Source organism: Mus caroli, unplaced genomic scaffold, assembly GCF_978045245.1.
Source record: "Mus caroli unplaced genomic scaffold, Mus_caroli_1 scaffold_17, whole genome shotgun sequence".
Lineage (NCBI taxonomy): Eukaryota > Metazoa > Chordata > Mammalia > Rodentia > Muridae > Mus > Mus caroli.
The window spans coordinates 81,570,716-81,642,804 of record NW_028227272.1 but is presented as its reverse complement, the minus strand read 5'-3'; the positions used below and the strand labels follow the sequence as shown (position 1 = coordinate 81,642,804).

The 72,089-nt window shown below is 41.6% G+C and overlaps 1 protein-coding gene, 1 long non-coding RNA gene and 1 pseudogene across 2 annotated transcripts; 1 reads left to right on the top strand and 2 right to left on the bottom strand.

The window, feature by feature from the left end:
• Positions 1–1,041: 1,041 nt before the first annotated feature.
• On the bottom strand, positions 1,042–1,168 carry LOC115029611 (small nucleolar RNA SNORA70; annotated as a pseudogene).
• Positions 1,169–3,276: 2,108 nt separating this feature from the next.
• Mrpl39 (mitochondrial ribosomal protein L39) lies at positions 3,277–19,418 on the top strand. Its single transcript, XM_021184913.3, has 10 exons — positions 3,277–3,404; positions 3,949–4,155; positions 6,105–6,244; positions 7,664–7,763; positions 8,112–8,179; positions 11,079–11,191; positions 13,470–13,535; positions 14,771–14,924; positions 18,431–18,478; positions 19,315–19,418. The coding sequence occupies exons 1-10, from the start codon at positions 3,341–3,343 to the stop codon at positions 19,363–19,365; spliced, it is 1,011 nt and encodes a 336-aa protein (XP_021040572.1). The 5' UTR covers positions 3,277–3,340; the 3' UTR covers positions 19,366–19,418.
• A 28,629-nt stretch (positions 19,419–48,047) lies between these two features.
• Positions 48,048–53,369, bottom strand: LOC110311151 (uncharacterized). The gene is made up of 3 exons (XR_002379919.1): positions 53,268–53,369; positions 51,455–51,574; positions 48,048–48,120 (listed from the first exon to the last, which is right to left on the bottom strand). It is a non-coding gene; the product is annotated as an uncharacterized LOC110311151 (long non-coding RNA).
• Between the last annotated feature and the right edge of the window lie 18,720 nt (positions 53,370–72,089).

Sequence of the window (72,089 nt, the reverse complement as noted above, 5' to 3'; positions counted from 1 at the left end):
TGAAGTTGACCTCTGCTCTCTATGGACCTGCACGCAGGTTATAGGAATGGCTCCAAGCAAACTTTGCTTAGTTGTTTTTGAGACAGAGTCTCACTATGTAACGGACAGGTCCCAGACTTGTGTAGAGCAGGTTGCAGGTTGGCCTCAAGCTCTCAGAGATCCTCCCGCGACTCTCTCCCGAGTGCTGGGATTAAAGGTTTGTGCTAAAACTCATAGCAGCTTTCCTTACTTTAGCATTCTGTAACACTTACCTTTGCCTGAAGCAGTTATGAAACTGATAGCTGCAGAATGGAGATTCTTTCCCATTCATTGTCTAGCATTTTTTTTTCTTGGTAAAGAAATCTTTCCCTTCATTATTCCCTACTACCATTTTAATTTTGGATGTATATATATATATATATATGTATGTATAATCTTTTCCCACAGACTGGATGTAAGATTTATTATTGGACATGATTTGGTAGGATACAAGAGAGCACAGTGGAGGTCCCCAGGAATGCAGGGCTCCCCACTTGTTCAGGAAACCATATGTATATTACGTACCACGGCCATCAGGAATGAGCCGCTTCCCATCAACTATTTCTTTTTTTTTTTTTAATTAATTTATTTATTATATGTAAGTACACTGTAGCTGTCTTCAGACACTCCAGAATAGGGCATCAGATTTCATAATGGATGGTTGTGAGCCACTATGTGGTTGCTGGGATTTGAACTCTGGACCTTTGGAAGAGCAGTCGGCGCTCTTAACCACTGAGCCATCTCACCAGCCCCCCCCCCCATCAACCATTTCTTAAATTCATCTGCATTCAACGTGGTGCAACCCCACTCCTTTGGGATGTGGATCTTGTGATGGACAGGGAACTTGAGCTTCAGTCATGAGGCTTGATGTCCCATATTCTGCAGCTTGGTACAGAATGACATAACAACCAACCTGGCCAATGTGAATTATGGCCACTAGGGTTACCCAAAGGCATCACACATACCTGTCCAGAGCCTAGAATGGAACAGCATTGAGATCAGAGACTTGATTAACTGCCAGAAAATCATCTCCAAGGTTCTTCAGGGCAACCCATATAGGCAACAGGCTCCATATACTACCAAGGAGGCTGCTGTTTGCAACCATCGCACACCATGTCTCCACAGGGAAAGGACTAATATATGTCCACATTCCTTATTATAATTCTTGTTGTTACTAAAAGCTTCTTATAGTGTACTCTGCCTTTGAGTCTGTTCTTCAGTGTGTTCCCACTAACACAGGCCAATTCAAATCACAGTGTTAGCAAAGAGTGGATTATCTGGGGAAAGGACTCAGCGAGTCTAGCAAGGAAGAGAAGGGAACAATTGGAAATGTTTAGTGACACGAAAGTACTGCAATGAATCCTAATACTTTGAATGCTAAATTAAAAAAAAAAAAAGGTGGGGGCGAAACTGTCATGAATTTGGGCAACAAGAGCCTCCTTAATGGGTGTGGTGGTACCTGCCTTTAGACTTCGCACTCAGCAGGCAGAGGTAGGCAGATCCTGAGTTCAAGGCTAGCTTGGACTTTACTCCTGTCTCTAAGAGGAGGAGAAGGAGGAGGGGGAGGAAGAGGAGGAGGAGGGGGAGGAGAAGGGAGAGAAGGAGGAGGAGGAGAAGGAGGAGGAGGGGGGGAGGAGGAGGAGGAGGAGGAGTGGTTCAGTTGTTCTTGCAGCTCAAAACCTTCTGTAACTCCATTTCCAAGGGATCTGATGCCCTCTTCCGACCTTCTCTAGCACCAGGCAAGCAACTTGTGCATAGACAGGCATGCAGGAAAAAAATTATACATATTTTGAAGGAATTCTTGGTCAAAAGTCTATCTTGGGTAGGTCTCTCCAACTCTCCAAACATTGCTTGGCAAATGACATTCAAGGCAGTTGTGTGGGTTAATAAACAGTTTTATAATTAGCATATATTCCGTACTTGTTGGCCACTATCACCTGTGGCATCCTTCCAGCAACATTACTTTCTGCGATAGTAGACGTTCCAATCAGCTGTGTGCAGATGTGCTTCTGATTAATTTTTCTCAAGCTAACGTTCAGAGGCTTGTTTTAAATATGGCCATGAACTATATAGTCTTTCTGGGTGGTGTGAAATGGACATAATCTCTAAAAGCTGTGAAACTGAAAGCTTTTAGGGGAACCATAAAACATTTAAGGAAGTAATACACATGCACGCTCACACGCGCGCACACTTTTCCAGAGTTGATTTAGAACTTCTATTGTTAGGAAAAGATGTGCTAAGTAGCCAAGGCTTCTCCAGGTCCTACCTAAACTTTCTTGAGGAGGGACTGCAGGCATCAGTCACTATTCTCGGCTTTTACATGAGGATTTTACAGTACAGTAGTGAATGGTTGAATCCAAATTTATACTTACATGTCTTACCTTAAAGAGGAGGAAAGGTCTTAACACTTTCCCTATGCAATTGTAAACATGTATTATTTGGGCCAAGGAGACAGCACATTTGTGTGGCATAAAACATAGCATTTGTGTCCCAGCTTACCCTTCCATCTGGTGGCGGTGTGTGCTCCACCACAAGTTAAAAGTAGGGATCATGTGAAAATTCCTGACTAAATTTATAAAACTATATTGGGTTCATTGGTTCAGCTTTGCAGAAGTAAAGAATGCTGCTCCAACGGGAACGTGCTGGCACCACAAAGGCGTTAGATGTTGCAGTGTGTTTTTACGAACCGTCATAACAAATATTTGCTGAGCTCCCAAGCACGGTTTGCGTTTCTGGGATACATCCAGGGACGAGACACAGATTCCCGGTTACTCCGTGCAGTCGTGCCTAGATCATTCGGAAAGGAGTTTTAGGACGTTCTTTCCAAAATCAACACGACGTGTTTCCAAGAGCCCAGGAACGTGACCGACTAAACGGTGAACCGGGTTCAGCCCCACTGCAGCCGACCTGAAACTCACTTTTGCAAACCTCTTTTATTTCCACCCTCTAGAGTTGTACCCGGCGTGGCTGGCCAGACTGTCAAAGACGCAACGCAAAGAGTCCTCCTCTAATTTTTTCTGCCGGGAATCTGGAACCCTCGTGAGACAAAGGCGCCTGTATGAACCCCTCTGTCCAGTAGACACTTCTGCGACTCCTCAGGGCAGCCGGTCGTCCCTGAGCCAAGGACAAGACTCGCAGCGCGGCCAAGGGTGAGCCATCCTCGGAGAGGCGCGCATGCGCCCCCGCGTGGCGCGGCGCGCTCCTAGCATCCGGTCCCGAGCCGATCAGTCCTACGGAACCTCCGCCGCGGGTTCCGCGTTTCCGGGGGAAGAGGGACGAGAAGGACCGGGACCCCGAGCTACCTTGGCTACTTTGGGAAGCCATGGCTACCGCGGTGGGGAGGCTGGTGCTTCGGCGGCCCGGCGCGGGCGGCGGGGCTCGCTGGAGTGAGTTTTTGTGTTCCCGGTGTGGGAAGACAATCTGGGGTGCAGGAATCAGGGGAAGAGAAGGGATGCGGGCATGGGCGGCTCTTGTGGGAGGTTTTAGGAAGGAGCCCCAGTCTCCTGCAAATATGTCCCCATCTCCTAGGGAGTGAATACTCGCGCTTGCCTAGCCAAGCCCCTTGCTTTGGGGTTTGGAAGAAAAGTTAAGCATTTCTCATGCTAGATATTGATCGTTTGGGCATGGGGTTTCCGCCTTCCTGGAGCGTTCTCCTCCCCTCCAGACCGTTTCCAACTACAACTTTGCTCTCTTTCCCAATCGAGTCTGGTTTTGGGACTCCACTGAGGAAATCGTTGGTGATGTGAGAGTAAATCAGAGCCCAGCGTTTTTGTTTTTTTGTTTTTTCGTTGATGGATCCTAAATTATTAACATTATATAATGGTTCCAGTTTGCCTCCAGTCGAATTTTGACTTATGTTCTGCAAAATTCTACGGTTTTCAATACTTGTTACAGGCCCAGAGTAAACTACTTACTTTCGTTTCTTAATAGGATTTATAGCGACGTCGCCAGCTGCCGAGCTGTCCCCCACGGAGCTGACAGAAATGCGGAATGATCTGTTTAATAAAGAGAAAAGCAGGCAGTTATCGTTAACCCCCCGAACGGAGAAGATCGAAGTTAAACATGTTGGGAAAACTGATCCCGGCACTGTCTTCGTGATGAATAAAAACATCTCAACCCCTTACAGTTGTGCCATGCGTAAGCAGAACAGTTTTGACCATTTTACACGAGCTGTGCAGAGCACTGCAGAGGGGAATATGCTGTCATTACTTGGCGAAGCTATAGAATTTATTTGCAGCCACATTGCCACCCACTGTCCCCTTTGTTTTGTGGGTAGTGTGGGTATCGCAGCATTTCTCTGCTGTACAGATTGTCTCCCTAGTTTGTCTGAATATGACTATGTAATTTGCATGTTCTGGGAGCATTTATCTGGCAGGTCTCATTAAAGTATTTTGAGGGTTGTTTTTTTTTTTTTTTGTTTTTTTTCTTGAGTTTTCATTTATTCTACCTTTATCTTTTTAGTTTTCTTTTCCCCCCTGAGTATATGTCTCATCTCCTTCCTACTTGTCCCATGTTGTGGTTTTATCTAGTATAGGTACTAAATGTGTGAATGGAAACATACGTATAGTGAATGCAAACGATAATTGTTTTGTTTCTATTGTTAGGTCGTTGGATGTAAAGGTACTGACAGGATATGGATAGGGCTTCCATAGATAGGATATTTAAATTGAAATATCTCCCGAATAGTAGATAGGCATGGTTGGCTGTTGTTTAGCTTTTTTAAAAGACTCGGTAATAATACCATTCAGGTAATTGACAATATTGGTTCTAGATAAGGCTGTGATGTGTACTCAGTCTCGATCTACTCTGGCAGTTAGACAAGCACTGGTGATAATGACTCATTTGATTTTCAAGTATTTCATAGCACATGCTGCGTGGTAGATGGTAGGGGATTATAGAGGAGAGTAAGACAAGCCTGAGGCCCTAATAGGACTCTGTACACAAACCATATGCAGAGATGAAGTTTCTGAGCCACCCCCATCATGACCTCTAAGACCTTTGATATGGAACTTATGTACTAATTGATATGTCAGGCTCTAGTTTGATAATTTTTGTGAGTATGTGGAAAATATGTATTCAGGGTTAGAATTTTCTTAGATAATGGAACTGACTAGAGGTCATTGGTTTACAGTAAATTCACATTTATAATTTTACAGTGGTAACTATACTATTTAATTTGAAATGTCCGTGTCATGAGATAGTGGAGGAAAGGTGGTTTGGGGGCAAGACTCTAGGATAATCTAAGCAGATTTATGTGTGTGTGTACAGATACTGTACTTGGTGGATTTTGTGTGTCATCTCGACACAAGCTAGCATCATCAGAGAGAAAGGAGCCTCAACTGTCTCTATGAGATCCAGCTGTAAGGCATTTTTCTCAATTAATGATCAGTCGGGGAGGGAGGGCTCAGTCCATGGTGGGTGGTGCCATCCTGGGCTGCTGGTCCTGGGTTCTGTTAGAAAGCAGGCTGAGCAAGGCATGAGAAGCAAGCCAGTATGCAGCACCTCTCCGTGGTTTCTGCACCAGCTCCTGCCCCTCAGGACCCAGCCCTGCCTGCCTTTCTCCAGTGATGGATTATGATTCTGGAAGTATAAGCCGAATAAACCTTTCCCTCCTCAACTGACTTTTTGGTTATGGAATTTTATGGCAGAAATAGAAGCCTAGACTCAGACAGATAGATTTTCCTTTTTTTTTTTTAAATTGTGGGTGTATCAATCCATGGATTCATGTTGCTTCTCTTTAAATATTTGCTTATAGCTCTTTGAAGATTGTTTTGTTAATTGTAGATTAAATTCAGACTAGACTTAGCTTTAATAAATGTTGTTAAAGGTTTTGGTAATTTTGTTAAAAATGACTTTGCATGTGGATTTTTAAAAAAAATTCACATCTATATGTATACACACACACACATATATATATATATATATATATATATATATATATCATACATACATACATAATATTTCTGCAAAAGTAATCCCCAGAATTTTGCTTCAGCTGTTCTGTTTCATAATGCAGCGCTTAAGCATGTAACCTTTCATTGTGGATTTTTCTACATTTCTATCATAAATCAATTTTCCATCCCTAGATCTGAGTGAGTGGTACTGCAGTAAGTCCATCCTGGCTCTTGTGGACGGACAACCGTGGGACATGTATAAGCCTCTGACCAAGTCTTGTGAGATCAAATTTCTTACTTTCAAAGACCCTGACCCAAGAGAAGTGAATAAGGTATTTTCCTGTCTCCTCCATTTTTTTTTCTTCTAAATCAACCTATGTGCAATGGAGTATTTAGTCTAAAAATACAGACAAACTCATATGTGGTATTCTGCTAGATAGTGTTTTACTAGGTATTTTGGTAGTTCAAAATATTAGTGGTACCAACTTGTCTCTGTTTGGATTGACTGCATGCCATTTGTGCTCATAACTCTGGATAACCCTCTAAATCATTGGGAGTCCACTCCTACTGACATCACTTGAATTTGTTCTGAAATCACTGTCTTCGGTGGATGACTTTGGTAACTTTTTGAGTCTGTCCCACCCTCAACCTCCTGACTTTACTGCTTAAAATACCACCTTTTATAGTTTTATTAGTGACGTTACGGGGTGTATATATCTTTTATCTCTGAAGAGCCTGCCTTCGTGTTAAAGCTGCCATAGCTTTCTGGTGTCCACACAATGGGCCTCCAGCCTGCTGCTTTAGTATTGCCACCGACAGGACCTTTTCCCCTCTTCCTTGCAGGATCCTGGCGATTTACACTTTCTTAGCCTCCCTGCTTTGCTGACGCTCTTCCTTCAGTGCAGATCACTAGTTCCCCTTTGAAATTGTGTTTTTTTCTTATGGTTCTATCTATGGTCCAGTTAAAGCCATCTGCTCTGTGGAACCTACTAGGTTTCTGCTAGACAAAATTCTTCAGGCTTTAGCATCCCGTGGCTAGTGTCTCTAGACACAGTATTTTATATTGTTGTTAGATACAGTAGATTCCTGCTTATGTAAATGTAGAGGTAATTCCTTCCTGGATCTGATTCTTGACTTCAGATGGTAATAAACATCTGTTGAAATGACATACTTAGTGTCTGGAGAGACCGCTCACTGGTGGGAGCACTTGCTACTCTTGCAGAGGACCTAGGTTCATTTCTCAGCACCCATGTGGTAGTTAACCCCCACCTGTGGTAACTCCATTCTGCGGGGCTTCTGGCCTCCTTAGATACCCACATGCAGGAACACTTAGATACACATACAAAATAAAAGAAGAAATGACAATGAAGAAGATGACAGAAACATTAGCAGGGGTAACACTGAGTATTTATTACGCATGAGCTACGGGTCTAAGGGATTTATAGGTGGTCATTTCATCTCAAACTCTAAAGAGCAGGTGCTTTTCTTCCCATTTTCCCGTGAATAAATGTTGAAGAGAGCTTCCACAGCTTGACTAAGGTTACTGCTTATGAAGTGGTAATGTCTGGACGTGAACCCAGGTACTTTGGCAAAAGCATAGTAGGTTTTGATTGTATTGTGGCCTGGGTGCAGTGGGAGAACGGGCAGGAGCTGGAAGAACGTGTGCTAAGCAAAGTGCTGGTTTAATCGTTAATGCTGTAGAGACTTTGGTGGATCATCGTGTGCTGCACTGTGTGTGTTTCTTCCTCCAGGCGTATTGGCGTTCTTGTGCCATGATGCTGGGCTGTGTAATCGAAAGGGCATTCAAAGATGACTACATGGTCAGCCTGGTCAGAGCACCCGAAGTTCCTGGTAATGCACAAGTCACTACTTATCCTTTTAAGATCTGTGAATGTTTTGGTATTTGTGTTTGATTATCTACAGGGTTTATTTCTGAATTTAGTTAGTATAAGACTATACATGTAATATAGACAATAAAATCCCTCTGTTAGGATGAAGTGTGAATGATCTGAGAAGTCAGTAATTAGGAATAAGGTTAGTTACTCTTAAATACAGACAGGTGTCATGAAATTGCACTGTGACAGTGTTTTGTTGTTGTTGTTGTTGTTTTTCATTTTTAAGTCTCTTTCTAAATTGAATTTGTGGGAGGGTGAGGCAATGGGAAGATGGGCAGTTGCTGACCTGCTGTTGGATTTACAGTGATTGCTGGGGCCTTCTGCTATGATGTCACTTTGGATAAGAGACTGGATGAGTGGAGGCCAACAAAAGTAAGTGTGCTCTCCGGAACATCGTTCTCTGCCAGGATGGTACTGTTAATGGTGATGGTGCTGCCCATCGGTGGTACTTAGTCTCTCTGGAAGAGGGTTTACCTAGCTATTATCTGCGTGTCTGTCTGTCTGTCAGTCATCAATCTACCACCTACCCGTTCATCCTTCTCTCTCAGTCTGACTATTGGTGAGCTTTCAGCGTATTTATTAGTGATACATATGATTGTATTAGGACATTCACAATAGTGAAGACAGATGTTGTAGTTTGTTCTTGCTTGACGTTTTCTTTTTTTTTTTTTTAAAGATTTATTTATTATATATAAGTACACTGTAGCTGTCTTCAGACACTCCAGAAGAGGGCGCCAGATCTCGTTGTGGATGGTTGTGAGCCACCATGTGGTTGCTGGGATTTGAACTCTGGACCTTCGGAAGAGCAGTCGGGTGCTCTTACCCACTGAGCCATCTCACCAGCCCGACGTTTTCTTTTTTGTTTGTTTATTTTTTGAGTGTTTGGTCTGTCTGTTTTGTTTTTTGCTTGAGACAGGGTTTTATGTATGGTCCTGGCTGTCGTGGAATTAACTATGTACAACAGGTTGACATCAAGGTCCTAGAGCTCCTGCCTCTGCCTCTGCCTCTGCCTCCTGAGTGCTAGGATTAAAGGTGTGTGCCACCATCTTGGTTTTTGGAGTGCCATTCTTAAAGCAGTAGTGTTTAGGACGTCCAGAATATAAAACATATAAGATGACTCAATAAGAATGCTTGCTGTGTGTGCTATCTGTTTTTTTGTCAACTTGACGGAAGCAAGAATCATAGGGGAAAAACGAACTTCAATTGAGAAAGTGCCCCCACCAGATTGGCCTGTGGATAAGTCTGTATAGAACTTTCGTAATTAGTGATGGATGTGGGAAGGCCCAGTTCATGTCAGTGGTACCATCCCTGATGCTCTTGGGTGCTAGAAGAAGGCAGGCTGAGCAAGCCGTGGGAGCAGCCACTAAGCCATACTACTCCATTGCCTCTGCATCAGTTCCTGCTTTGAGTTCCTGCCCAGACCTCCTTTGCTGATGTGTTGTGATGTGAAAGTGTGAGAGAATTACATCTTTTCCTCCTCCAGTTGCTTGTGGTCATGGTGTTTTATCACAGTGATAAAAATCCTAATTACGATGCCGTGCAGGCAAGAGGTTCTGAGTTCAAATCTCTAGTGTCCATGTAAAAAGCTACATGTGACTGTACTTAATTGTAGCCCCTTGCACTTTTGGGAGCAGAGATGGGGGCGGGATTGCTGAGGGTTTGCTGATCACCCCACAGAGCTTCAGGTCCTGTGGTCAACACTGTTTCATGGGAATATGGTAGAGAGTGAGAGAGCAGGACACCTGATACCTGATGTTCTCTTCTGGCTCCATCATGTACCTGTCACCTTAACAGGTATACATACTCTACACTTACTACACAACACTATACACACACACACACACACACATGAGTTTGAAAACTACCACCTTAAACTATTTTAGTATTTTGCATACAGTGAGAGTTCTTTATTTGCAAGAGTCATATCAAGAGGAAGATGTGGCCGGAGAAATGGCTCAGTAATTAAAAGAGCATGTGCTGATCTGACCTGGGTTCTGTTCCTAGAATCTACATCAGGCACTTATAACTGCCTGCCTGTAACTCCAGTTACAATAGATCTGACACCCTCTTCTGGCTTCTCTAGGCAGTTGCACACACAGACATACAAATACAATCAATAACCTTTTTTTTTTTTTTAAGGTAGGAGATTAGATATGAAAAACTGACCCAAATAGCAATGACATACATATCAAAACCTCAACTAATTATGTATTTTCTGTTCCTTAAATAGTGGTGATCCTGAATGGTCTGGGATTTGTTGACTACATAACTGTTGTTTTAAAAACAAAATTTCAGATGTTTGATTTGCCAAATGAAGACCTAGGAGCCAGATGATGGGGTGAAAGCCTGTTAGCTCAGAGAAGCAGCTAGCAGACCTTCCCACTCCACCCACACCTCTGAAGAGGAAAGAGCGCCTTCTTCATGCTGTCTTCGATATCCTTCACCTCGAAGGCCCTCCTTTCTCTGTCCTGGCTTCTATGTTTATTCCCTGTCCACTGTTTGCTCCCTCCACCGCTTGACCGCTTGTTGGCTTTATTTAGCTCTTGTTTACAGAAGGCTCTTGGGTTAAAGGTGTGTGCTGGGATTGAGCCACACCACAACAAGAAGCAGGTTTTTCTAGTTCACAAGCTCAGGGTTCCCCATGGGATCACATAGCCTGTATTGCATGACCAGGGAAACGGAGGAATGGAGCAGCGCTGTTGTTCTCTTGCTGTTATTGAACTAGGTTTAGTCATGTGTGCGCAGTGCACGTTTGTAATCTCCTTGCTTTTTAGTGTTTCTACTTGTTGCATTATAATTTTAGTCAGAATTTATTTTTATGTTTTGGGTAAAATGTTAAAAATTTATGTGCAGATCTATCTTTAGCAGTTTTTACTAACCAGTATAATACCTTATACATTTTTTAGTTTCTGGAATTGAACGAGTGTGTGTGGTGTACATATTGGAACACTATGAATGAAAAATGTCCTAAAATATTAGTTTTTCCTTTTTTCTTTCTCTTAAACTTAGATTTTTTTTTTTTTTTTTGGTTTTTCGAGACAGGGTTTCTCGCTATTGCCCTGGCTGTCCTGGAACTTACCTTGTAGACCAGGCTGGCCTCGAACTCAGAAATCTGCCTGCCTCTGCCTCCCAAGTGCTGGGATTAAAGGCGTGCGCCACCATGCCCGGCTTAAACTTAGCTCTATGCACTAAATGTGCGGTTTGTCTTCTGACCTACGGTGAAATGCATTTGGGTGAATGGTTACTAACAGTTAATTCTTTCTTTTCTTAGGAGAACCTGCGGTCTTTCACAAAAGATGCCCATACTTTAATATATAGGGATCTTCCCTTTGAAACTCTGGAAGTTGATGCAAAAGTGGCTTTGGAAATATTTCAACATAACAAGTAAGCGCTGACTGCCTTTCAAACAAGCCTGATCTCCAAGAATAGCATGTAATGAGGGAAACTCATTAGATGCTAAGACATTTTGTTATTTTTCTTACATATATATATATATATATATATATATATATTTTTTTTTTTTTTTTTTCTGGTAGTGGGGGTTGAACCTAGGGACTTGTGCATGCTGGGTAAGTACTCTACCATTGGGCTATATTTCCAGCCCTTTTTTTTCACTTTTGATTTTGAGAGAGTGTTCTGCAGGTTGACTTTGAACTTCTTATTTTCCTGTCTTAGTATTTGAAATTCCTGAGGCTGTGGCCCTCTTGTATGTCCATGCTCACCAGGAATTTTTATATTTGATTTATATAAGACATCATTTTAATTTTTTTTTGCCCTAAGATTTGTTTTTCTGCAATACGTTGTTCTTTCTGTATTGCCATTTATTAATTTCATTGCTGACTTCTGAGAAAAGTGGTCCCTGTGCCCTCAATAACTTTCTCATTATGTTTTAGTTGTCTGTTTTTTTAGGCTGGCCCTTCCCTTTTTATCCAGATAGTATGTTTCCCTCCACTCTGAAGTGATAACCTGTGTATTTATGGACTGGGCAGCCTTTCCCCTCGTTCTTTCACTCCAAGGCCAAGGCTGAGATTGAAAATGCCAGCGGTTTGGGCAGTGCCGATGCCTTCAGCTTCTGCTCTTCTCCATGAAATAGTTTGAGGATTTGTCAGCTCTTCACGTCCTGCTCGGCCTCTCACACCTCTTACCCTTAAAATGAGCTAGTTTAAGAAGCTCCTCCATTTATTACCTAGCTTGGCATCTTGCAAAGCAGTATACCTTGTAGTATCTTCCAGAGACATTAATTAATGGAGATGTGAAAGATACGGTTAGCCCAGTTGCAAAACAAAGGCCTCCCAAAGGTTAGAAGACAATGTTTCCCAAAGGATCTACTGCGAAGCCCTTTCCTGGGAAGCATTTTTTTAAGCATATTCTTGTTCTGTGTGTGGTGGGAGGAAGGGGGAAAGGTTTGGAAAGTGTAGGAGGACAGAGTGTTGGACTGTGGAAGGCCATTTAGTGACTGAGCCTCCTGCTTTTGTGAGGACTGAGGGTGCCATCAATGGCTTGCAGACTAGAGCATTTCACAAAGGAGCGTTAGGAAAGACACATAGTCACAGAATTGGCATCTCTATGTGCATGGGTGTCTGACAGAAGAAGGATGACAGGTGTAAACCAGTGCTTCCCACTGCTCCTCCCCTTCCCCTTTCCCATTCTTCTGCGCCTCCACGACCCCTTCCCCTACCCCTTCCCCTACACCTTGAGAGACTTAAGGCAGTAGAATTGGTAGGACTTGGTGATGCAGTTGATACAGGGATGTGGTATTAAAAGAATCAAGGACATCTCTGGTTTTTCACTTAGACACATGAACGGTTATGTTATAATATTAAGATAGGAAATGCATGAAAAACATGTTTAAATTTGAAGAGGGAGACTTTTTTGTTGTACAGTTTGATGACTGGGGGTTTAAGGTATTAGTAGAATACTGTCTAAGGGTTTTCTATTGCTGCTACAAAAACATCATGACCAAAACAAGCTGGGGAGGGATGGGTTTATTCAGCTTACACTTCCAGATCATAGTTCATCACTGGAAGAAGTCAGGCAGGAGCTGATGCAGAGGCCGTGGAGGGACTGGCTTGCTACCCTTAGCTTGCTCAGTCTACCTTCTTATAGAACTCGGGATACTAACCCAGGGATGGCACCATCCACAATAGCCTGAGCCCTCCTCCATCAATCACTAACTGAGGAAGTATATTTCCTCATCTGAGGCTGTCTGGTCTGATGACTCTAACTTGTTCAAGTTGACACACAAAATCAGCCACATCAAAAACCCTGGTGGATGTCAGGAAGTCTTGGGTCTCTAGCACAGAAGAGAAACCTGGATTAGAGGCTGGATTAGAGGTGTGAGGAATCCAACTGCATCAGTGGAGGTCAAGAAAGCTACTTCAGGGCAGAAGGCTAAGTAAAAATTGCGGTGTAGGATAGACTGCCCTAAAGGGAAGGGAAATGGGGGTGGCCTAAGAGCTGGATTGTCAGGCTGTGGGCCTGTCCCTGAGGCCAGTGGACAGTGCTGTGAGAGGAAGATGAGCAAAGGGGAGAATCAGAGGTCATTGGACTGTGGGGTTGGAGCCTGGGGCGAGGGAAATGAGGAGGAAGCTTGAATGGAGGGCGGCATCTTTAGAGGTTGTTGTCTGTGTAGAGTCTGACTTGTGTGTGTGCTGCTTTTCAGGTACAAAGTGGACTTCATAGAGGAGAAGGCATCTCAGAATCCCGAGAGAATAGTCAAGTTACACAGGTGAGAGTCCGTGTAACTCGGGCGGCGCTGCTACAGTAAGCCTAAGCTCATCCTAGCCACGTGTGCTGACACAGGAGGTGCACGTGGGCTGTCTGGGTTGGAAGTGGTGGCGCCTAGGCGTTTCACATGATCTTGAGGATCAGCTGTACTTTCTGACTGGCTTTTTATGTATTTTCTACCTTTCTGTTTGTTTGCTTGAGACAACGTCTCTGTAAACTGGGCTGGAATATGTGAACCCTTTGCTTCAGCCTCCTGAGTGCTGGGATTACAGGCATAGGCTACCACATGTGATTTTATGATTTATTTTTATTCAGCTGAAGAGTTGAAAATGTTAAAATAGTAATTTTTGAGAGTTGATTTTCAGATTGGGCAAACCATTAAGATAGGAATTGGACATGAGAGTTTTGTGTGTAGAACTATGAATGCTAATTTGTAATTTGTGTTTCATATAAGTTAAATTGCAATGGACTCTGCTGCAAGGATGAAGAAAATCCACTGCTTATGTTGACGTTTTCCCATGGAGAGCAGTGTTCAGGAGAAAGGAGTGGGAGGAGGGAAGGGAAGGAGAGAACAGGAGCTCGTGGGTGCACACTCCCCAGTGTGTGTTCAGAGGCCAGGGGACATGGAGTGGCTTCTCTTGGCCTCTGTCTTATCCCTTGAGACATGGCTCTCACCAAACAGGAAGCTTGTGGCTTCAGCTACACTGGCAAGCCAGTGAGTTCCAGGATTCATCCCTGTCAGTCCTCTGACTGTGCTCACAGGCATGTGTAGCTATGCTTGGCTATGTGGGTCCTGAGGGGGGTCTATGCATGCTTGGCAAGTGCTCCTTTAGCTCTGAGGGCATCCCCAGCTCCAGAGTCACAGTGTATCTTCCTGAAACAGTCCTTCATTTCTGTGCTCATTGTGTTCTGCATGCTGAGTTACAGACTCAGTTACTGTGGGTGACTGTAAGGTTATAGGTTATTAGTCTAAGACAAGTTGCATGTGCTGAGAGCATGATGTGTTTCATGACTCTGAAAACCCTTGGTATTTGTGTGAATCCTAGTTAAGGAAAAGACTTGTCTTATAATTGTCAATTTACCCTCTTGACATTGTACATCAGGGCTTGTGACAGGTGGATTGAGTCAGATTATCTCTGAATTGAGATACAGCTGTAAGGAGAAGTACATTTATTTTTCAAACTACTGTGATTTGTTACTAAGGGTTTCTTTGCTTGTTTTTCTATATCAAACCAGAATCGGTGACTTCATTGATGTAAGTGAAGGCCCCCTTATTCCAAGAACAAGTGTTTGCTTTCAGTATGAAGTGTCAGCGGTCCACAATCTTAATCCCAGCCAGCCGAACCTCATTCGAAGATTTCAAGGCCTGTCTTTACCCATTCACTTGCGAGTAAGTAACCCGAAGCTTCGAGCCTTCTAGGTTGGGGACGTGTTGAGTCTAGAATTGATTTTATAAAACCTTGAAGAATATGCATTTTCATTTTCCTTGTCTTCTACTAATAAATTTGCAAGCCTCTTCATGATTTGCAACACACTTGCTTAGGAGCAAAGGTTCATTCAAGGAAGAAAAAATTATTGGAAGAATTCAGTCGAATCGAGATGTTATTGTTAATTTTCCAAAGTAGCCTGGGAGAAAAAAAGCGATGGTGCACTCACCTGTTAGTGAGTGAGGCCCCTGGTGCGCTGTCAGGCAGAGAGGACCCAGGATGCCCCGGGCCTCCTGTGTCACTCTCTTCCCACATTGCCCCCACTACTTGCTCAAGCTTTTTCTTTCACTCTTTTGTAAACATTGGACTTTGTGGTAATTGCAGGTATGGGAATAATAGGTGGCTGCGTTCTCAGTGCTGATGTCTTAGGAAACAAATGTTGCAGTCAGGGTGGGGACACGAAAGTGGGCTGGGTGGGGCTGCTTCTTCACTTTCAGTTCTGTTCCACTGGTCACACGAATCCACCTCTCATACCACAGTGTTCATCGCTGCAATACAAAAGGGCATGGAATGTGGTAGAATAATCTCTCCCATTTTATTGGTCTTTGTCAAAATCGCATTTTTTAAAAAATTTTTCTCAATATATTTGTTTGTTTGAGACAGGGTCTCTCTATACTCCTGGCCGTCCTGTTCCACCTGCCTCTGCCCACAAAGGGCTGGGACTAAGGCATGTGCCATGATTGATGCCTGACCAGTGTGTTTTTATTAATTTCATTAATTAAAAGTTTCATGCATACAGTGTACGTTGGTCATCTTTGTTTCCCCTCTTCCATTAGTTCCTCTCACATCCATTGTCTTCTAACCCCTTCCAGCTTTGTGCCTTCTGTTTTTATTTCCCACTGAGTCCAGTTTGTGCTGCCTATATACTCATGAGTCTTACAGGTTAGAGTGTGGCAGAACTACCATGGTCCTGACCCTTAAAGAAAGTTGATCTCCGGCCCCTGCTGTCAATCACTCGGCTAGGAGTGGGGACAGTGGTGGGGAGGGGGTTGTAGAACACATGATAGGAAGGAGAAAGGGGGGATGATGGCGAGGATGGTCTAAGTGGGGGAGGGGTGTAGGTGTGGGGTGGAGGAGAGGTATCTTATTCTAACGACACTTACGAAAGCCATCTGGAGCTCAGTTTCGGAAGCTTCCCAAATATATATATGTATTTTCATAGAAGAGTTTAACTACTCTAATTCCTTTGTATTTCATTTCACTTTAATCATTTTGGGATCATAACAGGAATGTCTAAACCTCTCTAGCAGTACGGAAAGAATTGTTACCTTTTGTCTTAGTTAGGATTTACATTGCTGTGAAGAGACACCATGACCAAGGCAACTCTTAGAAAGGACAACATTTAATTGGGGCTGGCTTACAGGGTCAGAGGTTCAGTCCAGTATCATCAAGGAAGCGTGATGCTGGGAGAGCTGAGAGTTCTACATCTTGTTCCAAAGGCAAGGCAAACAGAAGACTGGCTCCCATGTGGCTTTTAGGAGGGTCTCAAAGCCCACCCCCACAGTGACACTTCCTCCAGCAAGGCCACACCTACTCCAACAAGACCACTCCCTGGGCCAAGCAGTTTCAAACCACTGTACCTTTAATATGTCTGTTTCCTAATATATTAGTATGGGATATTTTATTTCTTTCATTTAAAATTTTTCTAATACACAGAGCCTAAAGTTGGACTGGAGGGAAGAGTAACTATGTTAAAACAGTTTCAGTAGATTGTAATATGGGAGGTACCATCTTACCTTCACAACCTGGTTATAGCTGCAGCAATCAAGACTGTGCTATTGAAAAGGATGGTCGACAGGATAGAGTCACCCTGCCTCTTAGGAAGTTTGATGACACTGTGTGGACTTCTGCGCATGCGCTTCTTCCCCTTCTACTTCCTTGAGATAATCCTTGATTCTTCCTTCCTTCCCAGTCCTTGACTCCTACTCAGAACACACTGATTCTAAGCTCTCCACTGCACAGCAGCATCTGACCAGATGGATTGCTGAGTCTCTTACCACTTTCTGCCTGCAATGTCACGCTCCATAGTGTAGCCTGTGACTTGTAATCAAGTCCGTATGTTTAACTTCTTTATGTATATGAGGGTTTTGTGTATCTGCTTCGCGTTGTCTATGGAGGTCAGAAGATGGCATCTGATCCCAAGGAACTAGAGTTCCAGATGGTTATGAGCCGACATGAAAGTACTAGGAATTAAGCCTGGGTTCCTTGGATTAGACAGAGCTTTTAACCTCGGAGCTACTGACCCAGCCCATTAGGTGTTTCCTTTTTTTTTTTTTTGTCCAGGCTGGCTGACCTTGAACTCACTGTGTAGATGAGGGTAACCTTGATCTTCTGACTCTCCTGCTTTTGCCTGCTAAAGTTGGAATTATAGGTGCACCATATACAGATGCAGTGGTCTCTCTCCAGTAAACCGACCGTGGTTTTTTTTTACACAGCTCTGCAGTGGCTACTCTGCTTGACTTGCTGACCTCACTGCAAGTCCCTCCTTCTGTCTGCTCTATCCCAGTTACACTATAAAGCCTCTGCACCAGTTCCTTTGGTCTCAGGAAGGCGTGGTTTTCTTTGGCATACCATCCTGCCTTCAGAAGGGTTTGCATGTAGCTAGTTAATAATGCTACCTTTTATTACAGACTTCATGTGAAAGGTCCCTGAGTACTCCTGTGCCTCTGTGTCACCTTGTTAGCTTTCTGCTTGACCTTGGGTGGTTTAGTTTGCTGAGTCCTGGGTCTGTCAGTGTCACAGCAGTGCAGTTGGTCCTAATGGCTTCCTCTGTGAGTGGGTGATAGGATTTAAAGGGTGACCTCTGCAGGCTGAGATTAGCTTGTTAGGGAAAGAACTGTAGTGTTTGGGGAAGTGGGGCACCCTCCGTGCTTCCTCCTAGAAAGAATGCTTTCAGGATGGATGGAAATGATGTAGCAGGATGAAGTGGGAGGGAGACCATGTCCCAGCCAAGCAGAGCGGGAGAGATTACTCAGCACTACAAACCCACCCAGGGAGGCTCCAACCATTGTAACTCCAGTGCTAGGCATCTGAGGCCTCTAGCATTCTTGCAAAACTACCCTCCCCAACATGCCCATGCCCATATACAGACATGCAGTCTTTAAAATGCTGTATGTAAAGATTTGAACATACTTCCTTTGGAGGGCTAGTGAGATGGCTCAGTGGTTAAGAATACTTGTTTTTGCAGAGGACTTGGGTTCAATTCCCAGTAACTATATAATGGCTCACAACAGTTCACCACGCCGGTTCCAGGGATTTGATGCCCCTTTCTGACCTCCCTAGGTACCAGGCACAGATGTGGTACGCATACATATATGTAGATGAAACACACATGTAAGGATAAAATAAATCTAAATACCTCAGCTTCCCTTCATATGTCATTTATAGCAAATATTTTCTTTTCTTTCAGGCACAGTTTACAATATGGGACAAGCTATTGGAAAGATCTCGGAAAATGGTAAGTTTCCACTTTAGAGATTCCTTCTATGAAGAAACTTCTTAGAAATTAAGCAACAACCAAAACCTAACGAAAACAAACCAAAAATAAAACAAAGAAAGAACAGAGAGTAGTCATTTGTTTCACTAACAGTGATTTTCATTCTGATGATCTTTTGGCAAGAATACAGCTAGAATTTGCCTTTAAGTTTGTTACCAGCATGCAAGTCATACTGTAGAACTGGAAGAGAAATGATATAATTGTTCTTAGTAGCTATGCTAGTTCTAATTGAGTCCCCACTCTTTTTTTTTTTTAATTTTATAAACTTAATGAGCATTTGAAAAATTAAGGCTTCTGAGCTTTAAAGTTGCCATGACTGCTAAATGTGTGAAAAAGGCTTACAGACAAACAGATTATGCACATGACTTTTATTTTCAAGTTGCTTACTTTTTCAGGACACTTGTGTCCATGGGTTAGGAACATGGAATTTACTGGTATCCCTTTGCACTGGGTCTGTCACAGTCTCTTCCAAATAGAAATGGGCCCGCAGTAAGACACAGTGATGAAGAATACCCTGTGTTTCACTCCTGCTAATTTTTCTCATAGTAATGCTTTTGTCTTATAGATAAGAATAAGGTGAGAAACTTAGGAAGCCTACGTGTAATATGCCTTCTGTTACAGAGTTTTTAATGGACACACTTGGTGGTTTATATTGGAACTTGTTTTGTTGTTGTTAAACTCTGTGATAATTCCTGAAGGAAGTGGGACAGGTCTTCACAGGAGGGGGAGTAGGGGTTGAACTGTGCACAGGGTGGGCTGAAAGAGCTGTAAGAGTAAAACTGTTGCTGTCTTCACAGGTAACTGAAGATGAAGTCAGACAGACAGAGAACACCGAATCCACCCAGTAGTGTTCTAAAATTTAAATATGTATAGTAAATTAAAATAAAAGCTTTTAATACAATGTGTGTCTGTTCCTGCTCTGCAGATACAGTACTTTAAGGAGGCCCGTGCGCCTCCTCCTCATGGATAGACACATGTGAAATTACACTGTGTGTGTGTGCCAGTTTGGGCCTGTTTAAAGAGTGCTATAGTAAACATCCTTGTTCGAAATAATGTGTTTGCAGATGGGCGATGCTGTTAACTGTGTAGCTACTATGTGCCAATGTGCTAAGCACCCCCAGGCCCCTCCCTCCCCAGAGCGTCTCAGTTGTTTTATTTGAGACAGCGTCTCAGTATGTAGTTAAATCTGGCCTGGAACTGGCTATACAGCCCTCCTGCCTCTGCCTTCCAAGTCCTAGAATTAGCGTGTGAGCATTTTATTTAGTTCCCACTTGTTAAGACAGTGTTTCTGTTTCATCACCAGGAGAGTGCAGGTGATCTTTCTTAGCAAGGCTGCTCTACTCTCATAGGTGCTGCCTCCCGCAGGGATACCTGGGTAAGATTGCATTCTGGTAGTGGAGTACTGTTAGATGCTACCAGATGCTAGCCTCCAAAAGTGGTTTTCTCTTTTTAGATTATATATATATATACATATATATATATATATATATATATATACATACACACACACACACATATATATGTAATAAACATTATTGTGAAAATGTTGTAAATAGAATATATCATGTACTGAAATTCACTAGGCCCGGCTCTCATTCTCTGGAGCTGTTCTCCACTGTCTGTCCTAGGGGAAAATCTGTAAGGCAAGGTGAACCGGGTGCCTACACTGGCTTTTAGCTGTGCTGGCTTTGAGCAGCTGTTTGACTAGATATGGAATTCTATTTTGAAAACAGTTTCCTATCAGGACTCAGAAAGAGCCCGGTTGGCTTCTGGCAAGTGACAATGCTGACAAGACTGACAGTCCGGTTCTTGTCTGCTTTTAACCTGAAGCTCTGTGCCCCCAGACTCCAGTCTGTGCTGGACACTTGTGGGACCTTGCTTTTGTTGTTACGGAATTCTGACATTCTGTAGCTGTGCCAGTCTCTCAAGCTGTTATCCTTCTTGGTACTTAGTGGGTCTGCTCACTTAGGAATTTTGAGCTGTATTTATTTAATTTCCTTCATATGCATGTTTTTCCCACTTGTATTTTACTTCAAGTTTCCCCATTCTTTCAGGCCCTGACCATGTATTCTCAGGAAATGTCTGTTATGCCACAGTTTCTGTGCGTGCCTCAGTTTCTCCCAGCTTTCTCCCTGCCCCACCTCTGCTCCTAGGTTTATTTAGCTGATGAGAGTGAGCAAGAAAAGCTGGGTTTCCTTTTCTAGATAATTATTTCCTAATTAATTAAAAAAAATCTTTTTTTTCCTAATTAATTATACATCCCGACTGGAACTTCCCCTCTTTCCTCTCCTCCCAGTCCTTTCTCCCACCTCATCCACTCTGTTTCTCTTCAGAAAAGGGGAGGCCTCTCATGGATATCAACCAGCCCTAGCATAAAAAGTTTTAGTTAAGGCTAGGCACAACTTCTCTCATTGAGGCTAGACTAGGCAGCCTGAAAGGGTCCCACAGGCAGCTAACAGTCAGAGGCAGCCCCTGCTCTCACTGTTAGAAGTCTCACATGAAGACCAGGAAAAACTAGTTTTCTAACTCAGCAAGTGGCTTCAGGGACTGGTCTGTGCCCAGGTCATCCTATGTCATTCAGTGCTTCATTCCCTTTAGTCTTCTGTGCATGAAATTGGGCTGCCCTTCCTTTATTCAGCCCCCAGGAAAGTGCCCTTCATTTAAATCAGTCTCAGCCACATCAGCGCACGCCCGCACACATACATACACACACACACACAACTTCCTCATTACTTACTCTCCACTCCAGTCACACCCAGCCTTAACTCATACTCCAAGAATTTTTGGAATGACTGGAAATGTTGGTCAGGAATAATCCATCTGCGACCAAGAGGTCAGCTAGTAGAGTTGGGCATCCGGGAAGACCCAGCCTGCGGGCCACGTCTGGGTTGTGTGGGTGGTTAGGGTGGGATGATAGCTGAAGAGATGGCGTGTTCCAGGGATGCCTGCTGTGTCGATTTAGATTATGGAAATGTAAATGTTTCAAGGTTTGTATGTATTCATCACTTAAATGCTGGTAGAAAGTGTGTTCCCTCCTGTGGTATTTCATCTAAGCCTAACATCCTTACAAAATTACATCACAGAGATACACACACTGATGGAGAAAGTGAGACTTGGAGCAAGTGATTTGCCTAAGCATGGAGTAGGTGCTACATTGCTTTGTGATGTTCAGAGCTTTTGATTGGAACTGCTGGAGGGTAATATAGAGAATGCAGTAGTCCTAGCTTTATGTGACTTTGTGGTTGTAGGCAGCAAAAAGAATTTTGAAGAATTGAGACTCGGTACAAGGACTCCTGAAGCTCCATCTAAGGGTTGAGAGGAGGAATTTATGTTGGCAGCATACTCGGCAGAAAGCAGTGGGGCAGTGGGGATGGGGTGCCCTGTCTGTGTCATGGCAGGCAGGGGCATTCCTCTCACTGTCCTTGTGACTTATTCCATTGTTGTCTTTTTGTGTATCTTCTGAAATTATAGTCTGTACTTTGCAAAAGAAAGGGTCATCACAAACAAAAAGTATTCTAAGCCAACTAAAGACTCAAATGACATTTATTTGGCTATAGGGAAGACAATGACAAGATGTTCAGGAGAACTATCAGAACAGGTATAAATGAAATATAACAAGTCCAGCTGTCTAGGTGTTCGTTAGTGATATCATTGTCGAGAAAAATTGCATAGGAATTCAAACATTAACTTCTGTATATCAAATTATTACCTATGTCAGGCAACGGGGTGAGTTTTGGATTGGCTTTAAGACATCACTGTGGGATTTTATTATCTTACAAAGAGTTGTTCATCTCCAGTGAGCTGCACACCAACTTTGTAAAGTTTCATCCACATTCATGAAGAAATGCGTAGGAAACGTGGGTCTCCTTACTACACAGCTTTACTGAGCAGCTAAAGTAGTAAGCTTGAACCTAGATTTGGGGTTTCATTTCAAATGTGAATATTTCTAAGTTAAATATTTATACTGTGTGAGGAATATATAGGTAGCCCTCAGGAATGATTTGTCATGTGACTTTTTAATACTTCATCTTATTTTCTTAATTTTTTGATAAGGCATTTTTCTGTATAGCTAAGGCTGTCCTGGAGCTCACTCTGTAGACCAGGCTGGCCTTCGACTCAGCCATCTGCCTGCCTCTGCCTCCCGAGTGCTGGGATTAAAGGTGTAAACTACCAACAGCTGGCTAATAAATCATTCAGCGTTGACTCAAGTTTTTCCTTACCTAACCCTAAACCCTAACTCTAACCCTAAATTTTTCCTTACATTAAAACACAAGAGTTACAAATTTTAAATCAAAGTTGACTAATACATTGTAATGTGGAAAAAATGCCAATTTCAAGTCTTACAAGAGGTATTCCAGACAATCCTAGATGTCAGTCGAGAATGGCCGTCCTGAACTACAGAAATATAGAAATGTCCTTTTTAGTGTATTCATTTTGTATTCTGGTTGAATCATTGAAGATGGTTATGAACATAATTTTGGAATAAAAATGATACAAGTTTTACTTTCCATTCAAGATAAAAAATAAAACATGTGGGCTTGAAGTTGAGATGTTGTTCAGGATACTGCTGATCTTTTAAATGACATTTATCGCAACACTTACAGTGGAATAACCTAGTAACCAGGTTATGACTAGCACATTGAATGATAGAGTCTGACATCTACGTTCATCCAGCAGAGTGACTCCTGGACTTGTCATCCTCCCACGGTGGCCATTTGTTCCATGTGAGTGCTAGTAACAGGCATTGTGTCCTGTTAATGCTAACAGGTAGGAGTCAGTCAGAGGCCAAAACCCCTATCACAATTAGCATTAACAGCATACAGCCTTCAGCAAGCCTCCAGCAGCCAGAGGATAAGGGGTATGCAACTTAAACCACACACTTCCCCTTCCTGGTTTGCAGCACCTGCAAAGAGAAAAAGAAATAGTTGTGTGTACGCACACAGTTAGTTATAAAGTAGAGTGTATGATTATGTATCTGAAGGCAAGGTAGGCTTCAGCTTTGAAAGAAAAGAGCTCTGAAATGCTTCTAAGTAAAGTTTGGAAAATGTTTGTAAGGTTTGCAATTAAAAAACTAATTATAAAATCAAACTTTAAATTCTTTGGAAATAATTGAATACATGTATCATTTTTAACACAGCCACGGTTCACAGTTCTACAGTGCTGAAGTTCAAAGGACATAGCTTCAGTTCTGTGTAATATTCTGACTTACATCCCACGGGTCACTCGGCAATTCAGGAAAACTCAGATATTTAGAATGGTACTTTATGATTTTTGAAAGTTAAAACTCAAGGAATGAACCCATTTTTCATTCTATAATGAGTAGTTGCGGTTTTCACCTTATTCGTTTTTCTTTTTCTTCAAGATAGGGGCAGGTCTGCCCCGAAAGGTATCTGAAAATGCTCCCTTTGTCCTTCAGTGATTCCTTTGGGGACTCACAAACCGGTGGCTTCAGTTTGACCCATGTAAAGGAAGTGCGCCTTAAAGAGCTCTGACTCAAGGGACTTGTCTCCAGCAGAGTGGTTTAGAAAAAGAAAAAAGATGAATTTGCTGTTTCCTGTTAGAGTTGGATTTTACTCTCTCAGATAAAGTGACATTTCTCCCACAAGTTTCTGGTTTCAGTGTTACTGTACGCGAACCTAGAAGTTCAAGCATCACTCAAGTCTGTGGTTCCCTTTAGGACCAGAGGGGAACCACCTTTTCTTTTCTTTAATAATGAAACCAGCTAGATGTAGAAATGTGATTAAGTTCAAAAGAAATGCATCAAGTTAAAAATTCCCCAGTGAATATATTTTGACAGGGCAGAATATCGTGGCTTGGAAATTTCCAAACCAAGGAAATATATCATACTTCCTGATAGTATTTGTTTTTTAAACGCTGCTGTTTTCTCAGATGAGCTGGTTTCATGAGGAAAGTCTGTGAATTACACAGTTTCAATCTAGGATTTTATTTCAGCCAAAACAAGACTGTAATAATACTTTTTCTCTTCATAGTGCATTGAACTCAGTAAGTCCTTAGTAAATCTATTAAGATTCTAGTGTTCTACTTCATGCCATATTATTGACCCATTAGGGAGAATATATGCAACTGTGCATATGTGCATGAGTGCATACATAACCCCATTCCTACTTAAGTAAATAACTTATCTATAAGTTCTGTTTCTATTCTTTAAAGATACCATCTGAATAAAGGCATTACCAAGAATATATTTAGTATAGGTAGCCAAGGTTGCCCTATATAACCTAAGCTGGCCTTGAACTCATGACCTTACACTTTAGTCTCCCAAATTCTGGAATTATAGCCATATACCACCACATCTGGACACACACACACACACACACACACATACACACACACACACACACATATATATACATGTATATATGTATACATGCATGTGTGTACACATACACACATTATTATCTATCTATCTATCTATCTATCATCTATCTAACTATCTATCTATCTATCTATCTACCTGTCTATCTATCTATCTATCTATCTATCTATCTATCTATCTATCATCTATATATCTATCTATCATCTATCTATCTATCTATCTATCTATCTATCTATCTATCTATCCATCTACATGGAAGCCTAGGTTTGATTCCCAAGTACCACATACATGGACACTGGTGCAGCCTTTGATCTCAGGACTTGAGAGATGGACTGAGGAGGATCATGAGCTCAGGGCTGTTCCCAACTACTTATCACCTCTGGGGTCAGCTTGGGCTATATTGGACCCCATCTCAATAAATAATAAAATATAATGTTTGGAATTGCTATTGCAATCAACTCTTTTGACCTTAGGTAAAATCTTGACCAACCTTAAGCACTATATTTAGTTCAGACAAATATTAAGTCCAGGTCCCATTCACTATATGGCATATCACCATTTCTCTGTGGTAGAGCCTAAACCTAAGGACATTCCAGGAGAATATAATTTTTGACTTTTCTTCAGGATAATATTTTGAGGTATAAGGGAGGCATAGAATGTCACAATCTGTCTAGACTTGCTGATTTGCCAGGGACAAATGTTATCAGCTAATGTACTCAGAGAAGAATATGTCCTATACTGGATCTTTTTATTTTTAGTATTTTTTTGTGGTAACACACACACACATGTATCTCACACATATAACACACACACACACACACACACACACACACACACACACATATACAGGCTAGGGTAGATGAAGAACTTTTGGAGCTGTAAGAAATGGCATCATGTTCATACTCATAACTTTCATCACATACATATACACACATATAACCACGCACATACATACATACATACACACACACACATATACATACATACATACAAACAATCTTTGCCACTGTAACCAGTTTTAAGTTTCTGATTGAGTTATCAAAGACATCTGCATTCATTCCCACCTTTTCTCTCAAATGACTCCATTCGTCTTATGAGGGTCTCACTTTATGTTAAAATCATGAGTTCTAGGCCAGGTGTGGTGGCACACACCCTTAATCTTAGCACTCAAAAAGCAGAGGCAGTAAGGTTTCTGGGAGTTCCAGGCCACTCTGGTTTATATAGGGAGAGTCTTTATTTCAAACAAACATACATACAAGCAAGCAAGCAAGCAAACAAACAAACAAGAAAATCATGAATTATATCCTCCTACAATTATATATATGTATATACATGTGTATATATCTATGTGCTTATTTTTTTTGTCTTGCTTATTCTTAGCACCAATCATTCGAGAGTTATCAAAGAAACTGCATGATGAAATATTTTCTTTATCGGAAGCCAGTGGTTTTATTTTTCACCAATACCATGTGGGACAGCCCTAGCTATTCACTTTGACATATACAAATTTTTGGAAACTGTTCCTTTGAGGTTCTGAAGTGAATGAATATCCACTTCTTTGGAAAAGCATTGTGTATTGATAGAGTAACACAAACTCTAGTTTTAAAGCCACTAGGTGAAAAGAAGGTCATATTTTGGACAATTAAAATGGTTTAATTCAGATGAGTTTATCTAATTTATCATCTAACAATCTATGTATCTATGTATCTGTGTGTCTGTCTATCTATCTATCTATCTATCTATCTATCTATCTATCTATCTATCTATCTATCTATCTATCTATCTATGTGTCTATCTATGTGTCTACCTATGTGTCTATCTATGTATCTATCTATCTATGTATCTATGTATCTATGTATCTATCTATCTATCTATCTATCTATCTATCTATCTATCTATCTATCTATTTCTATCATCTATTAACTTGAAAAACATACTAATAGAGATAAAATTCATAGTTGAATCCTATGTGGATTACTAAAATCAATTGCATATCATTGCATTTGCAAATCATCTGGATTTCCCACCAGAATTTACCCTGAACCTGCATTTCTGAAGCTATACTTCGGACTAGACCAGGGAAGTAGGGAGCGAAGGTTAAAGCAGCCGAGTAAAACATGAAGACAGGGGGAAGCTCTGCACGAGTCATAGTTAACAAGTCTTTGGTTGCCTTTTGACCTAAGATGAAAGTTGAAGATGACTGTGAACACCATGTCCTTTCTTACAGCTCCTAAAGTTCTCCATCTGCTCTAGCCTGGCTTCTGTTCTCAGTCCGGAGTCTCTGACCATCAGAACCAATTCCTCCAGGGTGAGACAGGCTTCAGGGAGGAAGTTCCTACAGTGCAATGAGGAAGGAGGGTTGGCATGGGGTTTAAGTCCTCACTTAATTTGCACTTAATCGGTTAGTTAGCTAGTCATTGTGCAGAACAGAGGCGGAGGAGAAAGGACCCAGGTCTTGGTAGACAGCTTTTAATTGGATGAAGAAAGACTTGGACAAAAGTGACTGAGCATCTCCAGTCACTTCACGTCCAACACAAAACAGTCACAGATGGAGCGGTTTGAGTGGTATTAACCAAGCTTTGGTTGTTTTCTGTCACTCTAACCTCTGTTTTATACAGCATCATTAAGACATATCTCAATAGTGCTTCTTGTAAAGAGTTATCCTTTGCCTCGAGGGCGATTTCAGTTTCTGCTTTTCTAAAGCATGGTCACATGAAGGTTACTGCACGTTTTCTGTGGAACTTTTCTATTCTGTCTCACCTCTCAGTATCTGACTATAAGGATAAGGGAGAAGGGATGAATAGTATGCTAATTTGTCTTGAACGCATTAGCTCCACGTGTTAGAGACCTGCTTCTGACATCTTCTAAAGGACCAATAAGTCTTCTTGTCTCTGACTCTGTTTTCTGCCTTTGACTCTATTTCTCCTAGGCGGGAAGCCTTGTCTGGTCTCAGCAGGAAAGGATGCACTTAGTCCTGATGTGATTGGATGTGCCAGGGTGGGATGGTACTCATGGCGGGGGGAGGGGGGGAAGGGGGCTTTCCCTTCTCTGAGGAGAAGAGGGGGGAGTAATGGGGGGAGGGGAGGGAGGGAGGGAGGCTGTGATTGGGATATAAAGTGAATAAATAAATTAATGAAGAAATTAATAAATTAATGAATACAAATTTTAATTCCTAAAACAAACAAAACAGTTGCTTTATGAGAATAATCTATATCCTGAATCAGGTGACATTACATTTCATATTTCTTTTACATTTAAGAAAAATCCTTATATAAGCCATTTCTGGGGGAATTATCAATTCTTTACACCATAGTTTTTTCTTTCATAAAGCCCTTAATTCCTTCTCTGCTCTTATTTCTAGCTGAGACCTCTTTATTGAAAATGCCTAAAATTTTTATTAAAAGTCCCTTATTAAAAGGAGCCACAAGGACACAGAACAGCTTATATACAACATACTCTTATGTATTATGAAAAATTTCCAATAAGATTAATACATGCAAGCAAAAAATACGGCATGCTTTTGAACCTTCTCAGAAGAATGGCACTATACTCTCTTGGGATCACTACAGAAATATCATATTGAGAGACCATTTAATTATGAATGCAAAAAGAGAATGAATATTAGAAGATGATTCTGTTTTTTCCCCATTTTCTAGCTAGAATATTTTTTATAAAATGACCCGTGGAACTGAAGTAGCCTTCCCAATAGCTCCATCATGGGTTATGATTAATATCAGATAAGGATGTTAGGATCTTTCCCTCCAGAGTCTGGGTGTGGAGTGTGCAAGCAGATCACGTGGAGTGGAGCTAGCCTGAGTTCAGCTTTCTCCCCACATCCCTGCATCACAGGGGAGGAACTTCCTTACTTCAGTGACCTCATGGGCTTAGTGCAGGCCCAGAGCTCTGCTAAGACATTATGAAACAGACATGGGAAAAACATGACAGGAAACACAGGGGGCAGGAGGGGAGAGCGCATTGATGAGATGAGGCCCACTGCTTTAGTCCTTCTTATTTCCTATTTATGCAAAGGCTTGCCATGTCTGGGCAAACTCTGTAATGCCACAACAGTAAGAGTTTAATTACTTTCTTCTTTTAATTTTTATTTTTTTGATAACCTCTATTTTTTTTTCCCTCCAGCTTTGGGGAAAAGGAAATGTATGGCAGTTACTAATTCTGTAGTATCAATCACTCTCTAAGGTCACCTTTGCATGAGCTTCCTCTGTCTACTTAGGATCACACGTATTATCTGTCAACAATTAATTTTAATAAAACTCCCCCATTGAAATGTATGTGCTATTAGTTATTGCCTTATGTTTCAAACACTCTGATAAGCAGCACTTTATATTTTTTTCCTCTTCCCATATAATACGACAATGGCTCCGGGTATGCAAGAATTCATGTAGTAAGAATTATGTTAGGATCTAGGAGAGGAGAATTTGCTTTTGTCTGTAGAACTTAAGTTGTGTGGGACACACATAGGCGATTGCTCTGAATTACAAGGCAAAGTCCATACCATTTGCTTCATATCCACTAGAGCATTCTACCCATGCTATAACAAACCAAATGAGGATGATGGCTGTTGGTGCCCAGGATGTCTGTGTGAGTCCTCACTCACTCAGGCAGTAAGCTTCTCTACTCCACAGGCTCATGTGTGGCCCCTTCCACCTTGCTGTTTTCTACAGTCTCAAGGACACGCCCATATGTATCTTGATATGACCATCCTGCCTTTCCCCAGGTGGCTCATTCTCTCTTGACCCTCTCTCTATCAGAGCCCTGGTCACATTGCATGGTAATTAGTGTTTGGTTTTTCTTCTATTAACCCAGTGTGTACATGACGGAAGAAACTGGATCTCAGCGATCGTTACAGGGCACTCAGTCAATGCTCCACAATAAACACGATGAGGTACTCTTTAAAGGCATTTCACCATGCACAGCGGCACTGGAACATTTCAAGGGGATTTAAGTGATAGACCTGTTGTTGAATTAGTGAGGTAGAACCGCGTAGTGTGGAACCCTAGTAATAGACCTGCTGTCATTCCAGACGAGAAGTCAACCCATCTAGAGGATTCTGTACTTAGGTCTCCATCCAGAGAGTGAAGCCATTACAGAGTAAAGCTGGAGAGAACCAGCAGAAACCATCGTCAGGGTTCAAAGGACATCAGCTGCCCTGCTAATATCACACCAGCTGTCTGAGCATCAATCACCTGTTAACATTGCCGATTTGTCTTGTGTGGAGCTGGGGATCGAACCCGTGGTTCATGCTTGCTAGCTAAGTATCCTACCACTGAGCTATAATTGGAGAATTTTAAGTCTTCCACTTTAAATGTACTCTGCAGATATACTGACTACTGGATAGTGGAATCCTTACACTAGCTATAGGTGACACAAAAGCTTGTAGAAGACAAAGTATATTTTGGCTTTTCTTGATTTCTGTAGTTATAAAGTAGTTGCCAAAATGTCAAAATGTTGCCCAAGAAAAAGTTTCCTTAACTGTTTTATTATTTTTTCATTTGGTTAAGGAGATGAATGAATTTCCCACTTGTTAAAAACCTTAACAGTTAGTAAACTCTTTACCATGTAAAGAATTTTGAGAGATCTCTCCGTGCCTATATTCTTTGCACCCTCAGGCTGCATTTGCATCTTGCTTTCCAAATGGGTTTGTTGAAATACATGAGCTCATGCATGTGTACATAATGACAGCAAGCAGGCATGCATGCCTGTGCGGCAAGCACTGATCCCAACGTTCTACTCCTCACAAGGGATGGGCACTAGCCATGGATACACAGGAACATGAGCACAGGCAGCTGATCTAATTTGCTTAACGTCAAACGGTGGGTGAGGAGGGACGGTGCTGTGATGTGCACCTGGACAATCACCCACAGCAGATCACACGCTCCTAGCCTCTCTCAGCCTACCTAACGATGCACAGGCAAAGACAGGACCACATCTCTGGGTTAAGACACCCAGGAAGCAAAACTTTTACAGTAAGTCCTTATTTAGGGAGAAACGGCAAAGGTCCCAGCCAAATGTCAGTTTCCCAGTTTCATTAAGTCAACGAATGGTTCGATATTCTTCACACGGCTTCTCTGCCAGTGTCTTAACCCTGTATCTTTGCATGGCTCACTGTTTCTCTGGGCTAGCACACAGAGTTCCCATCTGTGTTAAGCTATAGCCACTGACTGGATGCTAAGACTCATTTTCTGGTGAGTGTGTCACTGTGTTCAAGGGTGGTTAATTTTAGGAGTCAGGTGTTCTTCCCCATGGCCAAGAGCCTTAGCAATGTAAGGACTCTGATGGCTCTGACATATGATGTGCTAATTGGAGGGCAAATGTTCTTTGGAGGTGGTTTTGCTTGAGATCTTGGATACTGTAAATTCAAAGACACTGACCGACAGGCCTTAAGGGTTTCATTACAGGTGAGAATTATAGAGCAGAAGCCAAATGAAAAGCATTGCTTTCCTTAAAAGTCTTAGCAAGAAAGGATGCCCATGTGCTTGTATGTTGTACTTTTTATCTATAATATATTTTTCCTGTATATGTATTTTCATATATATGTACTCATGCTCCATGTGGAGGTTGTAGCCAGTGTATTGAGAATAAAAAGGGGATTAAAAACAGGCTTTTGGATTTATATCATTTTCTTTGAAAGTGTTTCATGTTTTCTTATTCTATACACTTTCAGAAAATATGTGCTGGTTTGGAGCCCAGAAGATCTAGGAAAAGGCAAAGATGCACTCAATCGTGGCTTCCAGGAGTGCCCGCTAGGACTTTCTTTGGACATATAGAATACGAATGCACTAAGGCATTACAGACATCTGTGAGATGGTCTCTGTGGTTTGATGGTCACTTACAATAGCACTATATTACTGTCCCTTCACAAGCAATGAGGTACTGTACACAAACCTACTTTAAAAGACAAATCCTATGATCGTTATAAGATTGGCTGTATTAGGTACTTCTGAAGAGGCAAGCTGAGGCAGAAGTCTAGAATGTTATCACTTTAAGAGACTTAAGAACCAACTCTCTCCCAGCCACTTCTCTGAGACACAGTGGAAGTGAGACCCAGGACTGTTGCCGGCAGGCGGGTCCAAGAACATTTGTAGTCTCAGGCTCTTGAGAGTCAATGACCAAACAATCAAGCCAGGAAACTAAATAGCCTCAGCTAAGCAATAGCTCAGGACTCAAAAAAACAGAGTCAGGACAAGGGTCTTGACTTAGCCTAGTCACAGTGAAGATTCCACAAGCCCCTTTACCCGACCCAAGCTCTTTAGTCCTCCTGAGGAGCATGGCTGAGCACCACTGGAGTCTCTGACCTGCTGATGTGAAGTGCAGAATTGTGTGTGGAACTCTCTATTCCCTTTTTATAGCCCCTGGAAAAAGCCTGTACAGCTTACCTTAGAATCCCCTCAATGTACAGTAAGTGACCTTAAGAACTATGACTCTATGTACTTCTTTAAGTTGACCATGAGACCTTAATTATAACACAAAAAACTCATAAGAAAACTCCAGAGGCTAAAACCTGGGTCTTTTAAAAAAATAGACTTCTTATTTAGAGGACGAGTTGGCTGAGATGAGAAGACAAAAGTCACAGATTTATCTCACCGATACAGGCAAAGTAAAGAAATGTCAGAAATCTCAGCGTGCTCTTAATTAGTTTAGGTGTAAAGGCACCAGAATTGGAATCATATCAAATTGCTTATCAGTGTCCCGTTAGCCTCTCTTCCGTCTTCCCATGAGGGTGGGGGCTGTGCCAGTCTGTATCATCTGCATCTCGGGTGTCAAGCCCTCTGCCGTGTCTCACGCTTCAGCATGTGAGGAGAGCCACCCCAGAAAGAGAACGTGGCACTTAGGGACTTTGTAAAGAGTAAAGATCAGTCTATAGATATAAAGATCAAATTACAGTTGCCACACATTCAAGCTAAACCTCTAGTAGGTATCTGGGCAAGCGCCAGTGTTCTGTCCGGTATCTCCTAGGAGTGTCACTCAGGCCTGACAGTTCTCTCTTCTAACCTGTGTGGTCAGGAAGCTGGGTCCTGTGGCCATGGCCAGCTGACCCCACTCTGCAAGGAAACTCATTTATTATAATCCCCTTGAGGAACAGCCCTTGCTGCTGAAGTACTTAAAATGTGCTCTGGTCCTTTGGCAACAAGCTACCATGAAACTGAGCCTAACTAAGAATCAATAGCTGGCTGCCTGCCTCCCAACCCCCACATGACCCATCTCACACCCTACTCTGCTCTAAGGAATCTGTGACCTAACTGGAGAAAATTCAAATTCTGAGCCCCCACTGTCAAAATCGAGATAATACCACCTACCCCGCCATTTCCTGTCGTTGTCCCTTCCCCAGTTAGCTGGTAGAGTGGGCAGTGCTCTGAGAAGTAAGTAGCCTATAATACCGTTCGTTCACTTACAATAGCACTATATTACTGTCCCTTCACAAGCAATGAGGTACTGTACACAAATCTACTTTAAAAGACAAATCCTATGATCATTATAAGATTGGCTGCATTGATACTTAGATTATATATACACTATGCCAAAGTCAAAGACAAGATTAGGTACTTCTGAAGAGGCAAGCTGAGGCAGTGAGCAGTAATTTTGTTTAGGAATACATACATGATGTGCACGCTTCACATTCTCCATTTGACACAAAATGTAAAAGTAAATTACGATTATCCTCAGGTGCCACTGGGTTCTTCAGATCCTAGCTTGTCCTAGTTCTGCTGTCTGGTCTTGGAGTGGTAATTTCACCTATCTGGGACCCCTGCTTCCCATTTTTAAATATAATTTGGACTTTTCTGTCAGCTTTGGCATTTACAAATTATTAATCACCCTAATCTCTCTGATTTAGATGGTACAAATCCTAAAAGATCGGGTCCATTCCTGAAAGCTGAAACAAACAAACAAACAAACAAAAAACAAAACAAAAAAGTGACCTACGCTCCTTGGAGATTTCTGAGAAAAATTAAAAAACAAAAATCAAAACAAAACAAAAAAAACCCCTAACAGACAACTCAAGTGCCTCAGGAAAATCTCACCTTGGCATGGAGGGAGCAAACTGGCACAGAAGCTCAAGGGTTAGCCAGGCTTCGTTCTTCCGTTAAAAACCACGGGAACTTAACTTGGTTAGGCTAGTTTGGATTATTTATGAACTGAAGCCGGTCCCTTCTGACCCCCCATTTCACACCCATGCGGGGCCATGTCATAGGTGCCTAACTTTGTCCCCCAAGGGCACCGCACAGCCTCCCTCCATCAGGACTCCCTCTCCCCATCCGATCACCCCGAGCCCTGACCCCAGGTCCCCGGCCACGTGCGCCTCTGGCGCCCGCTGAAACCCCGCCCGCACCTCGCGTCCTCGGAGCGCGCGCCTACCTGCGTCTCTGTCCCGGGCCGCGGCTGCCCTCGCTCCGTGTCCCCAGGCGTCCGCGGCGGCGGCCGCGTACAGGAAGCCGGCGCCGCGAACCGCCGACCCTTTTATAGCCCGCTCGTGACTCATAACCGACCAGCGCCGGCTGCAAAAGCCCCCGCCGCGCCCCCCTCCCGCCGGTTCTTGGAACCTCCGGCTCGAAAAACTTTTCTTTCTTTCTTTCTTTCTTTCTTTTTTTTTTCTTTTTAAAGGAAAAGTCGAAAACAAAACAAACAACAAAAAAAAGTCCAGCGCTGCGAGGAACCGGGTGCTCCCCTTTCCCTTCCTCCGGGGTCACGGCGCGGGTTTTCTCCCACCCGCGCCGTGGACTTTCCTGACCCGCCGCGCGGTGCTTTATTCTTAAAGGAAACGCAGTCGAATGCCGCCCGCCCGGCCGCCCGCCTGCCCGCAGGGGAAGTTGCAAACTTTTGGCAGCAGGGTGGCCGGGAGTCTACACACCCCAGGGCCGCCGAGGGACCAGGCTGGAAGGCTTCCCCAGCCTCTCACCAGGACAGACAGGGGGGCTTCAGGGCATCCTGCTCGCCGCCCTCTTCCCCTTGACCTTTGCAGACCCCTCCAATGATTCGGAATGAGCAACAGGTCTGAGAAAGTACTTGCCCTTGTGGGGACCTGCGTTTACACGTGGGCATCCTAAAGACAAACAACTGTGGTGTGCTTTAATTTTGACCTCCCCAGCTTTACATTCTGCTCTTTGCTTCCCTCCTGGCTTTCTTCTTTACTCTCTCCTCCACCTTCACTCTACCTAACGGAGGCATTTTCTATAGGAGCACCAGAGTATGGAGAAAAGAACCATCCTAGGGAGGTTACACTGCAAACCGGCAGGAGAAATGCCTTCAGGAGACTCCATTCAGTTTAGAGCAGTGGTTCTCAACCTTCCTAATGCTGCGACCCTTTAATACAGTTCCTCCTGTTGTGATGACCCCCAACCATAAAATTATTTCGCTGCTATTTCATAACTGTTATGAATCGTAAATGTAAGTACCTGATATGCAGGATTTGTTATGCGAAGTTCACCATCATGGGTCCCAGTAGGTTTTTTTTATTTGTTTTTTGTTTTGTTTTAAGATAAGGCAGGTCACTCTGCATTCCAGACCGAGTGTCCAACTCTTGGACCTTCCACTTCAAGGTCAGAAGATGTGTTAGAACAGTTCATGTAGAATGGATGTGAGAATCTTAGTCTCTAATCTCCTGAGTGAGTGAGGAGCTGGAAATTACAGTAATATTACAGACTGCCCGGGTTGGTTAAGGACCTTGCAAGCCTTTTAAAGAACCTCTCATTTCAAGGCATAAAATTTCCCTCTTGTATAATTCAAAGAGTGACCATGTTGGTTATAACTCATATTTATAAAGCATTCGACATAACTCAGGCCTTCCCCTAAAACTCCACATAGGTGTTTGTGGACATTCCGGGAGGCAGAAAATGAGATGCAGAGAGATTAAGAAAACAATTTCCATTAGCTTGTAGAGGTTGAGCAAGCTGAGAGCAAAATCCAGCTCTAGCCTAGGTGGGCTAGCTGTCTACTCATCTCTTTAGACCCCTGTAGTATCTGGGAGCTCAGGGAGAACCAGGCAGCACAAACAACTGGCCTGGGTATTCGCAAAGAAAGAACAGACCCTACCCAGGCAGTCTATAGCTTTTGCTGGGTAGAGGACCAGGGAGGCCTGTCAAAATCCCCTCTTCTCCTGCACGTTAGACTAGGAGGACCTGCTTTCCATCTGTCAGGTTGCAAGCTCATATCACTTGGTGTAATAGAAGCAAAGTTTCTAGCTCTCAGCTCCCCGCCCCCGCCCCCCGCCCCCCCCCCCCCATCTCTCAGGACCACAATCCCACCCTTCATATCCTTCCCTAAGGGGAACTCTCAGATTCGTGGACACAGAAATGGACTTCTGGTGTCCACTCTGCTAAGATTTCACCCTGATTCTGGTTATGGAAATTGGGAGTTCATCTCTCCACATTTCAGTATCCTCCTCTGTCGTGAGGATGATAATGGGGTGATTATGAGCAGAACTGTCTAATCCTAAAATGGGAACCCCGAAGGTTTTCTTCCTACCACACAGTTACTCTTGTTAAATGTGGGGCTCTCAAGTAGCTGACAAAGGTTAAATAAGGCCCTAAAAGTAGACAAATGGAGCTGATGACCTCATAGGAGGAAGGGACATCAGATTAATTTCTCTCTCGTTCCTGTTCCTTCTTCTCCCTCTCTACAAAGAACATGACACCTGAATGACACGGTGGTTGCTTATAACCCAGGGAGCAAGTCTTCTCCAGAAACCATACTTGCTGGACTCTGATCTTGGGCTTTGTATTCTTCAAAAAAAAATCAAGATTTTTTTTTATTTCAGTGGCTCAGTACATAGATATTGTTATGCCAATATTAGGATAAAATGATTAATGAACTCATCTTGATTAATACAGAGTATCTGTTCCAAACAATAGCCAAGGCTGTGGGCAAAACCCCATCCGTGTTGAAGCCCTAGTGTGTGCATACTTGAGAATGTGATCCTATTTGGAAATAAGGTCTTAATGGTATAATCTATTAAAATTAGATCATTGAGTAAAATTAGAGTAGGGTGTGCTCTGCATCCAGTATACCTGATGTCCTTATAAAAAGAACATGGCGGGTGCAGAAGGAGACACAGGAGGAAGGTGAAGGTGACCTGAGGAGATGCGGTGTATATACCAGGTATGGAGGACTTGCACAGACTTCCCCTTGCCAGCCTCCATCTTGGTCTTCCAGTTTTGAGAACTGGGGTGTGTTTGTGCTGTGACTCATATCCAGTTTGTGGTCCTTTGTCCTGATGGCCCTGGCAAAGTGACAAATGTGTGCCTGGGGCTCATTTGGCATTGGTTCCTGCCTTTCCTCATTTACTCCGTACCACCACCAGTAGCCTCTCAGATAAACGTGTGGATTGTTGATATTGCTTATTATAGATCAGAAGAACCTCCTATAAATTGTGGCAATGGGCCAACTGTCTAACAGTGAAAAACTCCTACTAGAAATCCTGAAAGTCCACGAAGATTGGTACAATTCATGGTAATCATAGGGAACAATCAGAAGCCAGCTTCTTGTCTCTCTTCCCAAAAAATAAGTTGTGGAAAAAAAAAAAGAATCTGTGAAGCTTAAGCAAGTGCTGAAACCCAGGCGGGGCGACTACTAAACCCAGCTCGGAACTTGGCTCTTTGGAAGGATATGAGAGGGACATTTCTCAGAGTGTATAATATATTTTAGATGGCGGGTGAAGAAACAGACCAGAGTGTCAGACTTGGCCAGTTCATTTAAGGAAACTCAGTGTTAACTCTGCTGGACAATAACATGGATATTATTAATTATTCTGTGAACTTGTAGATGCTCTCTGTCCCCCACGATGAAGCAGGCTGAATGGCTTCCTCTGGACTCCATCAGTGAAGCAACCATAATTGATGCCTAAGGCTGCATGTGTGGCCTTCATAAGATGTCCAGACTTAACGGTGTCCATTTGATTTGTCACAGACAAAGCATCGTGTTTATTCTCCTATCATAATTTAATTTTTTTCTGCTTTCACTGCTTGTAACATTTTCGATGCCCAAAGTCTGAAGTCTACAGTTTTATTATTTTTTTCACCCTCATTTCTTTTGTAAATGGGTTACTGGTTTAGAGTAGTCTGTGACCCCCCTTATATTCTGGGGTGCCTTCAGAGGATAAAGGATTGGTCTTCTATCTCCCACTGGCCTGTTTCTGTCCATCTGATAGTTGAATTCCACAAATCAGAGATCATTCATCTTTCAATCTGCTCTTTTCCACTCCCTCCTCTTCAAACATCGGTGAGGTAAGACTTCTGCCCAGAAGACAGTGTTCACCACCATGGGATACTTGTTGAATCAAGGTCTCTTAAGATTCTTGTGCTTTCTGGAGATAATTTCCTTTGTTTGCTTTATGTTTCAGCTTTTGGGACGCAGAGTTTCTACTTTGGGCCCCCTTCTTCTCTTCCTCCTCCCCCTCTTCCTCCTCCCCCCCTCTTCCTCCTCCTCCTCCTCCTCCTCCTCCTCCTCCTCCTCCTCCTCCTCCTCCTCCTCTTCTTCTTCTTCTTCTTCTTCTTCTTCTTCTTCTTCTTCTTCTTCTTCTTCTTCTTCTTCTTCTTCTTCTTTTTTGGTTTTTCGAGACAGGGTTTCTCTGTGCAGTCCTGGTTGTCCTGGAACTCAACTCTGTAGACCAGGCTGGTCTTGAACTCAGAAATCTGCCTGCCTCTGCCTCCCAAGTGCTGGGATCAAAGGTGTGCGCCACCACGCCCGGTGTGTCTTCTTCTTCTTCTTTTTTTTTTTTTTAAATATATTTTATTACGTATTTTCCTCAATTACATTTCCAATGCTATCCCAAAAGTCCCCCATACCCTCCCCTTCTCCCCCATTTCCCTACCCACCCATTCCCTTTTTTTTTTTTTTTTTTTTTTTTTTTTTTTTTTGGCCCTGGCGTTCCCCTGTACTGGGGCATATAAAGTTTGTGTGTCCAATGAAAGTCATGAGAAGTCAGGTTGTCACAGTGTCTTGGACCTTTTCCTACAGTGAAGCAAGCAAGGTGGATCTGGGGGCTAGCCTGGAATTCTCAGAACGTTTGGAAGGGAAGTGCTCTTGTCTTTGGCTCTGTGGTTACCCCTTACAGAGCAAGTTCCTCTGCCTACCCCCTGTAGTGCTCATCTTGATTCAGTATCTGACCCCAGCCACACTCTTATCTCAACTGGTCTGGCCCTGTGTTCTCAGCTTTACTTGGGAAATGATGAGTCACTTGTAGTAAATCACTCTCCATGGTCTTTTTTTTTTTCCCTTCCTCCATGAAATAGTGGGGAGACTTCTCTAAGGACCAGCATTGTCTATTCTGTGTTCTGTTTTCTGCCTGAAGACCATGTACTAGAACCCCCTCAGAACTCAGATGCTGCTGTGCACTCTCTCTCCCTTCCTGTTCTTATAGTGCCACTAAATTCTATTGGATAAGGACCCCCATCTTTATGACCTCTTTAACTATATCCTAAAAGTCTTATCTATAAATATATTTACGCTGTGTTTAGGGCTCCAATATAAGAATTTAGGAGGAAATTAGTTCAAACCACAGCATTTTGTATTCTCCCCAAATTGCATGTCATTTTCACATCTCTTCCCCCCCCCCCCCCCCGTCTCCCTCCCTCCCTCTCCCTACCCCCTCTCTCCCCTTCCCTTTCTCTCTACCAGGTCAACAGTCTCCAGTGTCTTAGTTCATTTTATCATCAACTTTAAAATATATACTCTGTCTGCATTCCTTCCAAATCAGATATGGAAGAGACTACAAAAGTGACTCACGCTGAAGAAATTTTTTTTTCTCGGCCTGTGAACCCCTGACATCAGACAAGTTATTTGATTCTAAAATATAATGGAGGGACAGACATAGGACAAACATACTTATTCAAAACAGAAAAGAAAACAGGGAAGAAAGAGGAGGAGGCATGTTACCAGGAGTTCAAAAGCTGGCAAGCTGTAAAGGTTGAGTTTGAGCTTTGGTTCAGTGCTCCACTTCCCAGATCGTCTGGGTTCTAGATCGTTTCTGTGTCATGTCTTCTGGATGGGATCCTGCAGGTCAGCTACCGTGTGAAATCAAGGCAGTGGTCTTGATAACCTTTGAGTCACCTTTCAAGCTGGGTTTATTTTTTTTTTCCTTCTTAAAGAATGGGATATGTTTATAAACAAAACACTCTGTTGCCTATCGGGGCCAAGGAGTTGGATATCTTCCCTTTATTCCATTGTTACTAGGTCCATTTCAATTCATACTGAAATGTTTTGCTTATCTAATTGCAGAGGTCCCTTACTGAATTATGCTCCAGCGACACCCTTGGTGTCCTCCTCTTATTATTTTTGCAATAGGCTGACAGTTTTCCAGGTCTTTTTGTTCCTTTTGGCTAACAATTCCTTCTTGTTCACTTTTATTTCCCACTTTACTGTAACCCAGCCTCTCCTTCAACCCTCTGCTTAGATAAATCTTCCACCAAATAGCAGTTTCATCACTCTCAAGTTCTATGGGTTTGTTTTGTTTTGTTTTGTTTTGTTCTTTGTCATTTTGTAACAGGGTCAGGTTTTTCTCCTATTTTGTTTTAACAGCATAATTCATATTTCAGACCTCACTGGAATAGTCTTTAGCAAACACGTTCCTACCAACAGCTTCATGACTACCGTGTTTTCACTAACAAGATGCTATCTTCCTCTTTGCATCTCTTCTTCGTTTTAGCTCCCATATTTCCAGCATGCATGTTGAAAATATTCCAGCCTCTATATGGTCACTATGGCCCTTTTTGAGTTCAGCTTCTCTAGCCACTAAGAAAGAACTTTCTAGAGAAATATGTAAAGGTGTGTGACAGAGTTTTGCTCTCTTTGATCATCTAGAAGGATGAAATTTCCTGGTCCCGGGCTGTTGACATTTCAGCTTGCCAGTGCAGTTCTTGTCCTCAGGACATGGAATCTGATGACCTGAAAGAATGGGACAGGCTGCAATCTGAGGCTGTAGACAACCTTACTTCAGTTTCGGTGCACTTTTATACACAACTGTAATATAAAAGAAATGAAAGGTTGTTTGAGTTCAGAAAAACATGTAAATAAATACCAGTAAGCACACCCTAAATATTAACAGAGTAACCCTTTTCCCCAAACTTTCTCAGGACAGACCAATTTATGTGCAAATTGCCTGGCATGAACTATAGTTTATATCTGGGAAAGCATGAAAACCAGGCATAAGGCCATATCCAGGTTCAGAGTACATGGGCCAGATTGGGTTCTATCACTATGTTCTGACATTCAACAAGGATAAACATCTCTTATAAATTGAATGTAAGTGTTTGTCACAGAAGCCATGAAATCAAGTCTAAAAATAATCCAGGAAACAAAACACACCTGAGGTAAAAGGCTCTTTTTTTTCCTGGAGCCTCTCTCACAGTTCTCCAAGGCATTGTTCACCAGGTATTATTCTTTTGACTGTGTGCCTACTCACATCAAAAGGAACCACTTTGAGGAGTTGGCTGAACGGGGCAAGAGATCCACATAGCCTCTCTCAAGATGAAGCGGGCAGTTTAGGTTACCTTTATAATGAATTTGTCTTCTTTGTGAGAACATGGTGACCTAAAGCAGTGTGAGCCTAAATAATGAGAGCAGTGTGAGGAATGCAGCTCGATAGAGATTGGAACGTTGCCCTGACACACATTCCTTTCTCGAAGCAGAACGGGTAAACACCCGTGGAGAAGATGCCCAGAAGTAAGGTGGACTTTTCCAGTGCTAGCCTACGGCTCATATATCACACCCTAAGGACTATATAGAAAGCCCTATAGGATCTGTAGATTGAGGCAGAAATTACTTTTCTGGGTACAAAACAGGTGTTTCCAAAGTGAAGCTTCTCTGGAAGTTGACATCTAAAAAAGTTCAGTCTCCTGGATACCTTTTCCCAGATAGTAGCAAATGAATCTATGGAATACCACTCTTTCCTGGATGTCGAATAAGAAGCTCAGGTTAAAACACAGTATTCCCGATGAGCCTTACCAGGTTCCCATAGCGGTGATGGGATGGGAGTCAGCTGGGTGCACTTGTGTTTACATGGAAGCTGACTTTCCTTGCTGGTTGGAATGGTCTATGGTGATCTCCACAGTGTACAACATCATACTAACAGGATGCTTCCAGATGGTAATGGCACAAAAAACGGTCCAAAAGAAGGTCAGGTTACCTTATTACATATATATATTACCTTACATATATATAAGGTCAGGTTATCTCATTAAAAGGTACTTTGGTGCTCCATTCCTTAAAATAAAAACCACTATTTTGCTTGATTAATGGACAGATGTGTTTTCAGTAGGATCTGTATATACATTGTTGGTTCTGTTGCCCTGGCAAATAAACCACTTACATCCATAAACCTTACAGGCAGGATAAACTAAGTTGGTTTACATGTCCCATTTAATGGTTTCTTATATGTAGCAAATGAGTAGCAATAACAGGCAAAACTACCAAAGGATAAAACTTCTGAAAGACAAAAGGTGCTGAGAGCATTTGCATATTGAAAGAGAACAGCCAAGAGGAGTCAGGGTGTTGATCACTAGCACCACATAAAAATAAAAGGAGGAGGAGGAGGAGGAGGAGGAGGAAGCTAAGATGGAGCAGAACCATGCATCCAGAAGAAACTGGAAGTAGCAAAGGGTCGTATGGCTGGAGAGTAAGTTTGTATAGTGGTAGATCTGCCCATTCAAGGCACATAGCTTATAATTACAATAGCTAGATTGTGTTATTGGGGTTGTGAATTTCTGCAATAATCCACCACCATGGTATTCCATACAGTATTGCTTCAGACAAAGAATCTACTTCACAGCCAGAGAAATGTGACAGTGGGCCCGTGATCATAGAATCCACTGGTCTTATGTTCCCCACCATCCTGACGCAGCTGGCTTGACAGAAAGATGGAATGGCCTTTTGAATACATGGTTATAGTGTCAGTTAGGTGGCAGCAGCCTGGAGGGCTGGGGCAGGATTCTCCAGAAAGTGCTATGCTTGGAATCAGTATCTAACATACGGTGTGGTTTCTCCCATAGTCAGATACAGGGGTCCAGGAGTCAACGGAATCACTGTCACCCCCAGGGACCTGCTAGGAAATCTTTTCCTTCCTGTTCCTTTTGACCTTACATTCTGCTGGCGTAGAAGTTTATAAAGGCTAAGATTTTTGGAACTAAAATAGGTATGTAAACATGTTTTCTAATATGAGAAAGTGCCATTTTTTCTGTTGAAAAGGACAGTATAGAATATGAAAATATGTAGCAACGTTGTAAATATAGAAGAGCTGAGCTCATATGAAGACTGAGAAGTAATGGTAGCAGTAGTGTAGCTAGCACAGTGCAACATGTTTTGGGATAACAATCAAGATTATCCATTATTAGATGGTTTCCACTAACTCAACTCAGCTTCTGGTTTCTGCTTAGTTGTTGCTTCCTCCATGAAACTTTCTCTGTCTATCCTATGGACATGTAGCCTAACCATCTAATAGTGGCTAGTCTTATTGTTAAATTGATGGGATTTGTAATCCCATGGAAAGAAGTGTAATCATGGAAATACATATTTGGGCATGTCTTTTGGGTTTAACTAGATTACTTCAATCAAGATGGGAATACCCACTCTGACTCTGGAGGGTTCTTCCTGTAGCCCAGGGTCCTAGACGATATAGACAATAGAAAGTGAACTCAGTACAGGCACTTACTGCTTTTGGCTTCCTGACTGGACACAATATGTCCAGCTGGCTGCCACTTCTGTGTGTACCTTCTGCTGTGATAGACTGTATTAACAAACAAGCTATTCCTTCCTTAAGTAGCTTTTGCCAGATACACTGTTGCTTTGATGGAAGAAGTGACTACTACAGCTTTCCTTTTCAGCAGGCTTGGATGTTAACTGCTTCCTAAAGATCTCCGAGGTAAGTCTTGACCCCAGGCTTTGTGCTAGTTGGGAGTCCGAGGAGGTGTTGAAAGTCGGAGAGGCCTATCTTACTGTTAAGGCTACGGGCAAGGAAAGGGTGGGGGAAGGGGATGCTGTGTGAAGCAGTTTCGGGACTCAGCTCTTCTTCCTCTTCTCTCCCACTTTCTGGCTGCTGTGGCCTGCCATACGATTATCGTAATGTGCTACCTTGCTCCCAGCCCAAAGTAGCAATTGATCATGGACTGGAACTTCCAAAAGTGGGATACAAAATAGACCTTTTATCTTTATATGTTTATAATCTCTTTATTTGTCATGGTGACAAAAAAAACTAACATACTTTTCCAGTACCTTCCTCTTTAATAATGTGTTATAAATGCTTGTTTGATTGCTATGTTTTAACTAGATTTTGAGTCCTGTAGGGTCTGAAAATTGACTCTTTTTTTTTTTTTTTAAACCTAGTATGTCTATTTTATTACAGCAGGAAGAATAGTGTTAAGAGACAAATGTGATTGACTACATGACTTTTATTCTTTCCCCAAATCTATTACAAAATATCAAATCAACTATGAATAGAACTTTAAAAAAAGATATATTTCTGATGTAATAGACTAGCAAAGATAGCTAACATGTCACAAAAACAAGCAAGAAGAATTTGAAAACAGCACTAATGATTCCAATTCATATGGAATTACATAAGTTATTTTGGATCTAAATTTTCTGCTAAGAAGAACGTTTTCATGTAGTGTTTAAAAAATAAATAAGCTAATGATAAAAGGAGGTATTTGTCAAAATCACCTGTTGAATTTGAAATATACTGGGGGGGGTTGGGAGAGGGAGAGAGAGAGAGAGAGAGAGAGAGAGAGAGAGAATATTTATGCCTAGTACGGTAACTATGGTAAAAGCAGAAAACAAAATCCAAAAATTACATACCATGGAGACCATTGGGCCTAGGAGGGAACTTAATTTTGCTGTTTATAAAATTTACAGTATCTGCCTTTATATCTATATATATATTTCTATTATTTATATTTCTACCCATAGACTCACACCATTCTCAGCCTTAATCAGAAAAAGACCCTTTACCTTGTGAATGTTAGTAGATGCAGACTCACGGTTGCACAAGATGACAGTTGCACAAGATGCTGAGAGTAAGTGTTAATTAGTATTCACCTCTAACAGGACCATTTATACTCTAGACTCAGGAAACACTGAGGGAAAGGGTCCAGGAAGAATTTAAGGGCCAGAAGATAGAGCCAGAAGAATGTTTTTTTCTTGGTCAAGACAGTCATTGTAGTCAAAATAGCAGCTGTGGATATCTGCCCTGGGCCCATCAACACCGAGACATGGAAGAAGGACTTAGGGGTCCCTACCTCACACTGCTGGATTGCTTGCTACTGATAGATTCAGGGAGAGGCAACCATTGCCTTCAGCTGTGCACTCACTGATGACCTCACCAGTATTCAATAAATAATTTGGCAAGGAATTGTTGCTTTCATGATAACGAATCATGAAGATTATCATGACCACAAATGTATGAAGACTTGTTATTGTGGCAGTAATAATTTCTTGCCAAGATACTTATCCTATAATTGAAATACTAAACATTGGGGACAGGAAATTGACAAAATAATTCTATAAAACTAATACTTTATAAGATTTAAATAATTAAAATAGCATTGTGTTATGCATGCTGGTATAGAAAAATATGTTTTGAAGAGTTGGAAAATGATGAATACCAGGCTAGGGGTAGGCTACCTCTGGGAGTGTTTGCTGCAGGAAAAGACAGGGATGTCAGGATGGAGGAAGACTTGAAGCTAGTATTTGCATACTCATTCTTGTTTTCTGCTGTGAAATAGTTAAGAAATGCCAAGGAGCATACACCATGCTTGTATTGTGTATATTTCAGTAATTATGACTTACCAAGAATTACAGAGAATCCAATTTAATGTACCCAGGCCCCTTATCAAAATGTAGTAAATGAGACTTTGCACTGTAGATGGATAGTGAAAAACTGAAATAGAAGAATCATGTATTTGTTGGGGTTGGTTAAGGAGGTGTTTAGGAATTGAGTTTGTATCTTGGGCTGGTGAGATGTCTCAGCTGGTAAAGGTGCTGGCTACCAGGATTTATGATTTGAGTTCAATTCCTGTGACCCACGTGTTGGAAGGAGAAAACTCCTGCATGTAATCCTTTGACCCATACACAGTTGTTGTGGCATGTACTGCATGTTCATATGCACTAAATACATACATACATACATTTTTTAAAAAGGTTGTTTCTTCATAGTAAGGTATAGAGTAAAAATAAAAACACTCACAGAAACAATAGGAAGCCCACAAATAGATATATATTAAATATAAGTAACACAGGAAAAAATTTAGAGTAGTGAATCACCCTCATTTGGTACTCAAGAAATTTTATTATTTTCATTTCTATTAAATTGATATTATTTCACTAAACAATTATTTTGAGACAAAGTTAGCTTTGCTCCAGCCTACCACAACTCAAATAAATAATTCTAGGTTAATTTTACTTAATTTGAAAAAAATGCATATATTAAAAATTACATAATGTTTATGTAATAAGAAAAGAATGTACAGGATTTTCTTAGTCTCAAAAAATACAGATGTGGGACTGGCAAGATGGCTCAGCAGGTAAGAGCACTGGCTGCTCTTCTGAAGGTCCTGAGTTCAAATCCCAGCAACCACATTGTGGCTCACAACCATCCGTATGAGATCTGACACCCTCTTCTGGTGTGTCTGAAGTCAGCTACAGTGTGCTTATTTATAATAATAAATAAATATTTCAGCCAGAGCAAGCAGGGACTGAGTGAGCAGAGTTCATCGGAGAGAGCAGAGTTGACCAGAGCCAACAAGAGATCCTAAAATTCAATTCCCTACAACCACATGAAGGCTCACAACCATCCACAGCTACAGTGTACTCAGAGACATAAAATAAATCTTTTTTAAAAAAAGAAACCCTTTAAAAAATACAAATGTGTCTTTGTTTGTTTGTTTTTTGTGGCCACCATGGTCTTGTTCCAGGCCAGTAAATTACTCCATATCATACTTGCCATATGCTCCTTGCTTTAGAATATACCCATCTATTAGCCCTTTCCTAATACTGTTTAGGTCTTCAAATTGTTTCACTAAACTTGGAATCTCTTGGGGTCATTCATTCATTTTTTTCTTTCTTTTTTATAAGAATCCATAGTTGATTTAAAAAAAAAAATAATGTTCTATACAACTGGATGTCCAGATGGGCAGGTGGTGAGCTTTTATTCATTGAGGCACCATCTTTTTCTTTCCGCATGCTGTTCCTTCCTCTCTTTCCCTTTCTTCTCCTCTCTTAGGATGTTCCTTTCTTTGTGGCTCCCATGCTTCTTGTTCTGCTCAGAAATTTGTTCTTCTTTGACAGAATATGGTCATATTCTCGCTTCAGGGTCCACCCTTGACACACTAAACTTCTCCTTTGCCCTCTGATTTTGGTACAAGGTATCTTATGTCCCATTTACCTTGTTGGTGCTGCTTTTTATAGAACCAAAAAATAAATGATGGGAACCAGGAGGCAGCTCAACTTAATGGGACATTAGAGCTCTGCAGTCTCTTCTAAAACTGGTATCCAATCTATCCAGTTGGAGCTTTGCTTGCTTCTAATCTAGAATTCTGTTCTGTTCCATTCCATTCCGTTCTGCTCTGTTCCGTTCCGTTCTATTCTCTTCATAGGGAAAATAAATTTGCACTGTTGGTGGAGGACTGTTGGCATGCATGGCCCCAGGTCTTGTCTGATGACAGAGTCCATCAGCTCCTCTCTAGAAAGCATTCATGGCATTCCTGAGCCAGAACAGGAAAAGGACTGCGTGGCTATCACTCTCATTCAGTACATTTAGATGTGAACTGTGGTAGGCACAAAGCTCTCCCTGTAATTCTCTCGTTGTTGACCTCATCCAATCCTTCAAGGAGCTGCATAGAGCAAAAAGAGGAGGAAAGAAGAAGTCTTCCCTTCCCTGACTCTCTCCTCGAGCTGGGATACTGGTCCTATGCTACTTTGAGATGGAGATTTACACCATTAGTTTCTCTTTCTTCCAACACTGGCTGGACCGTCTACAATCAGATCTGATGCTTAAGCCTCAGACTCAGACAAAACTACACCATAAGCATCCCTAGAGCTTAGACTCCAATTGTGTGAACCAATTTCTGTTACCTCTGCTTCTTTCTCCATCTGTCTCCATCTCTTTTCCTATTCTTCCCTTATAACAAGTGAGTAACTTATATTTACATATACCTACTTACACTGTGATTTGTTTTACATTTATTGTCACTTATACTGAAAACAGCTAGAGATGCTGTGCAGTAGTAGGTTGCTCGCTTGCACAAAGTTTGGAGTTCTGTCTCTAGTACTGCAAAAGAAAAAAAATAATGAAAATATAGGTTAGAAACTGTCTTAAATATACTGGAGGAAGAAACTGTCATTAGCAGCACTGTCTTAACTTTTGAGGAGACTACAAAGGAGTAGCTTCAGGCTTCCCTTTTGGTTACACAGAGATAAAAACACACGTGGTCTACTTTATGTGTCAAGAGATTGTGTTGGTCTTTCAAGTTTTCATGTCACAGAAGTTTCCTTGGACTTTCCATGTACTTTATGTCAGACACATTGCTAGATGCAGTGGCATTAATAATGAACAAGGAACATACTGTCTCTGCACTTTTGATGGGGTTGTGACAATCTAGTTGAATAAGTTTGGTTGCATTAGAGTAGTGTATTGTATTGCTGGGATACATATGTATTTAAGGCTAGGCCAGGTGGCTTTTGGACTGCTGGGCTAAGCTAGCCTTCCCATCGACACCTGCTGCTAAACAGGTGTTGTAAAGTGGAGAGCAAGTGGGATATTAAGTCAGAAACTGAATTCAGTCAGTAGCCAGGAAAGCTTCTGTGAGGAATTCTGGGAGACAGTGAGTAGGAGTTATTCAGGGGAGAAGGGGACCCGGAAGTGACCCATGAGATAAAGACCATGGGCTGGTGGGTGACTGGCAAATGCTTGGCATAGAGGTAGAGTAATGCTTTGAATGAGAATAACCTCATAGGCTCATACCCTTGACTGTGTGGTGCCTCATTCGTGGAACTGTTTGGGAAGGATTAGGAATTGTTGGAGATGGTAAATTACAGTAGGTGAGCTTTGAGGTCTCGAAAGCCATGCCATTCCCAGGGAACATTCAGCTAAACGGAAATTCCTCACTGTAATAACCTTAATTTCTGTTGCCATACAATATAACATGGTCCAAAACGTTGACATTTCCAAGGAAGAGGAATATGAACATCATCAGGGACCAACTGTGCACCGCATGATCCCTAGGCATCTGCTTTTTGTTTTTCAGTATATCTATATCTTTATCTAATCTCTAATATGTAAAAATGTAAGACTGTTTTCTGGTTTTGTCTGTCTTGTCTGTGACATCCTTCTCATCTTTGCCTCCATTTCTGCTTCACCTCATGGATACCTCTCACCATTTTGTGGCTGAGTCCCAGCTGACCTTTTCTGACAAGGGTTCTCAGAGTCTGTTATTAACTGTAACTTTCAATTCTAGAAGCAGTTCACTTTGTCTCTAACAGGTTAGCTTTTTCTTGATGTTGAAGGTTACGTGGTTAAAATGTAGCCTTCTGGTCAGTGAGGGATTATAACAAACCCCTTTATGTTCTAGGAGGAAGGGCAGACATCTGTAGCTTTAGCCACTGTTCTTGAAACAGCAAGACCTGCTCACACATCTTTTTATTGTCAATTAGCTTGAGCACAGGCAGTTACAGATCCAGAGGATGCTCATTATCACATCGTGTTTCAAGTGTGCAGAGGGTTTAAGATCAAACACACTACTACTATTTTGATTCAGAGGAAAGTCATCAGAGAAGAATAATTTTAAAGAAAAAAAGAAATGCCACGCAAGCCACCAACCACGTGGAAACAGCAAACAACTTTTCAGCTTCTACTTGCATTAATGACAAATACACCAAACATATGATTAAAAAAACCCCACCAAGTTTATGGATGACACACAAGGCATGAGAGATATTTTGTTAACGTAAGTAAAATGTCTTATTTAACTCTATAGAAGTCCTGTGGTTGCAATAAATGAGAAACGTGGCAGAACAGCACAGAGATGAGGCCACCTTTCTAACATGGCAACACGAACAATTAAGGTCTATTCTCTTTAATGAGAGCCGTTACTTAGTTCCTTAACATTTTCCTCCATAACAAAATACTGATGTTCCTTCCCGAGTTAAGTTAAAAATTCAAATTATTGCAGACTAAAATTCAATAGCCAGAAGTGTTAAAAAATGTTTATCTTCTTCTACTAAATAGTTTACTTTCAAAGTTCTTTAGAATGTGAAATACTTCAGTGAACAGTAGGAAGTGATAAAATTAATAAAATGATATATACTTGCAGTTTGGAAAAAATCTCTTTATATATGTGCATATATATATATATATATATATATATATATATATATATATACATACATACACTTATTCACTTTACATTCCTCTCATTCCCACAATTCTTCCCCCACGCCTCCTCTTCTCCTCTGAGCAGGTGTGGTCCCCTGTGATATACCCCCACTCTGGTACATCAAGTCTCTTCGAGGCTAGTCCCATCCTCTCACTGAGATCAGACAAAGAAAATGTCTATTTTAAAACAAACATCTTATTGTTGTGTGATTGTGAATGTATCATGTGTGGATGTACAGATGTCATGATAATGTGGAAGTCAGAGAGCTTTCAGAAATATGTTTTCTCTCTCTCAATGTGCGACCTAGGGATCAGATTCAGGCCACCAAGCTTGCGTAGCAAGCATTTCCTCAATGGCCATCCCTCCATTTCTATCTTTTTTGACTTGACACGCTGCCTATAGAAACAATATGCATATCTTAGTAAGTATTGATTAAAACATAGCGGACTTGGTTTTAGTGCTTTGAAATTTGATGTGAAATATAAGAAATGAAAGTTTAGAAGGTAGCTTACCCAGTGGCAACAATCTACCCAAATTGCTGATATTTAAAAAGGAATACAAGCAGTGCCCTGAGGGTTTTTTTTTCACACTATGTCACAGTAACGAGAAGAATGTTGGTCATATTTCCTGTAATGTCCCAAGACTGAATGTGACATATTTAACTTTAGAGACAGTACAGGCTGAGAATAGGCAGCCAACGTGTTTTCTGTGCTAAGGAATGGGAGGTTGCTTTAGACTCTGAGACACGCTTCAGAGAGCAGTGTGGGTGGGGGAGTTTTCTCACAAAGAATTATCCACTTACAATGTGCTCAGAAATTTTTTTTAAAAAATCGAGACAGTCCCTTGATTTAGTGACACATGGGATTTCACACTGTCTTTGGTCTACTCAAAGTTTCTACCTTGCATCTCTTATGCTTTTAGCCTGAACTGTATCATGCCATAAACTCAAACATTTATGGGATCAAATACAAAATGACTCTTAAAAATACAGTAGAAAAGTTGCTTTGGTGACAAGCCCTTTTGGTGAGATTTGAAGATTTCATATTTCATGTAGTAATAGTCACAGGAAGAAAAGATTTCCTAAGTAAAGAAACCCCCTATAGAATACTTGCGAATTTTGGGGTGTGTGTATTAAAACTTCTCTAGTGGGAAATGAGTAGCTACAGATTGGTGTTTGACATGAACTAAGGCCTAGCCATATGCCTCAGTGGGTGAAGGCACATGTCATACAAGCCTGGTGCTTGAGTTTGGTCCCTGGCATCCCCATAAGTGTGGAAGAAGAAAGCCATTCTCAGTTGTCCTCTGACTGCCACATGTGTGCTCTGGCTCCCCCTCCAGCACCATGAGCTCCTTTAGACATAATAAATAAAAAAAAAAAAAAGGGAAATTAATTAATTGAAGTGACTTTCCCTTAGGTAGCTTAAAATCCAAGCATAGAAAAACTACATTCACTTTAGTGAACATTTAGAAGGCGGCACAAGGAACAAGAACCATCAAAGAAATAATTAGTGATAATGCATTGTTTCCCATCACCCAGAAATCAAGCACAGCCTCCTAGACCATCGGATTAAACACATCTCATTTCTGGATCCCTTTCACAGCCTGTTAACATTGAAAAAACAGGTTTAGATCTTGGTCCTCTCTAAATAACCCTTCAAAATGTATTTAGTATGAAACAAGAGTTGTTGGATACAAATTTAAATTAGAGAGCCGAGTTATTTTAACGGAGACAGTCAGATACTGTAAGCAATCGCTTTGTACAGACTTTCTTCCTGAAATAATAGATAGAAAAGTGTTTCTGTCATAATGGGCATTATTTCTTCACTTAAAATATTTACTTTACAAAAGGTCATTTGAACTTACTCATAAGTGGAATTTTACAATGTACCATCTCACTAGCAAGCGTGAGTCAACACGGATCGTTACTGAGTTTGGAGAGTGAGGACTCTTTGCAAACCGAAATACACATGGTCAGAAATACACCCTGCTCCCCACTTAAAAAAAAACCCAGAAAACAAAACAAAAACCGTGTCTAGACACAGTTACTTATTGAGTTTCTGTTTGATGTTTTAATTCCTGGAATGTAGTCCGGGCATCGACCATATCTGTTGGACTACCATGAGCCTCCCACACTTCCAGGAACTTTCCTTAAGTTTTCATTTAAGTCTCAGAAAAAAGAAAAGGGCAGACGATAAGAAAGACCATGACTGTCATGTTCTAGAGAAAGAGAGATGAGGTATCTGAGGGAGGGAAATGACACCTCTGTGTCACCTATTGAGAGTGGCAGAGGCAGCACTGGAAGAGGCAGCACTGACTTTTTCTGAGGCATGGTTCTGTTTTTGCACTGGTTGCCTACACATGGCTAGGATAACTCCAGCTCCGGCCCCAGCATGGCCAACTTTTAGTTTTGACAAGAGAGGGGATTCCTGGAATGTAGAGCTAACTTAAAACAGTCCTGGGCAAAACCACACTGGCTGGTCACTTTGAATGTCTGTGTGTGGTAGTTTCAGAAGCCTCTGTTCCAGATAGATCATCTGCCCTGGCTAGGCCGTTGTTCTTTCCAGGGAGACGAATAAGTCCCTCTGGGGACTTGAGCTAGCTACCTAAAAGTCTATTCCAATCTTCAGCACAACTTCAGAACTCTGAGATCAAAATGTTCAAAGCGTGTTTCACCTTCCAAGACTGGTATCAAGCTCAAGATTTAAGCACACTGATATAAGATTTAGGCACACTCTTTGGGTCTAATGCTGGCAGTACCCCAGTCTTTGCCAGGTAAAAAGCTTCCATTATTATAGCTTGTCACTTTTCCATTCGGCCTAACTTTTTTCCTTAATGAGGCCTTTCACATTCTTTTTACCACTCCCCCTCCCCAAACTTTTAAAAAGGAGAATCATATGTTTCTTGATAGTAGAATGTCTGTCTTTAGGAAATCATGAAAGATAAGGCCATGAACTATGAATGTCTAGCTGGTTTTACTCTGAGCAAAAATATTTAATTTCTTATTACAAGTTTTCTTTAAAATATGGGCAATAATATTCCTTACCTTACAAGGTTACTGAAAGTATTGAATTATTTTATGTAAAACACACATAAGGATACTTGTCTCAACGAAAGTGCTAGGAGCCAGACGTGGTGCAAACCTCTAATCCCAGCACTTTAGGGGCTAAGGAAGGAAGATGACTATTTCAAGGGCAAATTGTGATGGTACAATAACTAAAGATTCTACAGTAGCACATGTAGAATGTGGTGGTAACCAATGACTCTCCAATGGGTCTTAAGACCTACTCTACCACAGGAAAACCATTCCTGGTGCTTCGCTACTCAGGGCTAATGAAGTCATAGATCTTGGAGTAGAGCCTACTACAACTGACACTTTGCTAAATCAGTATAGTCCCCAACTATTTTCTAAATATCTGTCCTTATACACAAAGATAAGTGTAGCTCTCACCCATCAGCAAGAAAACTTCTCTTTGCAACAGATAGAGACCACTACAGAAAACCATAACCAATCAAAATACAAAGTTATGGAGCCTAGTCCTAACTGATACAGCTGCAGTGTAACTCCTCCACCCGAGGCTCATGGCTCATGGAAGAAGATGGGGTAAAGAGGCTGTTGAGAGCCAGGGAAACAGGAATCCAGATGTGAGGTGTATCTCTAGGAATGTTAGAAGCTACAGCCATGAACTCTCACCAACATGATTGCCTAAACATGAGCTACATGGAGGCAGCGACAGTAGACATGCTAATATGGATGGTGGAAAGCTCTTTTAGGCACAGCCCTATGCAAAGAACTCCAAGTCACTAAGGGATGCTGAGAAGAGGAGAAATAGTTTCCCCAGGGATGAGCACACATTGGCTATCCAATATCAAATGATGAGCCCTGAAAACATATGTATGAGTTAACATTATACAGACTGAGCAGGTTATATTTAAGTATTTAGGAATATGTAGGTATATACATATATGCTTGTAACAACAATTAATGAAAAAAGAAGCCAGGAATTTGAAAGAGAGCAAGGATGGGGTAAATAGGGGGATTTGAAGGGAAGAAAGAGAACGGGAGAATGTTCTAATCGTATGATAATCTCAAACACTAGAAGAAAATGAAATATAAACAAAAGTAAAACAGGAGGTACTAGCTCTGCCATCCCTGATTGTACACACTGCATTGTTCTCCCACAGGATACCCAGGGGTGCAGCGGATGATGTGGCTGTGGCTCAAGGATACTAGCTGAAGATGACGTTGATGTCAAGCTCATGAGTCTTGCTTTCCAGCAGTGCTGGTGGTTTTAGATACTTTCCCTAAGAGGCATGTTCTGTTTGTTCATGTTCTGATCTTGATGCACATGTTTGGCAAGTTCCCATCACTGTGGCAAAGGTGCCCAAGGTAAGCAAGTTAAAAGAGAAAAGGAGTATTTTGGCACATGGTTGGTTGTAAGGAGCTCAGTCCCTGGTGCTTGGTCCTGATGCTGCAATGTCTCACGCTTGGAAACTCCTGGCAGACAAAGCCTTTGCCTCATGAAAGCCAGGAAATGGAAAGATGGAGAGGAAAGAGCTGAGTCCTCATTTCTCCATCAAGGACTCCCTCCACTCCCACGACGACCTAATTAACTTATATCCTTTGGGCTCCACATCCTTAGAGGTCCCACTTTACGCCAGTAGTGCCAGAGGTTGCATGATTTTAGGTTACAGCCCATCATCTTGGGAAAGTCATGGTGAAACAAATGCATGCCTCCTTTTGCCTTGCTTTTTAAAAAAAATACACTCCAGGACTCTATCCCAGGAAAAATGGCGCCAACAACTTTTATGCTAGATTTACACACATCAATTACCATAATGAAGATATCCCCCCCACCCTCCCCAGACTTGCATAGACACATCCACAGGTCAATCTGTTCTAGACAATCTCTTTTGGAGCCTTTGTTCCGAGGTGATGGCAGATTGTGCCAAGTCGACAGCAGAAACTAACCATCACATCCCCACAAAGTCCTAACCAGTCTTCCGGCAGATCAGAGACTTGCTACCAGGGCTCAGGCAATGATCTTGAACCTGAAGCTGGGATGCTTTTCTAGCTGCAGAAACCGAGGGAAAGTACTTTGGGTCCATTTCCTGCTTCTGGAGATTATTAATGAGATAAAGTATTGAAACTCACTTTGTTCTAAGAGAGACTGTCTCATTATTTAAGGTATACTCAGGCTTTTTGTGTGCTTTTAATCGAGGGAACCTGGGTCTCTGAAGTAGCTTGAGGTTGAAAAGTAATGAGCCATGTTGGTAGCCCGAAAAGATTTACTTATCACATGAAAATGCTTCCATTACAATGTGCATGTTGAGTGAGAGAAACTAGCTTTGTAATTTTGCTGTCTAGTACTAATGCACGGTTTAGAATATGGGCCTTTTAAACAGCACCTGATTTTTAAGTCTCACAGCAACAGTAGGTTGCCATACCCATTACTCTGTGTCCATGACTCAGAGTATCTGATGATATGGTGAGTCAGCTGACCCTTGGTTAATTAAAAAGGCAGCAGGTGATTTCAGGAGGAATGTCATGGTAGGATGTGCAGAAGGCATCTTTTTTTTTTTAAACAAATTTTTTATTAGCTATTTTCTTCATTTACATTTCAAATGCTATCCCCCAAGCCCCCTAGACCCTCCCCTCGCAATTTAAAATGTAAAATACTGATGAATGATTCCAGGGTATTTATTTTGGTCGATTGCTTATTTGTAGGATCTTTGGTCCAACAGAAAAACAATCTTTCATTATCACACTGAAACATTATATGTGAGGAGGTTTGTGTGTGTGTGTGTGTGTGTGTGTGTGTGTGCATGCAGTTATACTTGCTCATGGGTGAGCATGTGTGTAGAGGTTAATGTTGGCACCATTTCTCTACCTTGTCTTTTGAGACAGGGCTCATCATTTCAGCTAAACTTGTTGACCAGAAATCCCCAGTGGATCAGCGGTTGCTCAGAGATGGGGTTACAAATGTGTCTCCATAGTGCCTGGCTTTTTGTGGGGATGCTTGGGACTCAGACACAGGTTCTTATGCTTGCACTGCAAGCTTTTTACCCAGGGAGCTATCTCCCCAGTCCTATGTGGAGGTGTTTTCATGACAAAATGTTATGATGGGAATATGAATATAGTTTTACTCACAAGAATCACAACGTCACCTAAGGTTTCTTACCTTCTTAAACTATGTTCTGGATATCTTCTAGGGCATCACATTATATACCATGTGGTAATCTTGGGATTTGGAGGAAGTGTGTATATAGTATTGACCTTAGAGTATTTGGGGGCAGTGTCTCTGATTCAAATGTCCATCTCCAACTTCAGTGTTGACAGACCATCTCAGAGAATATTGAGCAAGTATTCTTCTGAGATGTCTAGGAATAACATCACGATTCAGAGATGATTCAATGTGAAGGCCCACTCTCCTTCCATGCTTGCCTTATATTTGTCTCTAAATAATTTTCTTTTTTTGTGCTTAGCTGTTCTTTTAGTCAGAGAGAGAGAGAGAGAGAGAGAGAGAGAGAGAGAGAGAGAGAGAGAGAGAGAGAGAGAGAGAACTTATTACAAGGAATAGAAAATAATTATGGGAGTAAATTGAGAATTTAGTGCCACTTTTTATAAGCCACATCCAAAGTGTCAGATTTTTATAAGCCACATCTGAAGTGTTTTAGTGTATACAGTTGATGATATACAAATTTGTACCTCTTACCAGAAACTGGTGAAGGTATCCAGCAATACCCACAATTAAGCATGATTGAAATACTTCAGGAGTATAATAGCCATTTTCTTTTTTTTTTAGGTCATCAAAATAATTTATAATAGTTAAATCTTCTTAAATATACGTGATAACTTCTGAAGCAAAAAGTAATATGCAAACAACCAGTTTTAAAAATCTATTTGCAACATTAGACAGAAACCATTCCATCTCCAAAAAAGAATACTCAGTTTAATTGTGGCTTCATAAAATGAATTGAGTAGTGTTCCTTGTGTTTCTAGTTTGTGGAGTAGTTTGAAGATTATTGGTATTAGGTCTTCTTTGAATGTCTAATAGAATTCTGCACTAAACCCATGTGATCCTGGGCCTTTTATGGTTGGGAGACTTTTAATGACTACTTCTATTTCTTTAGGAGTTATGGGACTGTTTAGATGGTTCATCTGATCCTTATTTAACTTTGGTATTAAATATCTGTCTAGAAAATGGTCCATTTCATCCAGGTTTTCCAGTTTTGTTAAATATAGGCTTTTGTAGTAGGATCTGATGAGTTTTTTAATTTCTTCAGTTTCTGTTGTGTCTCCCTTTTCATTTCTGATTTTGTTATTTTGGATATTGTCCCTGTGCCCTCTAGCTAGTCTGGCTAAGGGTTTATCTATCTTGCTGATTTTCACAAAGAACTAGCTCCTGGTTTTGTTGATTTTTTGTGTAGTTCTTTTTGTTTCTACTTGGTTGATTTCATCCCTGAGTTTGACTATTTCCTGCCGTCTACTCCTCTTGGGTGTATTTGCTTCTTTTTGCTCTAGAGCTTTCAGATGTGTTGTTAAGCTGCTAGTTTTTCCAGTTTCTTTTTGGAGGCACTCAGCTGAGTTTTCCTCTTAGCACGGCTTTCATTGTGTCCCATAAGTTTGGATATGTTGTGCCTTCATTTTCATTAAATTCTCAAAAGTCTTTAATTTCTTTATTTCTTCCTTGACCAAGTTATCATTGAGTAGGGCATTGCTCAGCTTTCATGTGTATGTGGGCTTTCTGTTGTTTTTGTTGCTATTGAAGACCATCCTTAGTTTGTGGTGATCTAATGGGATGCATGGGATTGTTCAGTATTCTTATATCTCTGTTGAAGCCTGTTTTGTGACTGATTATATGGTCAATTTTGAAGAAGGTATCATGAGGTGCTGCAAAGAAAGAATATTCTTTTGTTTTACAATGAAATGTTTTGTAGATATCTGTTGAATCTACAGTTATGAATTTGGTCCATAACTTCTGTTAGTTTCAATGTATGTCTGTTTAGTTTGTGTTTCCATGATCTGTCCATTGATGAGAGTGGGGTGTTGAAGCCTCCCACTATTACTGGGTGAGGTGCAATGTGTGCTTTGAGCTTTAGTAGAGCTTCTTTTATGAATGTGGGTGCCCTTGCATTTGGAGCATAGATGTTCAGAATTGAGAGTTCTTGGTAGATTTTTATCCTTATCCTTTTTGATAACAGTTGGTTGAAAGTTGCTTTTATTCAATATTACAATGGCTACTACTCCAGCTTGTTTCTTGGGACTATTTGCTTGGAAAATTGTTTTCCAGTCCTTTACTCTGAGGTAGTGTCTTTTTTGACACTGAGGTGTGTTTCCTGTATGCAGCAAAATGTTGGGTCCTGTTTATGTATTCAGTCTGTTATTCTATGTCTTTTTATTTGGGAATTGAGTCCATTGATGTTAAGAGATATTAAGGAATAGTGATAGTTGTTTCCTCTTATTTTTGATGTCATTTTAATGTTTGTGTAGCTGTCTTCTTTTGGGTTTGTTGAAAGATTACTTTCTTGCTTTTTCTAGGGTGTAGCTTTCCTCCCCGTGTTGGTGTTTTCCATTTATTTATCCTTTGTAGGGCTGGATTTGTGGAAAGATATTATGCAAATTTGGTTTTGTCATGGAATATCTAGGTTTCTCCATCTTGATAATAGAGAATTTTGCTGGGTATAGTAGCCTGGGATGGCATTTGTGTTCTCTTTGGGTCTGTATAACATCTGCCCAGGATCTTCTAGCTTTCAGAGTCTCTGTTGAGAAGTCTAGTGTAATTCTGATAGGTCTGCCTTTTATATGTTACTTGACATTTTTCCCTTACTGCTTTTAATATTTTTTCTTTAATATATTTGGTGTTTTGACTATTATGTGACAGGAGGAATTTCTTTTCTGGTCCAGTCTATTTGGAATTCTGTAGGCCTCTTGTATGTTTATGAGCACCTCTTTCTTTAGGTTAGGGAAGTTTCCTTCTATAATTTTGTTGAAGATATTTACTGGCCCTTTAAGTTGAGAATCTTCGCTTTCTTCTATACCTATTATTCTTAGGTTTTGTTTTCTCATTGTGTCCTGGATTTCATGGATGTTCTGTGTTAGGAGCTTTTTGAATTTTGCATTTTCTTTGACTGTTGTGTCAATGCTTTCTATGGTATCTTCTTCCCCTGAAGATACTCTATCTTCTATCTCTTGTACTCTGTTGGTGACGCTTGTGTCTATGACTCTTGATCTATTTACTAGGTTTTCTATCTCCAAGGTTGTCTCCCTTTGTGATTTCTTTATTGTTTCTATTTCCATTTTTAGATCCTGGATGGTTTAGTTCATTTCCTTCACCTGTTTGGTTGTGTTTTCCTGTAATTCTTTAAGAAATTTTTGTGTTTCCTCTTTAAGGGATTCTAGCTGTTTCTCCGTGTTCTCCTGTATTTCTCTAAGGGAGTTTTTATGTCCTTCTTAAAGCCCTCTATCATCATCATGAGATGTGACTTTAAGTCAGAGTTTTGCTTCCTGATGTTAGTGTATCCAGGACTCACTGTGTTGAGAGAACGGGGTTCTGATGATGTCAACTAGCCTTGGTTTCTGTTGCTTATGTTCTTGTCCTTGCCTCATGACATCTGGTATCTCTGGTGTTAGCTGCTCTTGCTGTCTCTGACTGTGGCTTGTCCCTTTAGCAAGCTTGTGTGTTAGAACTCCCGGGAAACCAGTTCTTTCTGGGAGGAATTTGGGTATGGACAGCTGTGGTACAGGGCCAGCTCTCGGGTGCCGATGGAAGTCAGAAGGATCCTTTCCCTGGTTGTTCCTTGGTTCCTGTGTCCTGATGGCTCAGGTCGGGTCTCACTTGGATCAGGAATTTGAGCAGAAGTGGTGGTCTTACTTATGCTCACAGGCTTGTCAGCACTCCTGGGAGACCTGCTTTCTCCCAGAGATATTTGGGTAAGGAGTGCTGTGGGACAGGATCAGCTCCTGGTGCCAATGGAAACTGGAAAGCAAAATAGCCATTTTGTAATCATAATGATGCTGAGATTTTTTTTTCTTTTCACATCCAATATTTGACACTTTCACACATGTGTGCAACACACCCCAACTTTCCCTGTGTTATTGACTTCCCACCCTCCTATAGCCCTCTTTCTTTCCCCAGCTGTCTGTCTTCTAATTTCAAGTCTTTTTTCCCCCATTTGAGTCCGTTTTGGTGATTCTATGAAGGATACACTGATTGTGCAGCCACCATGCATCTCTCCAAAGCTTCACTGGGGGCCCATATATGCTAAATCTTATGCAGCCATCTCTTCCTGGGCAGTTTGTACTTTCCACAGTCTGTAATCTAGAAGTTTTAGTTCACTGTGACCATGTCAATGGTCATGTTCACGAAACATGTCATTCATCAACATCACCTGTCTTATTTTTATGTGCAAGTATTTTTCAGGCAGTGATAGGTGCTAGAGAGTCGGTGGAAAAAAATCACACTCACAAACACATATAAAGTGCAATTTTGATTTCTTCTTTGTTTCTTTGTTATTTTTATTTCATTGTTTTTTGTTTCCTTCTTCCTTCATTTCTTCCTCTCTTTCTTCTTCTCTTCTCTTCTCTTCTCTTCTCTTCTCTTCTCTTCTCTTCTCTTCTCTTCTCTTCTCTTCTCTTCGCTTCGCTTCGCTTCGCTTCCCTTCTTCCCTCCCCTCCCCTCCCCTCCCCTCCCCTCCCCTCCCCTCCCCTCCCCTCCCCTCCCCTCCCCTCCCCTTCCCTCCCCTCCCCTCCCCTCCCCTCCCCTCCCCTCCCTCCCTCCCTCCCTCCCTCCCTCCCTCCCTCCCTCCCTCCCTCCCTCCCTCTCTCTCTCTCTCTCTCTCTCTCTTTCTTTCTTTCTTTCTTTCTTTCTTTCTTTCTTTCTTTCTTTCTACATATGTGCAAATTATACAACCTAGTTGTAGCTTTTGAGCCTCCTAACATTGCCTGACCCTGGAAGATGTTGGTGGTTAAAGTTTTGGAACAAACTGTATCAATAGAGAATACATTCCCTCCACCTATAAGAGGAGTCTGTTTTCCCTGGTCCATCTATCTCCTGTCTGTGTTCTTCCTGGAAGCGGCTTTGGCAGAAGATTCCTTTTGGCTTTTGAAATGTTTGATCACAATGCAAAGATGAATATTAGAAAGGAATAAGCTTGAAGACAAGTAGGAGAAGTGCTTTACCCTCTTGCTATGATTCAGGTAGGTGGCCGTAGAGTTGTGAGAGCAGCTGTGGTCTGTGAAGAAAGTGAGATTGAAGTTCAAGAAGAACAAGTGTGACAGGCAATGAAGTTTAGATGGTTGGGGTTCAAGAGGAAAATGCATGACAGGTAACGATGCTTCCATGTTTGGCATGCCATCTAGAGTGTTACATTTGCACCAAGATTGGATATCAAATTTAATGTTATCAGCCCACTTGTATATATTAATGGCCATAGCCATGGCCAGTAGGAAATATGCTAAAGTGTATAGGGGAAAAGTTCATTTCTACATTAAGCTTTGCCATGAGGAAGTTATTTTTAATTAATTAATTATTTATTTAAATATATCTGACTGCAGTTTTCCCTCCCTCCAACCCTCCCAGCAGATCCATTCCTCCATTTTTTTTTCAGAAAAGAGCAAGCCTCCCAGGAGGAAGTTATTGATTATCCCCTTTGCCCTCTTTTAAAAACTGATTTGTTTCTTTTATTATTTTATGCATATGAGTTTTTTTAAAAATATTTTTTTATTACATATTTTCCTCAATTACATTTCCAATGCTATCCCAAAAGTCCCCCATACCCTCCCCCTACTTCCCTACCCACCCATTCCCATTTTTTGGCTCTGGCATTTCCCTGTACTGGGGCATATAAAGTTTGCATGTCCAATGGGCCTCTCTTTCTAGTGATGGCCGACTAGGCCATCTTTTGATACATATGCAGTTAGAGTCAAGAGCTCCGGGGTACTGGTTAGTTCATAATGTTGTTGTACCTACAGGGTTGCAGATCTCTTTAGCTCCTTGGATACTTTCTCTAGCTCCTCCATTGGAGGCCCTGTGCTCCATCCAATAGCTGACTGTGAGCATCCACTTATGTGTTTGCTAGGCCCCGGCCTAGTCTCACAAGAGGCAGCTATATCAGGGTCCTTTCAGCAAAAGCTTGCTAGTGTATGCAATGGTGTCATCGTTTGGGGGCTAATTATGGGATGGATCCCTGGATATGGCAGTCTCTAGATGGTCCATCCTTTTGTCTCAGCTCCAAACTTTGTCTCTGTAACTCCTTTCATGGGTGATTGTTTCCAATTCTAAGAAGGGGCAAAGTGTCCACACTTTGGTCTTCGTTCTTCTTCAGTTTCATGTGTTTTACAAATTGTCTCTTATATCTCAGGTATACTAAGTTTCTGGACTAATATCCACTTATTAGTGAGTACATATCATTTGAGTTCTTTTGTGATTGTGTTACCTCACTCAGGATGATGCCCTCCAGGTCCAATCATTTGCCTAGGAATTTCATAAATTCATTCTTTTTAATAGCTGAATAGTACTCCATTGTGTAAATGTACCACATTTTTTGTATCCATTCCTCTGTTGAGGGGCATCTGGGTTCTTTCCAGCTTCTGGCTATTATGAATAAGGCTGCTATGAACATAGTGGAGCATGTGTCTTTCTTACCGGTTGGGACATCTTCTGGATATATGCCTAGGAGAGGTATTGCGGGATCTTCCAGTAGTACTATGTCCAATCTTCTGAGGAACCACCAGACTGATTTCCAGAGTGGTTGTACAAGCTTGCAATCCCACCAACAATGGAGGAGTGTTCCTCTTTCTCCACATCCTCTCCAGCATCTGCTGTCACCTGAATATGTGATCTTAGCCATTCTGACTGGTGTGAGATGGAATCTCAGGGTTGTTTTGATTTGCATTTCTCTGATGATTAAGGATGTTGAACATTTTTTCAGGTGCTTCTCAGCCATTCGGTATTCCTCAGGTGAGAATTCTTTGTTTAGCTCTGAGCCCCATTTTTTAATGGGGTTATTTGATTTTCTGGAGTCCACCCTCTTGAGTTCTTTATATGTATTGGATATTAGTCCCCTATCTGATTTAAGATAGGTAAAGATCCTTTCCCAATCTGTTGGTGGCCTTTTTGTCTTATTGACAGTGTCTTTTGCCTTGCAGAAGCTTTGCAGTTTCATGAGGTCCCATTTGTCAATCCTCGATCTTACAGCACAAGCCATTGCTGTTCTATTCAGGAATTTTTCCCCTGTGCCCATATCTTCAAGGCTTTTCCCCACTTTCTCCCCTATAAGTTTCAGTGTCTCTGGTTTTATATGAAGTTCCTTGATCCACTTAGATTTGACCTTAGTACAAGGAGATAGGAATGAACCAATTCACATTCTTCTACATGATAACTGCCAGTTGTGCCAGCACCATTTGTTGAAGATGCTGTCTTTCTTCCACTGGATGGTTTTAGCTCCCTTGTCGAAGATGAAGTGACCATAGGTGTGTGGGTTCATTTCTGGGTCTTCAATTCTATTCCATTGGTGTACTTTTCTGTCACTATACCAGTACCATGCAGTTTTTATCACAATTGCTCTGTAGTAAAGCTTTAGATCAGGCATGGTGATTCCACCAGAGGTTCTTTTATCCTTGAGAAGAGTTTTTGCTATCCTAGGTTTTTTGTTATTCCAGATGAATTTGCAGATTGCTCTTTCTAATTCGTTGAAGAATTGAGTTAGAATTTTGATGGGGATTGCATTGATCCTGTAGATTGCTTTTGGCAAGATAGCCATTTTTACAATGTTGATCCTGCCAATCCATGAGCATGGGAGATCTTTCCATCTTCTGAGATCTTCTTTAATTTCTTTCTTCAGAGACTTGAAGTTCTTATCATACAGATCTTTCACTTCCTTAGTTAGAGTCACGCCAAGATATTTTATATTTGTGACTATTGAGAAGGGTGTTGTTTCCCTAATTTCTTTCTCAGCCTGTTTATTCTTTGTGTAGAGAAAGGCCGTTGACTTGTTTGAGTTAATTTTATATCCAGCTACTTCACCGAAGGTGTTTATCAGGTTTAAGAGTTCTCTGGTGGAATTTTTAGGGTCACTTATATATACTATGGTATCCTCTGCAAAAAGTGATATTTTGACTTCATCTTTTCCAATTTGTATCCCCTTGATCTCCTTTTGTTGTCGAATTGCTCTGGCTAGGACTTCAAGTACTATATTGAATAGGTATGGAGAAAGTGGACAGCCTTGTCTAGTCTCTGATTTTAGTGGGATTGCTTCAAGCTTCTTACCATTTACTTTGATGTTGGCTACTGGTTTGCTGTAGATTGCTTTTATCATGTTTAGGTTTTCTGCACATATATCAGTGTTCTACAGTTCATACAGTTACCTGTGGAGACCAGAAGACGTCAGATGTCCTCCAATTGGAGTTACAGAAGGTGATGAACTATCATGTAGGTGCTGGGAGCTGAAGCCAGTCCTTTTCAAGAGCAGTGTGCTCTTTCCCTCTGAATCATCTCTCCAGTCTGATCCTCTTCCCTTTTATCACTCGGGTGTGTTTTGGAGGCATGATGCTAAAAGGCACGTGCAAAGGATGGGAAAATGGGGATGCAGATGCAACCTTGTGAGTCCTGCAGGAATCTGGATTGATTATTCTCTGGGGAATTCAAGCTGAAAAACCACAGCAAACAATACTGACATATTACATAGGGGTCAGGCAGACACAGGGGTATACCAAAAGTCATTTGAAACAATCTAATGACAAGAAAGTGGTAGGACCAAGAACAAAGGGAATATATTAGTCAGGGTTTTCCAGAGAAGGACAGTCAATAGGAGAGTTCTAAGCTGATTTATTTTAGTAAGTTGGCAGAGGATGGAAAATCCAAAATTTACCACGTTGATGACCCAGCTTCTGCTACAGGACTGATCGATGTCTCAACGTGAAGGTTGTCACACAGGGGGATTCCTTCTTACTTGGGAACGGTGACATATTTTCCTGAGGCCCATTCACATAATGGACACTGTCTGCTTTGCTCACTCTATGATCTGAAAGTTAGTTTTATCGAGAAATATCATTATAGGAACATCCAAAAATCATGTTTCAGTAAACATTTGGGCATCTTTTGGCTCAGGTAGGCTGCTGGTACATAAAGTTAGACACCATCAGAACTAACAAGAAATATCCAGGGACTAGAAACGGTGAGAATTTTAAAGTTTAAGGAAGAAAATTGTCTTCAATGGAGCCATCAAGTGCTTGAGATAAAGGGAATCAATGACATCCTATGACTTGTAAGGGAAGGCTACTACAAGACCTATATCTAAGCAACTGGGAACCCAGGGAGGTGACGAACATTGTAGAAAATAAATAAGTGATTCCTTTATATCTAAGCCACAGAACAAAAGAGCTTGGGTGTTGTCTAAGCAGTTAGCCTTAGGGAGTGGGTGTGTGTGTGTGTGTGAGAGGAGGGTGGGATGTGATGGGGGTGGGGGTTGGGACTTCCCCCTTATAAGCATAGTCTCTTAGTAAACTTGCGGGCCTTGATCAGAGAAAAAAGTTTGTCTTGGCTTCATTGTTTTTCTCGCTGTCTAGTCCCTCTCTCTCTTTCAGCCCCAGCTTGCCTTCCAGAAATACCCCATTCATGTAGGCCGCAGGCCGGCCTCCTACTACACTCTCCCATTGAGGCCAAGGCAACCCAGTTAGGGGAACAGATACCACAGTCAGACAACAGCTTTAAGGACAGCCCCTGATCAAGTTTTTGGGGGACCCACATGAAGACTGAGCTGCAGATATGCTTCAAATATGAGGGGGTAGTGGTGGGGGTAAGTCCAGCCATTGTATGCTCTTTGGTTGGTAGTTCAGTCTCTGAGAGCCCCCAAGAGTCCAGGTTAGTTGATTCTGTTGGTCTTCCTGTGGAGTTTCTATCCATTCTGGGGTCCTTAATCCTTCCCCCAACTCTTCCAGAAGACTCCCTGAGCTCCGTCCAATGTTTGACTGTGGGTCTCTGCATCTGTTTCAGTCAGGTGTTGGGTAGAGTCTCTCAGAGGACAGTTATGCTAGGCTCCTGTCTGCAAGCATAACAGTATTACTAATAGTGTCAGGGACTGATGCTTGCCCATGGGATGAGCCTCAAGTGGGACCAGTCATTGGTTGGCCATTCTCTCAGTTTCTGCTCTATCTTGGTCTCTGCATTTCTTTCAGACAGGACAAATTTTGGGTTGAAAGTTTTGTGGTGTCCTTATCCCTCCCCTGGGGCTCTTGTCTGGCTACAGGAGGTGGCCACTTCAGGTTTCATGTCCCACTGCTTAAGAGTCTCAGCTAAAGTTACTCCCATAGACCCCTGGCAGTCTCCCCCATCCCAGGCTTCTGGAACATCCTAGCTAGCATATGTAATTAAGCCATTCGATCAAATGTAATCCTATCTGTTACAGAGGGTGACAATGACTGATTTTTGTTACTGAATTTTAATTCCTTGGTTAAAGGGATAGTTTTTTTTCAATGAAAACCATGCAATTTTCTGAGAACACAGTTTACATTAGCATGTACTTATCAAATGGCTCCATCTCATTCTTAATACATTTTCTCACTGAGACAATACAATCAACATAGGAAAATAGGTTATTCTTTTAGAGAATGGAAAAGTAATATCTCTATTTTATAGTAAAAGATGTTAAATGAATATTTAAATAATACCTTAAGAAGAACCAAATTACCAACTTTGTTCTAAGCTTGAGTTTAAAAGTCTCAGCTCCAGCCAGCATCAGGGTTGGAAATGTTTCTACCATTCAAAGGTGGACTTTGGTCTGTGGTTGGATGACTTGTGTTCCAGCCTTGATGCCTCTTCTTGGAGATGATTGGCACAGAAGTCTGGCTCATTTCTTTCGTAGGAATTAGCTCATGAGGCAATATCTGAGTGTTTAGGATTCTGTCTGGTTCCTGGGGACCAGAGCTTGGCTGAAGATCTAGTTTACTTGGTGCAGTTAATAGGCTCGTGATGCTGACCACTTGGCTTGTGGAAAAGCAACACTGTTGTTCTTCACAGCTCCACCAAGTAGTTTATCGAGTGGGTGGATAGAAACATCCGGTCAGAACTCCTACTTGGAAACAGGCATGGCTAAGTGCTTCTCTGGCCCTCCTCAGGTCAAACATTAGTTAAATGGTCTTTAAAAAATGTGGGTGGGACAGTTTAGGATGGAAACCAACCAAAGGTCTGAATTACAGAGAGAAAGTAACTGTACTGAATCAAAGTTGGCAGCACGATACATTGTTGTTAAGAGAACCTGACTCAGAATGTCTGTGGATGTTTCTCACTAAATCCAAATGGATTCACTCTGTCAATGTACTTGCAAAGGTTTCAAGTTTATTTTATTCTTTAACTTTTTTTTTTTTTTTTTTTTTTTTTTTGGTTTTTCGAGACAGGGTTTCTCTGTGTAGCCCTGGCTGTTCTTTAACTTTGAGACAAGATAGCCATGTAGTTCAGGCTAGCCTAAAACCTACTCTGTAGCAAATGTTGTCCTCAAACATGAGGCAATCTTCCTTCCTCAGCCTTGACATTATCTGTAAGTTAAAGAGCCCAGACTTTCTTAACAGATCATTATATAGACAGGACCAAGATATAGGATGTAATTTCTTTTAAGGATCGCATAGCCACAGATAGCTCCTTAGAACTACACACTTTACATCGAAAGTTGGTGGGCAGTGTTATGGGGGAGAATATGGGATTAACCTTAAAAATCCAGTGACTTTTCAGATATTAAGAGATATTTGAAAAGATTTTATTTATTTGCTTGTTTGTTTTCAAGTATATTACTGTTTTGCTTGCATGTATATCTGTATACCGTGTGCACACAGTGTCCTTGGAAGACAGAAGTAGATGTTAGGTCCCCCGGAACTGGAGTTACAGATAATTGTGAGCTGTCATGTGAGTACTGGGAACCAAATCCCTGGACCCTAGAAGAACAGCCAGTGCTCTTTGCTGCTGAGACATCAGTTCAGCTACACTAGTAAAATTTTTATATATCATTGGAAATTTTTTTCTGAGTTATATTTTCTTTTTTTCACTTTATTTTGAAAATTTGCTTTTGATTTTTTGGAGCAAAAAACTTAGGATTATTATTATTATTTGCAAGGACATGAAAAAGAAGAACTGTGCTAAATATTAAGACCGTCTTGTAGCTGTTACCTGTATAATTCATAAAAGGCATTTCATATAATTCAGTCATTTACCATAGCACTCGAATGGCATGTAGGCATACTTAAAACTCTAGTAGCCTTTGTTTGAGAATAGAAGTTAGAGAAAATTATATCCATAATATAATATGCCAAATGCATTCTTTAAAAAAACTATTTTCCATTTTTTTTTTTTTTTTTTTTAGAAAACTACCACAAACCAGCGACTGAATCCACGATTAACTGGCTATTTCCTCTGAAAGTTCTGTGAGTTGAGGTTACTAACTAAACAGCTCAGTCTTGTGTTATTGATTGGCAGAGGCCTCTGCAGTTTGGAGGCTCATTTTACTGAATCACTCAAGGCAACTCATTTGCAAGGCTGGCTGTTGGTGTTGGCTGCCAGATGGAGCTGTCACAGTGTCTCAGAGTTTATTATCATGTCTTCCCAATAGCCTGGCATAGGGGCCTCTTGTTCAGGTTAAGGGCAATTTACAATGTAGCCATTGTCCAGAAGTGGGATTTGATTTTCCTGCACATAGGCTGAGCCACCCATGTTCTATCTTGCCCTTTTCTTCCCAGTGCTGAGGAACATGAAAGCAGTACATGTTTGGAACGTGGGTTCAGAGGGCAAAGGGATGGGCATTGTTGAGGTTTGCCTGCGAATGTTGTGAGTGGAATCACAGCTGGCTGGCCAGGGATTTGTGCCAGAGTCAACTACAAGGGAGTTCCAGACAGGGCCTGCTGCAGAGGTATTGGCTGATGGTATGCGGGCTGATGGCTCTTAGCCAGTGAGTTCATCTCTGGGCAGCTCACTGCCCTGGGACTCTAAGTATTTAGTCTTTTGTTTATTTTAGAACATCTGGTGATAAGTGCATACCCACATTTAAAAAGGTCATAAGGTACCCCGTGTCAGTAGTGGTTTAGTAGGTATTCCAAACTCTCCTTCCTGCCCAGAGATTAAAGGTAGGAGAAAGCTTTGTATTGGATATCTTTTTATTTATTTATTTTATTTTTTATTTATTTATTTAAAAATTTTTATTAGGTATTTATTTCATTTACAATTCCAATGCTATCCCAAAAGTCCCCCACACCCTTGAGCTATCCTTTGGTCTAGACATTGTTCGGCTCATGTTGAACTGCTTTCTACGTGTGAGTAAATCGTCCTTGTCCTTTCTGCATCAGTGATTGGTTCAGGTTTGCATCCCATGGTTCACTTCTTAAATCAATCTTCGAGCTTCTACTTATTCCTTGTGATTTCATTATGATCAGAGTTCATTCTGTCTCCTTGATTCACAGGTAATGTGCACGCTGGCTTGTGCGGAGTTTTCATATACAACAAAGTATTCCTGAAACATTTGGCTCCAGAGAGGAGTGTCAAAGGCTAATGGATCCATAGCATACTCAGTAACCAAAAGAGTAGATGTATTGAGGAAAGGAGAATGGAAAGGGGTTGAACCTCTGGGGTTAATCTGTGTTTTCCTAAGGCAGAGCCTTACTTCTATCTCATGTCTGTCTGTCATAATCTTTCTGTACCCAAGCTCTAAAGTATAAGTGCAGATTAAGTGAGATTTCTCAAAAGCTCAAAAGCAGTGACAACATACTGCATGGATGGTTGCTTTTATTTTTTTACTGTCATAGAATATCTATCACTTTATTTCCATGATGCCAATTTTATTATGCAGTCAATAAAATCTGATGTAATTTAACAAAGACTCATCTTTGATTCTAACTGAACTCTTTTAATTTTTAAAAAAAAATTTTTATTAGAAATTTTCTTCATTTACATTTCAAATGCTATGCCCTTTCCTAGTTTCCTCTCCGGAAACCCCCTATCTCCTCCTCTTGCTCCTCAACCCACCCATTTCTGCTTCCTGGCCCAGGCATTTCCCCTGTACTGGGGCATGGAACCTTCGAAAGACCAAGGACCTCTCCTCCCATTGATGGCCAACTAGGCCATCCTCTGCTACATATGCAGCTAGAGACATGAGCCCCACCATGTGCTTTCTTTGATTGGTGGTTTAGTCCTAAGGAGCTCTGGGGGTACAGGTTAGTTCATATTGATGTTCCTCCTATAGGGCTGCAAACCCCTTCAGTTCCTTGGGTACTTTCTCTAGCTCTTTCATTGGAGACCGACCCTGTGCTCTGTACAATAGATGACTGTGAGCATCCACTGCTGTACTTTCCAGGCACTGGCAGAGACTCACAGGAGATAGCTATATCAGGGTCCTGTCAGCAAATCTCTTTGGCATATGCAATAGTGTATGGGTTTGGTAGTTGTTTATGGGATGGATCCCCAAGTGGGGCAGTCTCTGGATGTTCATTCCTTCAGTCTCTGCTCTGAACTTTGTCTCTGTAACTCCCTCCATGTGTATTTTGTTCCCCCTTCTAAGAAGGATTGAAGTATCACACTTTGGTCTTCCTTCTTCATGAGTTTCAAGTGTTTTGCAAATTGTATCTTATATCTTGGGTATTCTGAGTTTCTGGGCTAATATCCACTTATCAGTGAGTACATATCATGTGTATTCTGTTTTTTTTTATTAGATATTTTCTTCATTTACATTTCAAATGCTATCCCAAAAGTCCCCTATACCCTCTCCCTTCCCCCTGCTCCTCAACCCATCCACTTCTGTTTCCAGGCCCTGACATTCCCCTGTACTGGGGCAGATAATCTTCGCAAGACCAAGGTCCTCTCCTCCCATTGATGGCTGACTAGGGTATCTTCTGCTACACATGCAGATAGAGACACGAGCTCTGGGGTACAGATTAGTTCATATTGTTGTTCCTCCTAAAGGGTTGCCGACCCCTTTAGGTTCTTGGGTACTTTCTCTAGCTCCTCCATTGGGGATCAAGTGTTCCAACCAATAGCTGACTGTGAGCATCCACTTCTGTATTTGCCAGGCACCGGCATAGCCTCACACAAGACAGCTATATCAGGGTCATGTCAACAAATCTCTTTGGCATATGCAATAGTGTCTGGGTTTGGTGGTTGTTTATGGGATGGATCCCCAAGTGGGGCAGTCTCTGGATGGTCCTTCCTTCAGGCTCTGCTCCGAACTTTGTCTCTGTAACTCCCTCCATGGGTATTTTGTTCCCCATTCTAAGAAGGAACGAAGTATGCACACTTTGGTCTTCCTTCTTCTTGAGTTTCATGTGTTTTGCAAATTGTATCTTGGGTATTCTAAGTTTCTGGGCTAATATACACTATTAGTGAGTGCATATCATGTGAGTTCTTTTGTGATTGTGTTACCTCACTCAGGATGATGTCCTCCAGGTCCATCCATTTGCCTAAGAATTTCATAAATTCATTGTTTTTAATAGCTGAGTAGTACTCCATTGTGTAAATATACCACATTTTCTGTATCCATTCCTCTGTTGAGGGACATCTGGGTTCTTTCCAGCTTCCGGCTATTATAAATAAGGCTGCTATGAACATAGTAGAGCATGTGTCCTTATTATAAGTTGGAACATCTTCTGGGTATATGCCCATGAGTGGTATTCCTGGATCTTCTGGTGGTACTGTGTCCAATTTTCTTAGGAACTGCCAAACTGATTTCCAGAATGGTTGTACCAGCTTGCAATCCCACCAGCAATGGAGGAGTGTTCCTCTTTCTCCACATCCTCTCCAGCATCTACTGTCACCCGAGTTTTTGATCTTAGCCATTCTGACTGATGTGAGGTGGAATCTCAGGGTTGTTTTGATTTGCATTTCCCTGATGATTAAGG

What these genes read in the sequence shown, in the direction of transcription:
- Mrpl39 (XM_021184913.3), top strand. Translation starts at nt 3,341, where the DNA reads ATGGCTACCGCGGTGGGGAGGCTGGTGCTTCGGCGGCCCGGCGCGGGC. An exon ending in ATGAGTGGAGGCCAACAAAA is followed by an intron (nt 8,180 to 11,078) that starts GTAAGTGTGCTC and finishes TTCTTTTCTTAG; the next exon opens with GAGAACCTGCGGTCTTTCAC. An exon ending in TGGAAAGATCTCGGAAAATG is followed by an intron (nt 18,479 to 19,314) that starts GTAAGTTTCCAC and finishes CTGTCTTCACAG; the next exon opens with GTAACTGAAGATGAAGTCAG.